The sequence below is a fragment of the Sciurus carolinensis genome, chromosome X, assembly GCF_902686445.1.
Source record: "Sciurus carolinensis chromosome X, mSciCar1.2, whole genome shotgun sequence".
Taxonomy (NCBI): Eukaryota; Metazoa; Chordata; class Mammalia; order Rodentia; family Sciuridae; genus Sciurus; species Sciurus carolinensis.
Window position 1 is genome coordinate 54652085 of NC_062232.1, and position 72089 is coordinate 54724173.

Below are 72089 nucleotides of genomic sequence, written 5' to 3' on the forward strand. Positions count from 1 at the left end.
ACAGTCTCCTGAGCTGCTGGGATTATAGGCATGTGCCACTGTGCCCAGCTGAATAGATTTTTTTTAAATGTGGTATATTCACACAGTAGAGTATGATTTCCATCATAAAATGTTGTGAAGTACTGATACATTCAACAACATGGATGAACCTCAAAAACATTGTGCTATGTGAAAAGATGGACATAAAGATCATATATTGTGCAATTCCATTTGTATCAAGTCCATAACAGGTAAACTCATAGACAGAAAGCAGATTAATGATTGTCATATGACTAGGAGTTGGAGAAAATGGGGAATGACTGCTTAATGAGTGCAGGGTTTCCATTTGGGTTGATGAAAAAAATGTTGTGCAACTATACAGAGGTGATGCTTATACAACATTGTGAATATACTAAATTTCACTGAAATTGTACACTTTTTTGGGGTACTGGGGATTGAACCCAGAGGAATTTTACCACTGAGCCATGTCCCCAGCCCTTTCTATTTTTTATTTATTTAAATTTTTTTTTAAATTTTGAGACAGGGTCTCACTAAGTTGCTTAGGTTGGCCTTGAATTTGTGATCTTCCTGCCCCAACCTTCTAAGTTGCTGGGATTACAGGTGTGTGCCACTGTGCCTGGCTGAATTTTTACACTTTAAAATGGTTAATTTTGCCAGGGTTGGTGGTATACACCTATAATCCCAGCTACTTGGGAGGGTGAGGCAAGAAGACCTCAAGTTTGAGGCCGCCTGGACAATTTAGTGAGACTCTCTCTAAAAAAAATAAAAACAGATGAGAGTGTAGCTCAGTAGTAGAGCATTTTCCAAGCATGCACAAGGCCCTAGGTTTCATCTCCACTATTGCAGAGGAAAAAAAGTTTAATTTTATATTATGTAAAAGTTACATCAATTTTTTTTAAAAAAGGGAATGTACCAAGTACAAAGATGAAGTAAACACTAGCTGCTTTATGAGATCCAAGTTGGGTGCACTGACATATGCCTGTAATCCCAGCCATTTGGAGGCTGAGGCAGAAGGACCACAAGTTCAAGGTCAGCCTCAGCAACTGAGCAAGACCGTATCCCAAAATAAAACCCAAAAAGTGCTGGAGACATAGCTCAGTGGTAGCACACCCCTGCGTTCAATCCCCTGAACTGAAAAAAGAAAAGGAGAGAGAGATCCAGAAAATGGGAAGGTGGGGAATTATAAAGAAACTCTCACTGAGATGTGATGATGTTTTAATTAAGTCAGTCAATGTATTAATCAGTTATCAACATTTATTTTATGCATACTAAATTCTGGGCACTAAGAAAGGCACTGAGGAGACACACATACATAAATTCAAATCTTATCTGCCCCTCAGACAGCTCACAATCTAACCTGGGGAGATAGACAAATAAAGAGGCAATTACAGTGCCTCCTTGTAAGTATAATGATGGATGCATATACAAGGTAGTATTGAAGTAAGGAGGAGTGTCTCTAAGTAAAGAGAAGAAAGCTCATTTTAGGCTAAGAGAACAACACAAGTAAAGACACAGAGCCAAGAGATAAAAGGTGTGTGTGTGTGTGTTGTGTGTGTGTGTGTGTACCTGCACACGTGTGCATGTGCAACCATACATTGCAAGTGGTTCCATCTTGCAATAGCAAATATTCCAAAATAGGTAGTGGGGAGGACTGGAATTTAAAGCAAATGTATGACAGTCAGGACTTACGTGTTATATAAATCCCTCTATTAGTATGAAATCTGATTGAAAGAAGAATAAGACTGTAGTCAGGGAGACTAATTAGGAGGCTATTGCAATAGTCCAGATGAAAAATTTTCAGGGTCAGAACCAGGGACGGAAGTGGTAATTGGGATAAAGAGGAAGGGTAATAATCAAGAAGTGATTAGAAGATAAAATTAGCAGGACTCCAGGACTGCTTGGATATTGGTGGTGAGGGAGAGTCAAGGATGACTCCAGGTTCCTGTTTTGTGAGGTGGGATGCGTATTTGTCAGAGAAATTAGTTGATACCAACACAGGCAGACTAAGCAGAAAAGGCATTTAAAAAAATGATATTGGGGTCTCCCACAATTATTGGGAGAACTGAAGAACCAGGTCAAAGGATAAGCTTCCAGAAACAATGCCCCAAACCATGGTAGAAGTAGCCAGATTATACAGGTTCCCCAACCCAGAGGATAAAAGGAAACTTCTACCACCGCAGCTGTGAGAGGTCAACCTTGAAAACACTGGAAATTCCCTGACAGGGAAAAAAGACAGAGAAAGGAAGGAAAGTCCACATAGAGCAGGCTTCCTCATATAGCTTAGTTCAGAATCAGAGTGTTATGCAGGTGTTTCTGATCGGAGAAATCTAAGTCACATGACTGTCAGCTACAAGGGACTAGTTCTGACTCAACACTGGAGAGGCATGGGCTCATAATGTGGAAATTCTATAGAAAGACTGTTCAGATTTGAGGGCAGCCACAAGTGTGACACAGATGGTACTGCTATCAATTCATGTAGAGACTACAAGAGTCTGGGGGCAGGAGTGAAGAGTTCCATTTTGAACATGTGGTATTTCAGGTGCCTGTAGTACTTGGAGATAAAGATATCTAGCAGGTAGTGGGATATTTAAAGTTCTTAGCATCCAAGTAGCAGTTAAGAGTGGGTGGAATGGTCCTAGGAGAGCATGTTGAGTGACATAAGAACATAGAAGAATCCTGGGTATGAGAAAGAAAACTTGCCTGGATTTCTTTGTCTCCTTGAAATAAAGCCTGAAACACAGGAATGTATATGATACAGGTAATGTTTGCTTTCAGTTCCCCTAGACATATTTTACTTTTAATATACCATGAGGATACCATTTGTTTACTGAACTAATCAGATTGGAAAGGGTAATAAAACATCTCATATCTTCCCAAGAGATACAAATGGTTATAGTCAGGACTTGGTCTCTGGCTACCAGGAAGATAGAGCACTATTTCCCTAGGTATTCACACTTCAAAAGGGATGAAGCCTAGACTTTGGAGATGTCTGTAGGCTATAAAAGTTGGAGTCATAAGGCCCTATTTACATTAAAAAAAAAACTTTGGGTAAAAAAAGAGTTTCTCTCTCCTTTTCCAAGGGGGCAGGGTCTCTCTCCTGTATGAAATGAAGAAAATTCATTTTTATCCATCCCTCGTCTATCAGGTGAAAATTGTCACTCATAGAAAGTTTCCATGAGTTCTCATTGTGTCCCCTGTGAGTCTAAGTGTAGGAGACTGACATAGCAATATCACTCTGATTGTTAACCTGGTTCTGTTAATACTCTTTTCCCTGATCCAGGTGCTTCATGTTCTTTAGTAACAATACCTATAAAGTACTTCACTGTGCCAGTGGGGTAACATCTCAGACCCTTCACAATTCCTAACGAAACATTGGAGAACATTAACATTTAAGTGGTAGAAGGAGGAAGAGATCAAAAAAGAGACCAATCAGGAATGGTCATAGAAGTCGTACAGTATAACCAGGAAACCAGATGAATTCAATGGGTTGGAAACCAAGGAATAAGACCACTTCAAGGAGGAGGGAATGATCAGTGGTGTCAGATACATAAGTCAAATAATATCCAAAGAGTGAAAAGTAGGCCAAGTATGGTTGTGTGCACCTGTAGTCCCAGCTACTTGGGAGACTGAGGTAGGGAAATCACTTGAGCTCAGGGCTTGGAGGCCAGCCTGGGCAACAGAGTGAGACTCCATCTCAAAAAAAGTAGCTTTTAACTTTGGCAGTTTGGAAGTCACTTTGCCAAAAGCAATATCAGTAGAATTGTATTTAGGTAAGTTGAGGCATGAATGGATGTAAGGAAGTGAACAGAAGTGTAGACTACTACCATTTGGAGAGCTTAAGACAAGATGGTAAGAAGAGAAATTGGCATCTAATGAACATTCACAATTAAGGGAGAGTTTTTTTTGTTTTGTTTTTTAAACGTTTTTATTAGTGCATTATAGTTGCATGTAATAGTGGGATTCATTTTGCACATTGATAAATACATATAATATAGTTTGCTCTATTTCCCTACTACCTCTCCTTTTACTTCCCTCTTTCCTCCCCCATCTCCTTCCTCTACTCTGTTGGTCTTCCATCAATTTGGTTATTATTTATTTATTTATTCATTTATATTGGTGCATTATAGTTATATGTAAAAGTGGAATGCAATGTCAGGTCACATTTAGAGGTAAACCAACAAAACTCACTTCAGACTTCTGAACTCAGACACTAAAAGCCAGGAGGATTTGGAATGAGATAATCCAAACTCTGAAAAAGCAATTGCCAGCCAAGGTTGCCATATCCAGCAAAGCTATCATTCAGAATTGAAGAAAAAAATGAAAACTTTCCACAAGAATGATAGACTAAAAGAATTCATGATCATTAAACCAGTACTGCAGAAAATACTTGCTTTTAATGGGTGAGACCCTAGCATGTTTGAGCTGAGAAAAGGTAACACAGGTTGAAATCAGAGAAGGCAGAGATACTTAATGGGCCAAGATTCTGAAAGAGATTTAAGAAAATGGTATTCAGGACACAAGTCAGTAGGTGGAACTTGAGCAAGAAGATGGAAGAGAGACAAGTATGGATGTGAGTGTGGTGTTGTTATTTGGGTCATCTCCATGGACAATGGGATCCCCTAGAATGAGAGCCAGGAAATAGAGTGGAGAGAGAGATTGTGGGCAAGATGCCAGTGTCTACTTGGGGAGAGGAGAATGAAGAATATGCAAGGATTTCCTAAGCAGAATAGGATGGAGGGAAAAGGCAAGGCTGGATGCGTGAAATAGCCTGATCTTTTTAGGGAAGTGAAATCAGCATGAGTGATGCCAAGTGTGTGTACAGGGAGATGTGGCACCAGACAAGGCTGGATTAGTAAACGGAGCTGACACATGGAGGGCCTCAGGCATGAAACTAGGTGGTGCACAACCAACAAGGATGTTAAGCAGGGTATTGACTTAATTGTGGCTTGTATTTCAGATTTCCTAAGGTCAAGTGAAGAATATTACAGTCAGCTAGGTCTAGAACCCCAGAGACCAGATAGAGAGCTGTTGTAATTGCCTGAGCCAGTATGAGGGGAGTGGCATTGGCAATGGAGGTGGAGGATGAATTCCAGAGCTATTTTGATATCCCACATGTGTTCTTCCAGCTCTGTGCTACACCCTTTCACCTATTTTCAGCATGCAATAGGAAGCCTGGTCAGTTTTTCCTTTCTGTTTATGCTTTTTTATGGTCCATCTCTTCACTGAAGAAGCAACTGTAAGGATCTTTGAGAATGGGGTTCCCTATCACTAATATCTCTACTCTGCTCCTTACATAGGGCAGGAGATGAAATTATCAATGGCTTTTTAGTCTTAGTTAATTTACTTCTCTTGTTTTTGTTTTCTTCTTCCAAATCCTTCAGTTACTCTGAGGCAAGAACTTGATTACCTTGACCATTATGGAATCCAACTGTTTTAGTCTTTTTCAGTACCCTATTGCCTAGAATTCTACATATAGCAAACTGAAAGGACTAATACTGTATACAATAGTTGAATTCAGTGTATGAAACTGTCTGACAGCCTCCCCCAACCCCTTAGCAGTCTCCCTCATTGCCTTCTGTGGGTAGGCAGAATTCTAAGATGGCCCCCAGTATCCCACCCACACTAGTGTGCAAACACTTTGTTCCAGTTATTTAGTCAAACTCTAGACATGGATGGGAAGGGATTGTGCAGAAGTAATTAAGGCCTCATATCAGCTGACTTGTAAAAATTATTAATAATAGAAATAAAGCTTGTTGGGGTGGTCCATACCTGTAATCCCAGCTACTCGGGAGGCTGAAACAGGAGGATCACAAATTTGAGGGTAGCCTTAGCAATTTAGCAAGATCTTGTCTCAAAACAAAATATTTAAAAATGAACTGGGAATGTAGTTTGATGGCAAAGTGCTCCTGGGTTCAATCATCAGTACTAAAAAAAAAAAAAAATTAAAAAAAGAAAGAAAGAAAGAATCCAGGTGCTGTGGTTTCACTCCTATAATCCCAGGGATTTAGAAAGCTGAGGCAGGATCATAAGCTCCAGACCAGCCTTAGCCTCTTAGCATACACCCTGTCTCAAAACAAAAAGGACTGGGGATATAGTTCAGTTGTACAGTGCCCCTGGGTTCAATCCCTAGTACTGAAAAAAAAATATTGAAATAATCCTGAGTGAACCTGACCTAATCAGCTGAGCTCTAAAAGGGACTGGGCTTGTCAGTCACAAAAATATAAGCACTGTATTATTCCACTCATATGGGGGTATCTAAAGCAGTCAAATTCAAGAAACAAAGTAGAATGTGGTTACTAGGGGCTGATGGGAGGGGGACATGGGGAGTCATTTTTCTCTCTCTCTTTTTTTTTCAGTACTGGGGATTGAGTATAGGCCTCACACTTGCAAGGCAAGGGCTCTACCACTGGTTATATCCCCAGCCCATTTAAAATTTTTGGTTTGAGACAGGGTCTCTCTAGTTACTTGCTCAGGCTGGCCTTGAACTTCTGATCCTCCTGCTTCAGCCTCCCAAGTATCTTGGATTATAGGCATGCCCCATTGCAACTGACTGAAATTATTTTTCAATGGATATAGAGTTTCAGTTTTGCAAGATGGTGATTTCTTGCACAACAATGTGAGATTACTTAACTGTTCAGTTAAAATGGCTAAGATGATAAATTTTACGTTGTATTTGTTCATTCACTTTTTTTTCACTTTTTTTTTTTTTTTTTTTTTGGTACTGGATTAAACCCAGGTGCGCTTAACTACCAAGCTACATCCCCAGTCCCTTCCCCTGCTTTTTAAATTTTGAGACAAGGTCTCACTAAGTTGTTGAGGGCCTTGCTGAATTGCTGAGGCTGGTCTTGAACTTGTGATCTTCCTGCCTCAGCCTCTGGAGCTGCTGGGATTATAGGTGTGCACCACTGTGTCCGGCTATTCACTGTATTTAGAAGTAGATACATAAATTCTTATAAAATTAATTTCTGGAATTACTACTGTTTACAAACCAAAACACATGTTCAAATCTATGTACTTGGGATAATTCACTCATTATAAGTACAATGATACACACCTCATTTGAAACTTATAGGAAAAGTGTGAAATAAGGCAGTCTGTAAGTATTAATTTCATAACACACCAACATGACTATACATTTTCTTTAATCCAATATGTATATATATTACAAAATTCTATGGCAATTTTTTTTTCTTTATCTTTTTTTTCTTTTTTGCAGTGCTGGGAATGGAATCCAGGGCCTCAAGCATGCTACTAGGCAAGTACTCTACCACTGAGCTCTATCTCCATTCCATCTATAAGAATTTTTCATCATCTCTAGATTTAGAGTTTGGAACACTTTTCAGATACAACAACTACATATATTTTCATGTTCTAACTAATTAATATAAAGGATCTTTAGGGCAGGGAATGTAGCTCAATGGTAGAGCACTTGCTTAGCATGTGCCAGGTTGAGTTTGATACCTAGAATCACAGACACAAAAGGATATCTATAAAAAAACCTCTCTAGTTTCTTTGAATAGTTATTTTAATTCCACAGAGAGGTTTGTTATAAATATTCTTTTGTGAGTGTGGTTCTAGGTTTTAGAAATTTAAAGTAATCTATGGAAGTGGTCATTGTTCCTTATTAGAGTATCAACAAAACTGTCTATTGCTGGTAGTATGATTTCATTCTCAAATTAAGAATGTGCATTTGATGAAAAAGCACTAAAATTGAAATGAAAAACATATTTTGAACATTTTTTCATAGATTTATTGACCGATTGTATATCTTCTGCTGTGAAGTGTCTGTTCTATTCCTTAGCCCATTTATTGACCAGGTAATCTAGCAATTAGAGAAAAGCAAATCAAAACTACTCTAAGATTTCATCTCACTTCAATCAAATGGCAATTATCAAGAATACAAGCAACAATAAATGTTGGCAAGGATGTGGGGGAAAAGGTACACTCATATATTGCTGGTGGGAATGCATATTGGTACAACCATTATGGAAAGCAGTATGGAGATTCCTAAGAACACTTGGAATGGAACCACCATTTGACCCAGTTATCCCACTCCTTGGTTCATAATCAAAGGACTGAAAATCAACATACTACAGTGACACAGCCACATCAATGTTTATAGCAGCTCAATTCACAATAGCTAAACTATGGAACCAACCTAGATGTCTTTCAACAGATGAATGAATAAAGAAAAAGTGATACACACACACACACACATACAGAGACACACATGATGGAATATTACTCAGCTTTAAAGAAGAATGAAATTCTGGCATTTGCTGGCAAATGGATGGAGTTAGAGAATATCATGCTAAGTGAAAAAATGAGTCAATCCCAAAAAACCCAAAGACCGAATGTTTTCTCTGATATGCAGAAGCTAATTCACAATGGGGGAGGGATAGGGAAGAATAGAGTTACTTTATATTAGGTAGAGGGGAGTGAAGGGAGGGGAAGGGGTATGGGGGAAGGAATGATAGTAGAGTGAAACAGACATTATTACCTCATGTACATATATAACTGCATGACTGATGTGATCCTGCAATATGTATAATCAGAAAAATGAGAGATTACACTCTATGCATGTATGATCTATCAAAATGTATAAATGTATTCTACTGTCATGTACAACTAATTAGAACAAATAAAATAAAATATATATATTTTGAATCATTTGTAAAGCAGTATCTCTTATATAGAGTGTGAAATACACAATAATTTCAATGGACATTTCTGAGGGCATTTTAAAGAAAATATTTAGACTTGTACCATAAACAGAGACATTGCACATAAACTAAGATTTTAGTAATTTCATCCTGTTTCAACAGTACTTGCTCAGAAATTATATGTTTTTTTTTTTTTTTCTTTTTGGTACCGGGGATTGAAGGGGGTGGGGGACTTAATTACTGAGCCACATCCCCAGAACTTTTTATATTTTATTTTGAGAAAGGGACTCACCAAGTTTCTTAGAGCCTTAGTTGCTGAGGCTGCTTTGAACTCATGATCCTCCTGCTTCAACCTCCCGAGCTGCTGGGATTACAGGTGTGCTCCACCATGCCTAGCTCAATTATACTTCATATCTTATTTTCTATATGGTACATACTGTTCTTCAAGAACAATGAATGCCTTTGTAGTTGCTTCTCTTTAAAACTATTTTTAGTTCTATGACAATTTCCTGTGATACATACATATATATATATATACATACATACATACATACATATTTGCTGTATACATATGCAAATCTCAAGTTTGAGGCCAGCCTCGGTAATGTAGTGAGACTCGGTATCAAAACAAAAAATAAAAAGGGCTGGGAATGTGGATTAGTGGTAGAGTGCTTGTCTACTATCTATGTGCAAGGCCCTGAATTAGATCCCTTAGCACCACAAAAAAAAAATGAAGAGAGGAAAGTAGATATATTTTCAGTACTGGGGATTAAACCCAAGGCCTAGAGCACTGAGCTACATCTCTAGCCATTTTACATTGTTATTTTGAGACAGGATTATATTAAATTGTCCAGGCTGGCCTTGAACTTGCAATCCTCCTGCCTCAGCCTCATGAGTAGCTAGAATTATAGACGTAGGCCACCATGCCTGGCTTCTGTGATAAATATTTTGACCTAAAATTTCATGTTATTGTGCAGTTAGAAAGAGAACAGGTTTCCTGAGAGCATTTTAAAGTACTTTCAATAGCTTTTATTATTTGCAAAAATGCATAATAGTGTCCTAGCAAGCCTGACAATAGCTCTAGCCTCTATCATGTTTTGTAATGAAACATTTGATATGAAACAACCCCGAACCACTTATTATAGCAAATGGATACAGCTTTCCTGTTTTGTTTTATTTCACTTTTTGCCTTGAGCTTAGAGTTTTAGAGGCACATATTTAAAAATCAGGTCCAGGTTGTGCCCGTATGTCAGCTAAATTACCATTCAATAGAATCTAAAAACATAATTAAAATGTATTTAGACCAAACAAAAGAATGAAGTTTTATCTCTTTTTTCTCTTCATTCTTTTTTTTAAGATATTTTTTAGTTGTTGATGTACACAATACCTACATTTTATTTTTATGTGGCTCTGAGGATTGAACCCAGTGCCTCAACATGCTTGGCGAGTGCATTATCACTGAGCCCTAGCCCCAGTCCTTTCTCTTCATTCTTAGCCAGTGTTTTAGTGTCTTTTTTTTTTTTTTGGTACCAGGGATTGAACCCAGGAGTGCTTAACCACTGAGCAACATCTCCAGCCCTTTTTAAATATTTTATTTAGACAGGGTCTCCCTGAGTTGCTAAGTACCTCACTAATCTGCTGAGGCTGCCTTTGAACTCTCGATTCTCTTGTCTCAGCCTCCAGAGTTGCTGGGATTATAGGTATGCAACACCGTGCCCCATTATTTTAGTGTCTTATAGTCAATTTTCACATAATATATATACTAAATAGCTCTCTCCACACAAAAACAGAAAACATTGCAATATCCCTTTCTTTCTGTATGTAAATTTAATTAATTTCTTGTCAAATATTTTTATTTGCATTGATACACTACTAGAACCTAACAATTACATAATTGTACCATAACAGGGCATTTTTCTTTTAAGTATTTTGAGTTATGCATACACAAAAATGCATCAAAAATTGTCCGACTGAAATAGAAGGGTATTAATATTTGCCATCCAGAAAAAAAAGTACAAATTTAAAACAGATGAAAAATCAGAATAATTGTGAACTAAATAGCTAGGTCTTAAACACATGGTAGCACAAAGAAAACACAGATAACAAGCTATGTTCACATGACACAGTCCAAAGACCTGGGTGCATCATGGTTTCTTGGGAATATATGTAAGTGCTTCTGGAAACATGGAGAAGCCATTCTAACATTTATTAATATACAGTCACTCTCTGACAATACTTCCATCTAATATAGATGCACAGGGACTTTTTATACATCCTAGATATATATTTTAATTGTTTACAAATAAATAATTTGCCAAAAGGTAGTTTAAATGCACTGTATTAATTGGATAACATGTTCACAACTTTATAATAATTCCTAAACCAAATACTCTACATGAACACTTGCACTATTACAACACATTTCATATTCTATTTTTTGGTGTGGTACTAGGGATTGAACCCAGAAATGCTCTACCACTGAGCTACATCACCAGCTCTTATTTTATTTTGAGAAGGTGTCTTGCTAAATTGCTGAGGCTGGCCTGCAGTTTGGAAGCCTCCTGTCTCAGCCTCTTGAGTTCCTTGGATTACAGGTGTGCATCACCACATTTGGCTCCAAATTTCATCTTTTACATATATATATATATTTCATCTTTTACATATATATATTTCATCTTTTACATATATATATATATATATATATAGTTATAGATGGACACAATACATTTAATTAATTTACTTTCAAACCCAGTGCCTCACACATGCTAGGCAAGTGTTCTACCACTGAGCCACAACCCCAGCCCCCAAATTCCATCTTATTAGGTGAAAAACTTTGTAATAGTAATCAACATTTCACTAAAATCAAATATCTTTCCCTTTAATTCAAAATACCATAATACCCTTTTTTTTTTTTTTTTTGCAGTTCTGGGTATCAAACACAAGGCCCCAAGTTCTATACCACTGACCTACAGCCTCAGCACCTATACCTTCTCTTGGTAGTATTTTACTTCTGACCTTAAAAAACAAATGGGGAAACTGGGTACAGTGATGCACGCCTGTATTCCCAGGGGCCCAGGAGGCTGAGGCAGGATGATCCCAAGTTCAAGGCCAACCTCAGCAATTTAGCAAGGCCCTAAGCAACATAGTAAGACCCTATCTCAAAATGAAAAAAATAAAATAAAAAAGGGTTGGGGACTTAGTACTACTGGGTTCAATTCCCAGTACCAAAACAAAACAAACAGGGACTGGGAATGGTGGCACAAGTCTGTAATTCCAGAGACTCAGGAGGCTTAAGCAGGAGGATCTCAAGTTTGATGCCAGCCTGGGAAATTTAGTGAGATCCTCTCTCAGAATAAAAAATAAAAAGGGCTTGGAATGTGGATCAGCGGTAGAGCACTTGCCTACTATCTATATGCACGGCCCTGAGTTAGATCCCTAGCATCACAAAATAATAAAAATTAGAGAGGAAAGTGGGGACACATAAATGTTTGAATGATGAAGACATTAAGTTTGACTAAAGATCTTTATTTCTGTGTTTAAATGGGGGGTAAGGATAGGGTAGGAGAACTTAATAAGTGACAAAGAAGGAAGAAACACCTCAAGTTACATGTGTCATCTGAAAAGGACACATTTTTAAAGTTGTTTTTGTAACTGGAAACATTTCTGAACAGGGCCATCCCAAAACACTACATTACAGTATTGTGCAATGATTATGCACTCTGCACCTAAAAATAACTAAAAAATGTTGGGAATAATTCCTCCTATGATTACTGATTCAGAGAAAAAAGTGATTGATTTCATATTACTTGAAACAGCTAAATTAAAAAGAAACAAACAAAACTCTTTTTAATGTCAGTATATATAGTAGGTAATAAGACTCCTGTATATCTGATATGGTTTTAATATTTTCCTTGTGTAATATTCTACACTTGCCACAATTTTTCAGTGGGAGTCTTTTGTTGGAGGCAAGGGTAAAATCTAGCATATATAATAGTGACTATATTAAAAAATATGAATTGAACTTCAAAACAATGTTTTTTCTTTTTAAACAATGTTTCCTTTTTATCCAAATCTATTTACACTTTGTATAAACTTTAATGTTGCATGAGAATTGAATCCATTTATGAAATTTAGTTGTACAATTTCTATCCAATATAATATTAAACAAATGAGAGTAAGATAAAAATTTTCCAAAGTATACACCAAAAACAGTATCATAGGGATCTAAGACCATCTAATACTTCAATCATAGTTCTAGTTGTCTTTTTATGTTATACCAATTTGTATCAGAGTTTAATAACAGAAAAGGCAACAATTTCTAAATTGGTAGCATACATTTTTTTAAAAGACTTTTAAAATGTAAGGTCATTTTAAAAAATAAACAAACCAAGCCAGGCATGGTGGCACATGCATGTAATCCCAGTGGCTCAAGAGGCTGAGGTAAGGAGGATTGCAAGTTTGAAGCCAGCTTTAGCAATTTAGCAAGAACTTAAGCAACTTAGTGAGACCATGTATCAAAATTGAAAATAAAATAGGGCTGGGGATGTTGCTCAGTAGTAAATTGCCCCTAGGTTAAATCCCTAGTACAACAACAAAAAAAAAATTCAACTTTTCACAATCAAAAGATTAGCACAACCTTAAAATAATTAAGAAAAGGGTGTTCTAAGATATGCTGCAGATCTGTTTCATTACCCCAAATTATGTTAATTCATAATTCTAAATTTTTCTAAAGTATAAGATTAAAAATCATTTCCAGTGTATGTGTAAATTCTGTATTTTATTACACAGGTTTGTTTCTTCAACACTATCTTTTAAAAATGGATTATTCAAAGAGATAACAACTTTTTTTAAAACAATTGTTTTTTATCTAATTTTTTTAGATGCTGACAGACCTTTATTTTATTCATTTATTTATACGTGGTGCTGAGAATTGAACCAAGTAAGTGCTCTACCACTGAGGCACAACCCCAGCTCCAGATAAATTTTATTCTAAAATTTTCATTCATTCAATTTTATTTCTGGTTGAATACACATGATATGTGCTTTCTTTTTTAAAATATTTTTTTAGATGTAGATGGACCCAATACCTTTATTTTATTTGTTTATTTTTATGTGGTACTGAGATTCAAACCCAGTGTCTCACACGTGCTAGGCAAGCGCTTTACCACTAAACTACAAATCCAGTCCATGATGTGTGCTTTCAATGCATAAAAATCACAGTGGATCTTTTATACATACAACTGAAAGTTTGGACAGCAAATGATGTTTATAACAATGGAAGTTTTATAAATTGTATTTCAATCCCTTTTTCCTTATCTCAAAGTGCAAGTTGTAAGGTTCTCATAATTCCTCAGCAATGCTACTCCTGTAAATAATCCTTTGTTTTGTTTGGTACAGAAAGTTTTTGAAATAGCTATATTCTGGAGTATACTGACATAAAACAAATGATACATGTACTGCAATGAATAAACTTACATGAATTCTGATATTGAATCGGTCCATCTGTCAGGGTAAATTGCAGATCCAGGAAACTGAGACTTTGAATAACAAAAAGCTCCATTTTCAGAGTCCCTGGTTGAATTTTTAATTAGAACAACTCATTGTCCTTCCACATCTGGTTGTTCATTAAAGCAAAACCTATCATTTGAGTGTTCAATTCTAGTGTGAAGTGTTTTACTATAGAAGTGAAAGCTTGAGCTTAAAAGATAATGGTCATCAGGACTATCCTGAACAAAAAACGACCACCTAGCACATTTGCTAGCTTCCATTCTGCCTTCTACCATGTGACTGGTCCTAAATACCAACCTTGTTTCAAAAGTTGTTTCAGCTCCTCTGTATGGCTTGTCAAAACCATATGACCACTATTGCATGGATTCATAAACTCTTGCAACCCTAGGAACATAATTTAAATTTAAAATTTAAATGATAGTGCATAGTGTCAGACACACAGAGGTCTGTGGTAGTAAGCCCACTGAAGTTCTTTTGGATTTGCTTAGTGTGCATTGGAGGAAACAATGAGGAGAGTGAGGAATGTCCTTATGATGCACTTGGGCTCTGCAGTGAAACTCCTATGATGCCAATGAACAAGTCACTTATAGACAGGCCCACAAAGATTGCTGAAGCAACAACCAGGTCCTGGTCTATCTGATTCTCATGTTTAGGGAAAACATTTCTTTCTACTTGAGAATAAACTTCAGAAACTTCCATGGGAAAACTGTCTAGACAATTGCCATGAATTCCTTTCAAATGAAAGAGACTCTCATCTAAAGGAACAGAAAATGAAATATTGTCTTATGGCCCAAGTTCAATAACCACAGGCACATGTTAACCAAAGTAAAGATGCAAGTTTCCATTCTGAAATTCTGAAATTTTTAAAGAATTATTTTGCTCTTTACCCAGAGTTTCAGGCTGCAGATTGTAAAAATCTTTTTGAATATCATTCCATGATGGACTTAGATTGGAAGAATGAACCAAGGCTTTGCCTCTCATCTCCATTGGATATGCATTTTCTCACAGTTTGTTGATCAAGAAACCAAGTGGGGATTATGGAGGGAAGTGGACCTTATTGGTCTTTGAGCTTTGACATCTTCATTTTTCTCGCAATGACTATTGGTGCCAAGGAGAGGAAAAGGCATCTTCATTGGGAAGAGCTCAGGAAGGTGTATTCCTGGTTGCCTTTCTGCTTTTGTTTTGCAGAAAGTCACCATTAAAATGGTAGCCCTTAGTTTTTTCTTGTTTGATCTGTATTTATTTATTTCACCTTTTCCAGCTTCACTGTTGATATTACAGCTCGCCGTATCTTTATCATAGTGGCTACCAAATAAGAAATCATCACTGGGGATACAACTCAGTTGGCAAAGTGTGTGCCTTGCATGCACAATGCCCTGGGTTCAAATCTCCAGCACAACAACAGAAAAAAAAAAGAAGTCATCTTTTTCCAAATTCATTGGCTAGTGATGGTTCTACTACCATGAAATTAGTTTTTCTCTTACTTTTTTATTCAGGTTAAAAGATTTCTCGAAGTTTTTTTTTTTTTTCTTGGAAGGTTTTAGTCTTAAGTTCTTTCTGGAATACTATCACCACTTATCTGGAGAGTGTGGGAGGCTGGATTGTGTATTTTTTCAGTTTCACTTAGCCTTTAGAATCATTTTCCAGCTGCTTTGATGGGACAGCATGTCTCTCCACTCCCTTCTCCAGCACTGGTGCTACTACTGTACAATGTGTTATAAGTCCATAAATTTGTGGTAATTTGTTACACAGCAACAGAAAATTAATAGGCCATTATTGGTGTTATTTGAGTGGCAAAGTTTGGGATTGAGTTGAAGAAGTATTTGATTTATTTACAGATGGTTCTAAATTTCAAATTGCTAAAGGCAGCAAAGGAAAAAAAAAACCAAATCAGTGTGAAAAAGAAGAAACACACTAAAGCACCTCCTTCAATGCTCAGGTCAAGTGTTCTTCATCCACCCCCTCCAGTTTGAAGTGACTGTTCCCTCCCCAGATATTTAGAAACTAGCGTATTTAATTGCCTAAATAATAATCTTCTCTATTGTTCTCCAGTGGTTTTTTTATGGGGGGGTACTAGGGACTGAACTCAGGGTCACATCCCCAGCCCCTTTTACATTTTTTTTATGTTTTAAGAGAGGGTCTCACTAAGTTGCTTAGGGCCTCGCTAAATTGCTGAGGCTGGTTTGAACTTTCGATCCTCCTGTCTCAGCCTCTCCAGCTGCTGGGATTACAGGCATGCAGCAACACGCCCAGCCCCAGTGGCTTTTTGTGTCTATCAAAGTAGGCTTCAAGTTCCTTGAGGGCTAGGATCTTATCTTGTTCATTTTATGTTCCCTATAGTGCCTTGCACATAGAGATTCTAGTAAATGTTACTTGAGTGGCTGAAGAAGGTATGCTTGTCTGATGAATAAGTACTTCAAACTAAACCTTCTATGAGTTATTTCTGGAAGGTACCTGGTTGGAGTTCTTCAAGGGTTTTCTTACTGAGTCACTGAGAGCTCTACCATCCAGCTTTCCATAGCGGCAAAATGTATCATAACATCCTGTGACTGTTCTCTCAGAAGAAGAAACATTAGACCACAAGTATCTGTGAGCTAAATAGCCTGCCTGACTGAGAGCATGACCTGGCATTTAACAAGAAGAGTTCTGCCTAATTAACTAGTACCCGCTAATCACTAAGGCATAAACATCTGCCAGAGGAATCTGAGAAGTCTGTTTTGAAATTTGAAAAGCTTGAGTTTATTTCCCATAGATGGGGCACTTGTATGTGTGTGTGTGTGTGTGGGGGGGTTACCACTGAATCAAATTACAAGACATTTTGGTGCCAATTTCCAGGAGAGTTTGTGTAGTGAATTTTGTCTTTTTACTGCATGTGATTTTTTTATTATTGGATGGGAAAATTAGCAACATTATGAATTTTCTTGTGTTCATATCCATAATTATCAGTTTGTCAAGTAGGTCTAAGAAATTGAGGATTCAGTATGTCCCTGAGTTGTTATTTTTTGATGTTGTCAAGGGACTAGGTAGTAGAAAGTTTATCAAGAAATTCACTGACCTGGTTTCTTAAATCAAGGACTTTTTGAAATCACAAGGCTCTGAGAGATCCAACTTGTAGCCTCCAGTGGCTTGTAATGATTTCTTGCTGAAGTGACAAGCTACCTTAAATCTTTCTGGAACAAAAGATAAGGTATAAATTAATAACAATGTGACAAAAATGAACACTGGACTTGAAACTGCAGGAGGATCATAAGAGCTGATTTGAAAGGAGGACAATTCATGACAATCTAGATTTAGGTAGATGGCAAATGAATTCATTTAGCATTGTTGAAGTACCTTGAGCTTAATGGAATCACAAATTGTGACAATTTGCAGGGCTATTTGGTAGAAACGAAGTCACAGAAAGTCACGAATTTTGACAGAAATGAATCATTTTAAAGATTTTTATGGTAGCTTTTGGCGTGCAAACTCTCTGCACTTGCCCTATTACTGTGGGCAAAACTCGCCTGAGTACCGAAACGATTTTGAAATTTCGGGTTACATGACCGAAATCGGAGATGTTTGTGTTCATTTGGCCCTGCGAAAGTATCAGTCTTTTTCAGCAAAGTGCTTAAATCAGTGGGTGGAGTCAGAATTATAGTGTGTTCAAATCCAAATCCTCTCCCCCATCGTTTTGAACAATTCCGTCTTTGAAATACAATCATTTTAATTTTCTTGTTCAGAATTGACCCATCAGCTTTGTAACTATCCTTTCTTGTCCGAATAAAGTTGGCTAAACTTTTTTAGACGCCTCTGGCATTTCTGTTAACACTGACATTATTGAGTAGGTAACAAACAGACTTATACTTTACCACTTTGGCAAAAATGTATCCGACGTATGTGTGAATATTTTTTTACCCTTCCGCCTCACTCTTGAAAAACTTGGGACTCGCCTGCTCCACTGAATGCCCTAACTGGGAGTCGGGTTGACAGGGTTGTCGCATGCGCTCTCGACACAATCATGTTTGTCGCAATGGGCCCTGCGCGGAAGGTTACCTAAGAACCAGTGACTTTGATGTTAGTCATTTTGTTGGTAGCGCTGGTTACCGTGCTACCTCCGCGAGGGTACTTGATTGTAACAGAAAGTAGTTCCGGCCCGTGTTGTTTCGGCCGAGGAGCCGTCGCCGCCATTTCAAGACCGTGAGAGGTAGATGGCCAACTAGAGTTCCCAAGGTTCGAAGCCTGTTAACTGCTGCCGCCGCTTAAACCTTCCAAAACACTGATACAGCTGCTGTCCTCTTCCTACTACCTCCAGAAACATTCTTGCCAGTAGTGGCAGCAGTTGGAGTCAATTACCCCCTTCTTGCTCTCCCTCAAGAAGCTCCAGATGGCGTCTTCCGTGGGCAACGTGGCCGACAGCACAGGTACCAGTGTCCGGTTCTACCGTGCCAGACACCCCTTTGGGGGCAGGCGCCGTCCTGTACCTCTCATCACTCCCTCCCTGCCCTCTAACCATCCCATTACATCGTGGTCTACTGGCATCTGATCAGGTTTTCCGCTGTCGTCCGTTCCTCAAACATTTTCTTGCTTGCTTGCTTGCTTGCTTTATGCTGCCTTCCTTGCTTTTTTTTTTTTTTTTTACCCCGCAAATGTTCTAGTCTTCTACTCTTTTCGGGACGCTTTTAACCACACGTGCGCGCTTAGAATGTCTTGGAATGGACTGCATTGGAATCCCTGCCCTTTCAATATCCTTCGCAACCGTTTTCTCCTTTAATTCCAGCTCATCGCCCTCTCCTTTCCCTCTCCACCTCCCCCTCAAGCCCTTTCCCCTTAGGTACATTTGGTCCTATTCTGCCAATCCAGGGCGGGGGTGCCATTTCGATGTAATCATATTCTCACTTTGCATCACGCAAAGACTATCAAAAGCTCTTCGATGTGCTTCAAGTAACCTCAAGAAGAGGGGACATTGAACAGCACTTCGCTGGGCAGCGTCTTTCTGGTGTTCTTTCGGTTGAGCGGTCCTGGTTTAGATTGGAAATTTCCAGGGGTTCCCTGTGCCATCGCCCAATTCCACTCGCTGCCCCCAGCCTGCGTTTCCCACCCAGTCGCCCTTCCCCGCCCGAGGGGAACCACACCCTTTCCTTCGAGAGGTTGCCAACCCTACGGTCCACTTCCTATCCTTGGGAGGGAAACCACCCCGGTGCGTTGCTTTGCCTTGACCACCCTGCCCGCCCAATTTTCGCTTTGTGTTACTTTCTTGATGTATTCCTCCGCCGCCGCCTGGGTCTTCCATCCCCATTCTTTAGCCCAGTATCTCTTTATTCATAGGGTGTATATTTTTTTTTAAGTTTCCATCTTTGCTTGAAGAGTTTGTAAAGCAACTGGAGTGTAGCTGCACAAGTGCAAGGCGGTTGCCCTTTTAGACTATTCAGTCGCGAGCATTTGGTACTAAAAATAAGAAAACAACCAAATTAAAGGAGTGTCCTTCGGAAGCCTTCCCATATTGAGATTATTTGGTGCGGGAGGGGGTCGGGAATTGGACTGTAGTCGTAAGGTTTCCGGTGAGTGGCGGTTATTATTATTATTGTTGTTTTTGCAGATTTCGCAGTTGAGATGTGTCAAGGGTTTTAGTTACTGGATTTTTTTTTTTTTTTGGACACTGAGCAATAAGTAATAGGTAAATCTTAAATAGCATTCATAATTGTACGGAGTGGGATCGGTAATTAGCCTGTTCTTCCCTCCCGGTTCCCCCACCGTGATTTTCAAAGATTTAAGATTCTGTACTAGAGTCCTTTTCTGTGTTATTGGAGGAAGTGGTCATTGCAAGTGTTAAAATAGAAGATAAGCGGCTTTGAGAACTGACAAAGTAATGCGTTAAATTAAGGAGCTAGGAAGTCCTAGAGACTTGTCTAAAATGTAATTTTCTAGTCTTTATTAGAGATAACCTCCCCCAGGTTTGGACGCAAGTCTTTCTGCTCTTTGTTTTCGTGGTCAGCTGTGCATTCTATCGGGAAATTTACTTGCTTTTCCCGAGGATCCGGAACACTCTTCAACTCTGATGTTTGTGGAGCTAGGCTCAAATTTGAGCTTGTCACTCTGACCTTGATAAAATTAAGTAATAAGTCTGTGGTTTCCTATTCCAGCCTTCTAGTGAAAGTACTGTGGTTGAATTCCCAATAATGTATCACTGTTTAGATAAATATTTACAATTGAGACTTAGGCAGGTCTCCTCCTCCCCCCCTTCTGAGTTTTAGCTATATCCTTTATCATTATGTATCTGAAATAATTCACACACAGCAAAGTGTTTTTTATTTGTTATTCATTCTGTTGGATTTTATTCAGTGTCTTATACTGTAGCATTTTCCCATTCTTTTTTTTTTTTTTTTTTTTAAACCACTGCAGTGTAGGTTACTGCTCGTTTATCATATAGGGTTGTTTGCAGTGTCTTCTTAGTGCCACAGCTTTTGGAAAATGTTAGTGCTAAAACCAGTGTTGGGGGTGGTTAGCTAGTGCTAGAACCAGTGTGGGGGGGTTAGCTAATTTAGTGAGTTTGGGATGGTTAGAGGAACAGTATATTCTTGTGTGTGTGTGTGTTTATTTTTTTATTTTTTAATTTTTTTTGAGACAGAGTCTTGCTAAGTTGCTGAGGCTGGTTTTGACCTTGCAGTCCTCCTACTGCACCACCATGCCCAGCTTATGCTCGGGTCTTTTTTCCCCTTTATTTATTTATTTATATATATATTTTGTAGTGCTGAGGATTGAACCCAGTGCCTCACATGTGCTACGCACATGCTCTACCATGAGCCAAAACCCCAGCCCTCGGGTCTTTATTTTTACTTAAAAGGTTCAATTAATGGCCCCATTAACTATTTTGGTTCTTGACAAATCATCTTGTTTATCATCTATTTTAAAAATAATGCCTTGCCTTTTTAGGTTTTTTCCCCTTTAAATTTATCTCTAGTGCCCCTCCTTTAAAAAATTAAATTGTTACATATACAAACACATCAATTATAATAAATTAAAAATACATTTTGTGTCCCCATCCACATTAAGAGATGATTGAGATAGATTGTTAACATTACCCCGTCCCATAGAAATCCAACCTGAAACATGGGACAAAGTATTAAGTTTCCCAGTAGGTTATTATGACATTATTAAATCTTTGTGACCTTGGCAGATTGTACATTTAATGTTTTGTTTCAGTTTGTTAACTAAGATATAAGGAACAATGTTTAGTGAATCTTCAGATGCTATTTAGAATCTAGAAGTACAAAATATTTAAAATGTAATCTCATCTGGAAGTAAATATTCCCATGTGGTTTGCAAAAGAATTAATGGATGAATTCTAAAGATGCCAATTCTGCACCTGATGTTAACTTGGGGTTATAAATAACATGCAGAACACTCTAGTGCTTTACATAGTTTCAAGCATTTTCACCTTTAAGTTGAATATGCCATATTTTTACATTTTTTTGTTTGCATTTCTAACTTTTTGTTTTCCCCCCTCCTTCCCTCAAATGTTTTGATGATTCTCCAGAACCAACGAAACGTATGCTTTCCTTCCAAGGGTTAGCTGAGTTGGCACATCGAGAATATCAGGCAGGAGATTTTGAGGCAGCTGAAAGACACTGCATGCAGCTCTGGAGACAAGAGCCAGACAATACTGGTGTGCTTTTATTACTTTCATCTATACACTTCCAGTGTCGAAGGCTGGACAGGTAGGAGATATGGGGGGTACATACCTCTGGGTGCTGAGCTTAAAATGATATTTATTTGAACTTGAACTTTTTCCTGTACTGGGTTTCAGTTGAGCCACCAACACACATTTGCTCTTTTGTCCACTTGTGAAATGCCTGGCTGCCAGTTTTTCTCCCTTCTTTTGTGTGGTGGTGATTATATTAACAGTATGATAGGGACTTTTTCTATTTTTTTCCACCTGGATCTGCTGCTTTATTAACTCCCTTTAGGTAATAAATTATTCTTAGTGTACATCTGAGCATCCAATCTTATGTTTACAAGATCTGTCGGCTTGAGGAACTGAAGTGCACAAAAATGATAATGTGTATGCTGTGCATATGTAGTTCAAGTTGGAAATGCCATCATTGTTAAGAAGTGTTACTTTTAGCTAGTCAGAATTAATCAGAAGGGAAGAATTTGCACTTGTCCTTTTAATAAATTGGCATTATGGTATACTTAAACATTTAAAGATGTGCATCATTAAATCTTACAAATAGGAAATGAGACACATTCTTGATATTAATGATCGTGATTTACAGTGTGGCAGTTTGGTAGTAAGACCAAGAAAAAGCTTTCTAATTTGAAGTCTGGAATGCCTTCGGTTTTGAAAAACTAATTTCTAACATTTTTCTGCTATACCTCCAGATAAAAGATAATGTATTGTTACATAATTAGCAATAGCACAGGATCTTCAGAAACTGTTACAGTTGCATATGGGCCTTGCCTTCTTTTCTGTAATATGTATACCCATGCATCAACACTTTCACCTTTTCCAGATCTGCTCACTTTAGCACCCTGGCAATTAAACAGAACCCACTTCTGGCAGAAGCCTATTCGAATTTGGGGAATGTGTACAAGGAAAGAGGGCAATTGCAAGAAGCAATTGAACATTATCGACATGCGTTGCGTCTCAAGCCTGATTTCATCGATGGTTATATTAACCTGGCAGCTGCATTGGTAGCAGCAGGTGATATGGAAGGAGCTGTACAAGCTTATGTCTCTGCTCTTCAGTACAATCCTGTAAGTAAAATTTTAATGGTTACTTTCCCTCACAGAAAATCCCCCAGAAGCACCATAGTTGATACTGAAATTGGTTTTTCCTGGAATAAAGTCAAGAGTTTAGAAATGTTTGTGTACTTAAAATGGTGAAAATGCTTAGACCTGGTCTGTGTTACATTCATCTTATCTACCAAGTTATGTTAAAAAGCATAAAAATTATCCTTACAAGAAACTCTAATCAATTTTTTTATAGCATCCAATAAGGTACAAGACATATGACATTGTTTCTTTGGGCTGTTTTGATTAACTTGGGATACATTTTAATAGGTGTTTGTAACAGTTTCTTGATTTTCAAGGAATGGTGGGTGAAGGGTTTTAATATGTAAAATAAATTTAAATGAGGTGCTAAACAAGGTTGCAAAATTTGTTCCTCAATATCCTATTCTCTTTTCTTTCAACATAAGAAGAATTGAGGTGATAGTATTCACACCAGGGTTGGTTGGTTTGTTTCTGGGCTGGAGGTGCTTTACCATCCCCAGCCTTTTATATGTTTTTATTTTTAGACAGAGTTTGTCTCCATTGCTTAGGGTCTCACTGTGCTGAGGTTGGCCTTGAACTTGAAATCCTCCTATATCAGTCTCTGGGATTACAGGTGTGCACCACCATGCCTAGCTCACATCAGGCTTTTAATTCTTCTTTTTTTCTTTTGTTAAGTTGCAGATATATTCTGGAGAACAGGTGAGGTTCAAGTCCAGAGGGCAGATTTAAGTTCCTCAGCTTCAGACATTAAGTTAGAATCTCTTGAGAGATACAAAAATGTAAACCTTTCCCTTATGACTTTTGATGTAGTAGGGGAAAGTAGATGTAAATTTAAGAGGTAAGTGATAAAGAGAAGGGTTATAGGAATCCAGAAAAAGTTTAAGAATATGTTCCCTATCTACATCATCAACATTCAGTTTAATAACAACTCTGGAAATGGTTAATAATTGTTAATATTTACCAATTATTGGACTTTTTTTTCTGGGTTGTGGAGTACCAGGGGTTGAACTCAGGGGAGCTTAACCACTGAGAGCTTGTTTTTATTTTTTATTTTGAGACAGGGTCTCGCTAAATTGGTTAGGGCCTCACTAAGTTGCTGGGGCTGGCTTGAACTTGGTGATCCTCCTCCCTTAGCCTCCTGAGCCACTGGGCATGTGCCACCATGCCCAGCTTATTGGGGTTCTGTGTGCTTAGACACTGCTAACTGCTTCAGATGACTGGTCTTTTTTCATCCTTATAATGAGACTTCAAAGTAGATGATATTAGTTCTAATTTTACCAGTTACAAAAAAAATTAAAAACAGACTGAAGGGTTATGTGACTTTCTTGTGATCATGTAACTAGTAATGGTGAAGTGAATATTAAAACCTGATCATGAATATCTAGCAAATGTTGAACTGAAAAGAAATAAAAGATAAAAAGGGGATGCTGTGCTTAGTGGGAACTCACCCCTCAAGGCAGCCCTTGAGCAGTTTGAAAACCCTTGATCATATACTGCTGTCCCTTATTCCCCATTTTATAGGTTAGGAAACCGAAGTGTACTTTAGTAGTTTGCTCAAAGATCTGAGAACCTTTCCATTGTGACATCTATGAACAGTTATTTTTTCAGTTAATTTTGAGAGCATAAAATTTCATTTTTAAAAAAATTCATTGCTTTTTGAGTGGATTCAGTGAAAAGTTCTAGTCATCCCTCATAGATGTAGCCAATGAAAGTAATTTTTTGGATGTTATTTCAGAGATACTCAATTATATGTACGTATAAATTTGAGTAACTTTAATTTTTATTGCAGTACTACCTAACTAGTAACCAACAGAAAGTTTTAGGCAACCCTACACGAGTTGCCCTTGGGGCCTGGACCGTGTACTTCCCAAGACTTAGGGCTCATCTGCGTACCAAGTTGTCACAGTCCCTTAATTTATTTTCCTTTATTAATCAGGGTTGGTTCTACCCTTCACTTGTTGATTGAGTGTAAACTCACTTGTGCTGTCTTGCACAACTGAGGCCTTAACTAGTTTTCATTCTGATCTCGTTGGCTCCAGTTTTTAGTTGCCTTTGCATGTAGTAGAGCAGCCAGCCACTGCTGCTAACAGTATACCAAACCATAAGAGTACATTGAGAAGGGAAAACTAAAGTGGGAGACAGAACCATGCTATTTAATACCTGTTAACCTGTAATCATGCCCTACCAAAGAAGTGAGATAATGCCAAAATAAATCATGGGATTACTTCTTGGTAGCATTGAAAAGTCATGTGTTCTCATCTGGTTCTGTTTCTTTTAGTGGAAGGTGCTACTTTATTTACCTGTGAGAATGAAAGTGGGATTGTGCAAATTCCCTTGATTACATTAAATATACTGTGGTGATCATGTTTTAATTTATTTCAGGATACCTGGTCTAAACTAGATTTAAACTTACTGCCAAATGCCTGCTGTCAATACAGTGGTGACAGAATCTTGAGTTCCTTATGTGTCATGCTTAAATGCATCATTGTAAGCATGAATCATAGATGCAGTTGACATTCTATGAGAAATAAAATTCGATTATTTTGCTTTTGTAGTAGTGAAAAGTTAAAGTGTTAAGGTACTTTTAACCTCTTTTCAGCAGTGTTTATCTTTTAAGTTGGTAGATATGTCAATTTAGAAGTATTGCCCATATTCTGATAATAGAAATTATTTATAAAACATAAAGTTGTTTCATATTTTTATATTCTGAATTATCTTCAGTAATGTTGCTTGGTTTAACAATTTTGCTAAAATTTTTGCCCATGATATTTAAAGGTACTATTGCATTTGATGTTCTTTAACATGATGGCTCACTGGAGTTGCCCATACCTCACAATCCCATCTATGAATTAAGCATAGGATTGTTTTTTATATATAATGACTATAACCCTGAGTTGCTTTAAGCAGCTGTATTTCTGAATCTTCAGGTTGTTGAAGCATTGCATCTGCTTTGATGGTGAATGCATAGCTCTGAGAGCTACTGGCATCCTAACCATCATGTATTACTGTCATGTATTGTTGTTGTGAATCTCACTTATACAGTTAAACTGTGCAAAATTGTATATTTCTATTCTTCTTTGTTCAGCTTTTTGTTAAGTTTGTCTTGCAAATGTCACATTTAAATATTTTAGTGCTTATTGTATGTAGAGTGCTTGGTTAGGAATTGGAGAGATAAGTTGTAGGAAGAAAGTTGTGGGTTATTACATGAGACAGATCTGACCCATAAAGGAAAAAAGATGTAAGCTCCTTGGATGATTATTGTTGGAGAGTATTAATCAGAAGATTTCCTCGAGTGGGTGCTTATAACCTAAGCATTCTGTAGGAAGGTAAATAGCAAGTAGACTTCCTTGGCTGAAGTGGTGAGTCAAGTAGTAACAAGAAGTGAGTGTAGTAGAGCGGAGTCAATTGGAAGATTTCAAAAGAATAGAGAGGCTGAGGAGTTTGAATTTAATTTGAGAGGCAATTGAGAACTACTGCAGGTTTTTATCGACCTGATTTTACTTCATGTGTATGTATATATAGAGATGTTAGGGGAGGCAGGACTGGGGGCTCTAGGAGTCAGGAAATAGTTGCAGTCTTAGGAGGGATATTTATAAAGGAAATTCTTACTTCTAATTCCTTTTCTTTGTTTATTTTTGGTGATATTGGGGATTGAACCCAGCTCTACTATTACCAGCCCTTGTCTTTTATTTGGAGACACAGGATCTCCTTAAGCCTTGAGCTTGCAATCCTCCTGCCTCTACCTACCCAGTAGCTGGAGTTACAGGCATGTGACACTGCCCAGCTAATTCCTTACCTTTAGTTATACTATTTTCCCTGATTTGCAATGCCCTCGTCCTTTGTTAAACCTCTGCTCATCTTTCAAGGATAAGCTTAAACTTCTCTCTCTAAAATTCTTTACTACTGTGTGGACATTTAGTATGTGTGTGCCTTATCCTATATAGATTATAAGCCCCTTGATGGCAAAGATTCAATTAATTTGTTTTTCCTTCAGTTTCAGGCATCCTATTGAATAAAGGTTTGCATGAACAATATTAACCTGGGATGGGTAGAATGGGCCAGGCTTTAGAAATGTTGATTCTTTTAGCAGATACTATTTGATTTGACAGATGAAGCGGAATTTTTACGTTGGGTTTTGAAATTTTGGGTAGAGTGGTAGTGTTCTTGCATTTTCTTTCTTTTTTTCCCTCATACTGGGGATTGAACCCAGGAGCACTTTTCCTCTGAGCTATATCCTTATCCTTTTTATTTCTTGAGACAGAATCTCACTACATTGCTTAGGTCCTTGCAGAATTGCTGAGACTAGCCACAAACTTGCTATCCTCCTGCTTCAGCCTCCCAATTCACTGGGACTACAGGTGTGTGCCTCTGTGCCTGACTGTTCTTGGCATTTTCTAGACATTAGGTGTACATACACATACATGTGCATATGTTTGTATCCCCAAATGAGGGAATTGGATTTCACTGTTATATTTAATATGCTATACCTTACCTTTTTCTAAGATTGCCTTGTTGATTATCTGGAATATAATCTTATTTTTAACTATGGTCATTGTGTTAATTTCATTTAGTATGCTGTAATGGATCTAGATGATATAACTAAATAACAGATATATTGTCAGGACATGATTGGCATCTATCCAAGAGTTTAGAGAAACTAGAGGGAAAAATTATGCAACAATTGGCAAAAATGTATAGCCATTACAGTCATTGTTGGAGAGTTATTCTGAGACTTCTGGTTATTATGACTCAGGAAAGGCATAGGAGTTAGTAATATTCCAAAGATACATAGCTACAGTTAAGTAGTAAGAGTTTGAGCAGATTAGAGATTCAGGCATAGTCTGCGAAAACAGGGGTAACTTTAAAGTGTAGGAGTAAAAAACACACAAAGTAGATAACAACATTGCTTCTGAGACTACAAATAGTGCTTAAAAGTGCTTAGATTAATTAGAAGGATGATAAATCTGTAATAAGATTAATGGTACCTGTGATGTTTTTAGGGTTAGTGTTGGCCTGTGCTTAATGTTATGAGAGACACCATACACTTCCAAAATATCAGTCATTGCTCAAGGAACAAAACTGAGTCAGGTAAATCTTGGAGCTCAATGTAGTATGGCAACCATGAATTTTCTGTGGCAGCCAGTATACTTTATTGGCAAATATTTTGGTTTGCCTTGTGAATGGTAGTATATAATCATAAAAGCTGTTTATCAGTAAAATTAATCAGCTGATTCTGGAAACCATAATATAGTTGCAGAGAGAATAATATATATGGTGTTTCTTTGGCACAATTGATGAAACTGCACTTTGTAGGAATTAAGGCACTTTCACCCATGGAGCCGTTTGGAATGAGAAGTACACGCTTTGTTGCTATTATCCCTGCTTGTTGACTGATAGATTTGACCAACAGAGGCAAATAAGGACAAATAAAAAATATAAGCTCACTGTTCTGATGAGTGTCTCATACTGAGGAACGGACTGGCGAGTCAGATGACTAGCAACACAATTGAGCTGCTAATAAAAAAAGCGGAGTCAACTGCTTTTCATTATTCACCCACTCAGCTCTGATGGCACTTAATAGTAATGAGTAATCTAGTGGCAGGTGTCAGGATTGAGGCTGTGGTTGGATGGTAATCCTTCTGCCTAAGAGCGAAATGAAGTCAAGGTTTCTAAATATGCCTGAGAGCCAAAGGGTAGGTTTGTTGATGGGTAATCACTTGCTAAGTGCAGTACTATTTTTCTGCTATGGAAAATTTTTGGTCCTTGATGCAGTAGTGATTCATCATAACCTTGAATAAAACAGCCGAATAAATATTCAATCATTTTTGTAACAACTGACATTTGAAGAGGAAAGAGGCTCTTGTAAGGTCCCATAGTCTTTTATCTGAAACTGGTGGGGTCAGATGCATTTCAAAATCCAGAATTTTTAGGATTTTAGAAAATAATAGCATATGTAAAACTCCCAGATGGGTCTAGAACAGCACATTATAGCAAAATACATTTATATTTCTGCAGCAAAATATGAGTATTCATACTAAGTAAGAAATAAATTCTATAGTGTCATGTAGACCTGGGTGTGGTGGTATATGCCTGTAATCCTAGTGACTTGGGGGTGCTGAGGCAGGAGGATCACAAATTCCTCCTGCAACTGAGTAAGACTCTGACTCAAAATAAAAAGGGGTTGGAAATGTAGCTGAGTGTTAGAGCGCCCCGGGCTCAATTCCCATCACTACACACACAGTGAGTTTGGGGGGACTTTTGGGATTTGGAATTGAGGATGAGAGATTGTGGTCTTGCATATAGGTTTGTCAAGTAGTATATTTTTGTCAATAATAAAATGGCAGAGAACTAGATGCACAGAAGTGATTTCAAGATATTTTTGATCAATAAATCAGAATATAATTAATGACAGTATCTCTGGGTTTCTAGGATTTGTACTGTGTTCGCAGTGACCTGGGGAACCTGCTCAAAGCCCTGGGTCGCTTGGAAGAAGCCAAGGTAGGTGTTTGATAGAACACATTTAAACATCAGTGTTATGAAAACTTGTACTTTTTGCCAAGTCTTCAACTCTTCATTGAGCTATCTTCACAAAACAGTCCTATGAAAACTGAGGAAAACTGTCGACATGACTCGCCTCAGACTAGAGCAGGGCCAGGCTTTGGCATATCTGTTCTAAATCTGGGGCTAAAGCAAGAACCTGAACATTGTGGAGCCTTTCTGCTGAGCTAGATCATCTATAACAATGGCTCCGTCATGATCTTATGTGGGAATAAATAACATTCCTTCAAATCTGAGGCTTGCCTGCTGGTGACAAGCAGAGCGCCTGTGATTTGGCTCAAGACTCCTATATGATGCAGGTGCCATTGAAAATGCTGCTCTTCTAAGTCCTTTGTGGCTTGTAAGTGGAGAAGAATTTCATCCAAATGTTACCCTGTAATACTGGCATTTAAAATTCTTATTTAACCTTCCTCCCTTCATCTTCCTCACCCTTTTTACAGTGGAAGAAAGGCTGTTAAAATGATTACAAATTAATAATTGGAATATCCTGCCCCTTCTTGTCCCCACTCCCTCCCCAAGTTCCTTTTTCCTCTTCTCCAATCCTAGTTGTCTACCTTCTTTTCTTCCTCACTTCCTTCTTTTATTCCTCCCCACCCCACCTCCTTAAAAAAAAAAGTCAGAAAGACAAAGCTGGTTTGTTTGGGAAATGGACTGATCGAAAGAAAACTTGCCAAAGTGGAAAGGTGGCTTTTAGCATTGTTTCCAAATAATGAATTTGAATACCAGGTTGGGTTAATTAAAGCTTTTGGTATAATTTACAATTAAATTTATAAATGCAATTGTCTTGTTACAAGCCACCTTACGCAACCGCGCTGCAGGGGTGAGGAGTGGGGAGAAACCAGAATGCTTCTGAAACTCCCACCTGTTGCTCTGAGCCCCACGCGCATGCTAATGCGTGGAGTGTATGCGCAGCGTAGCTGTCTGTTTGCTCATCAAGGGAGGGAGAAGGCTTTTCAGCACCATCTAATGTTAAAAGGCACTAGTTTATGTGCATAGCTCATAAATTCTGCTGCTGACACTTTGGATTAACCTTATGTAGGTTTCCAGCTAATGAACTGTAATTTATTTCAATCTTAGCTGATAAATCTAATTGGTAATTTATAGAACAAATATTCGATATGCTCCTATTAATTGTCACCCCACCAAGCGGACAGCTAACATGAATTGCACTTCACTGCAGCTTTAGAGATCGGTTTAGGCTGAGACATTGCGCCTGCCTTAGGTTGCTGACTTCTTTATTTCAGAGCTCTGGAGACACCTAGTTTGAAAAATGTTATTCTGTTTTTTTGTGAGAACTTAGTAAAAAGAAAATACTCTTGAGTGAAATGCAATGTATTTCTTTTGTAATCAGTGCATTTGAAAATTCAAGCCAGCATATTCCTAGTAGATGGAAGCAAAATTAAGTTGTCTTTGTAGAAAATGAAGAGCCTTTCTTCCAGCAAAAATCCCTGCTGTATGCAATAGCCCTGATTAACCCTCTCCCTTCTGCATGTTTCCCATGTTACAGACTTGAGACTGTCCTCATTCCCATATGTAATAGACATCCAAAGAATTTCAATTGCTTTGTTGAACTTTTACTAATGATCTTGTTTTTATTTTCTCTCTTGTTTTTGGTTTTTCACCATTGATATTGTATTTAGAAGGTTTCAGGTGGGTGAAACCTCCTATTCCATGCGTAAGGTGCCTCGCTGAAGGGAGCTCGAGGCCTGGATCTAGGGCAGACACACAACCTCCTCCTCCTCTTCCAGCAAGGAACGCACCGAAAAGTCACATGATGAGAAATATGGTAACGGGTTTGTAACTGCCACAGCAAAACAATTTGCCTCCATGCCTGAATCTTCTGTCTTGTGGCTTCAAAACAGCTTAAAATAATTTTATTTACAAGCAAGTTATGTAAGAGAATGTTTTATACTATAGCCACAATTCTGTCAAAAGATAAGTAAAAGTTAATTAAGATATTAAAAATTATTAGAGATAATTTACTAGTTAAAGCTTCTAACTCTTCTTGTTGTTCATTTTTTTTCCTTTTTTCTTCTTTGTTTGGATTGCAGCATTCTGCTCTTCTGATGATGCGCTGTGACCCTGCAGTAGCGCAAAGGCTGCGCAGCGTTAATGCGCATTGCGTGCGAATGAGCCCCTGTGAACGGTTGACTAGATGAGTAATCTGATTGACTGGCTCCCTCAGTCCTATTCTGTAGCCTTTTTGGATAAAATTGGGTTTTAACATACCTTGAGTCCAACTAATCTCATTAAACAAATACTCTCTATGGGCCTGTCTAGTAGATTAATGGATCTGGTTGGCCGTTTGCTGCGTCTAGGGGTGTTCTATGTAGCGCAGCAGTTCGCAGCGATTGCGCAGTGCGATGCTGTTAGGTGGCGCAAGCGATGTTTGCGCTCGCATTACAGGGACCTCAACCTAGGTACAATCCTGTCATGTGAGGTTTTAGCTTCAGTCCTCCATGGAAGATAGAGGGGAATTATGAGTTTGGAACTGAAAGCCTGGCTAAGATGTCTGACTTGGCAGAAAAACTTTTTTTTTTTGTTTTTTGTTTTTTGTTTTTGTTTTTAGTTTTAATGTTAGGAACATTATCTAGAGCAGTATTTCCCAAAATGTGTTTCATAGTACTGTAATAAAATGCACAATGAGAGAAGAGTTCCATGGTCAACTAAGTTCAGGGAACCCTTTAATACTATTAAAGGCAAAGGGAAGTCCTGTTGTAAAGAAACATGTTTTCTGTTTTCCTAATTTACTTGATCATGAAATCCTTTATATCCAGTGATTTTTTTTTTTTTAATACCTCATAGAACACACTTTGGGAAATGTGAATACTTGGTCTTAAGTGGTTCCCTCTAGATACCACTTGAAAATGTAATCAGAGCTCTTAGGTGTTCAGGTAAGAGAAGTTCAGCATTAGAGTCTTACAGCAACTGACCTCCCAGATGAGTCCCAGTGTAAGGGTTGGTCATTGGTTGACAGAACTGAACATGGTGGTTTGCACTTGGGTTCTGGTGGCGCAGGCGCAGGAGCAGCCAGCTGTGGCAGCGCATTAGTTTTGGCGCAAGCGAGCCTATGCTGCAGGGTCACTTTTGACTGGTCAGAGAAGGAATAATGATATCACCTTCTTCCCCCCCCCAATCTTTTTTTTTTTTTCCCTTTACAAATTTTCCCCTTTCCCTTTACCTCCTTCCCCTCCCATCTTCTTTCATTAACCCCTCCTAAGGCATGTTATTTGAAAGCAATTGAGACGCAACCGAACTTTGCAGTAGCTTGGAGTAATCTTGGCTGTGTTTTCAATGCACAAGGGGAAATTTGGCTTGCAATTCATCACTTTGAAAAGGTTAGTTATTAAATTAATGATTGGTATTTATGATGTGCTTATGTGTGCAGAATGTTCTTACTAAAACTAAATAATAGGACTTTACTTAACCAGTCACAGAATATCTTTGTTTCTCTGACATTATTGCAGTATTTGCTGGATCATGTATGGTATGGCAGTGTTCCAGTTTTGCATTGAGATTGTACTTAAGTAACTGAAAGTTCTTTTTATTTTTATTTTTTATTTATTTATTTATTTTTGGGTGCTGGAGATCGAACCCAGGGCCTTGTGCTTACAAGGCAAGCACTTTACCGACTGAGCTATCTCCCCAGCCCTGAAAGTTCCTTTTTAAATGGGCAGTTTTACTTTACAAAAGCAAAACTTCTTGGTGAAAAGCTAATTCCAGGTCTGGGGCAAGAAATGGGCAAAATTTGTCTGACATGCCTTGTCATACCAGAAAGCTTTTATGTATTTGTGTCAGAATGACTCAGTAGAGGCTCCCTCTTTCTAAATGGGACTGTCAATAGGAATAATAACTGAAATATATTAAAACTTATAAAATGTGTTTAAATCCATGAGTTCATAATTGTACTATAAAGAATGATTGGTCACCTTTCGAAAAAGATAAGGAGCAACTCTTTAAAGAAGAAAATAACCTTGGTGCTTGAGATTTAACCCAGGGCCTTGCTTATGCTAGACAAACACTGTACTACTGAGCTACATCTGTAGCCCAGGAGCAATTCATTTTAAAAAACTCATTTAGAAGAACATATTTTTTTACACAATACCTTTATTTTATTTATTTTATGTGGTGCTGAGGATTGAACCCAGTGCCTCACACATGCTAGGTGAGTGCTCTACCACTGAGTCACAAACCCAGGGCTAGAACAAATTTTTTGAGGAACCTCCATACTATTTTCCAGAGTGGCTATACTAATTTACATTCCCACCAACAGAATAAGAGTTCTCTTTTCTCCACCTTCTCATCAGCAGTTGTTATTCATTTTTCTAGAGTGTGTGACGTGGTTTTAAATTTACATTTCCCTGTTGATTAGAGAGATGTTAAGCTTTTTTTCATGTGTCTTTTGACGATTTTTATCTCTTCTTTTGAGAAATGTCTGTTCACATCCTTTGCCTTTTTTTTTTTTTTTTTTTTTTTTTTGCGGTACTGGGGATTGAACTCAGGGCCTTGTGCTTGCGAGGTGAGCACTCTACCAACTAAGCTATCTCCCCAGTCCTCCTTTGCCCATTTTTAAAATTAGGTTATTTGCTTTCTTGCTCTTGAGTTCCTTCTATATTTTGAAAATTTACCCCTTATCAGATGCATGGTTTGAAAGTATTTTGACCCAATCCATGGGTTTTCTTTTTGCTTTGTAGAAGCTTTTCACTCTGATAGAATTCCATTTGTCTATTTTTGCTTTTTGTTATCTATTTTATGCTATGTGAAGTAAACCAGGCATAGGCACAGAAAGACAGATGCTGTATGATCACAATTACAAGTGGAATTAAAAGTCAGTCTCTTAGAAATAGACTAAAAAGGTGTTTACCAGAGGCTACTGGGAAAGGGGCATGAGGAAAGGGAAGATGTTGATCAATGGGTACTGCATGGTGATCACAGTTAATAACAATGTATATTTCAAAATTACTAAAAGAATCTAGGAGTTGTGAGGCATACCTGTGTCCCAGCACTTAGGAGGTGGAGACAGGAGGATGGTTTGAACCCAGGATTTTAAGGCCAACCTGAGCAACATAATGAGACCCTGTCTCCAAAAAAAAAAAAGACCTAAAAGAACATTCTCACCTTAACAAAATGATGTCTTGACGAGGTGACATATACATTAATTAGATTGATTGACTCTACAATGTACATACATAGATCAAAGCATTGTATTATGCCCCATAATATTCGTAATTATTAATTTTTAAAATAAGTTTTAAGCATTAAAAAAACGGGCTGGGTAGTGGCTCAGTGGTGGAGTGCTTGCCTAGCATCTGTGTGGTACTGGGTTTGAGTCTCAACACCACATATAAATAAATGAATAATATAAAGGTTCATCAACATCTATAAAACATTTAAATGAAAAAATAAACATTTGTCTTCCCTCTCCTGTGTGAACTGGATGTCAGGATAACATAGTTTATGGGAAAGGTTTCTCTTTATAAAAGTATTCTAGCTAATAAATGAAGAAGGATTGGCAGAGTATCATCATTAATACATTTAGGCATTTGTCACTGGTAACAAAAGAGATAACAATCAAATATTGTGAGTGAAGTAAATAATTCCAGTTTGGAAGGCTGAGACAGGAGGATTGCAAGTTCAAAACCAGCTTCAGTAACTTAGACCCTATCTCAAAATTAAAAAAAAAAAAAAAGGGTTGAGAAACGTAGCTCAGTGATTAAGCACCCCTTGTTTAATCCCCAGTATAAAAAAAAGTAAATAATTACATCAGTGAAGTAGGCTTACAAAAGAAAGAAGAAAGATGTGGTTTACTGGTAGAGTACTTGCCTAGCGTGCTTGGGGCCCGGGTTCTCAGTATCACCAAAAAAGAAAAAAATCAAGAACCCAAATCTGATTTGATTTAAGCTCCCAATTCTACCAGGAAAGACATGGGGCAGGGAAACATATTAAAAGACACCAGAGGGATACATTCAGCAAAATCCAAACTGACAATGATTTCTTCAACAATGTATAGGAATAAAATGGAGGTTTAAATTAAACTTTTAATTTCAAGAATTAAAGAAACTTAGGCATGTTGTCATTGTTTGGGTCTCACTTGGATCAGAAATTGAGCCACTGCATAGATATTTGATGTTAAGAAATTATTGGTATTTTTTTAATGTATGGTAATGGTATTGTAGTTATGTTGGGAAGAAGAAGCATTTTTGTGTACTCCCTGAGATACATATTGAAATATTTTCAAATGGAAAGAGATGTCTGGGATTTCTTTCAAAATGATATGAAAAATGGGATAATAGGTTGGAATGTAGATTAAATAAGATTGAACATGATTTATGAATTGTGGAAGATCAGTAATGGAGACCTGGGTTTTTATTTTTATATTCCTTTGCTATTATGTACATTTGAAAATTTCTAGTAAGTAAAAAGTTTTTAGGATGGCCATCTATCACTGTAGACAATCTATGCATTATATTGTCTTTGTGGTAGAATTACCATCTAAGGGAAGAGGAAGTGTCTTTAATGTTTACCATTAATCATTACCTTTTCATTGTTTTGGTTAAAAAGTTTGCATTTACCACACAAAGGAATATCTTTTTTTTAGGGGTGGGAGTTGGGAACAAAACCCAAGGCCTCATACATACTAGGCAAATCACTCTACCACTGAGCTACATCGACAAACCCTGAAATACCTTCTTTTTTTAAAGAAACTGATTTGCTAATTTGTTGTTAATAAAAATCTTGTATTTCTTTTCTTTGTTGTTGTTGTTTTGGGACAGGGTTTTTTCACTAACTTGCTGGGGTTAGCCTTGAACACTCCAACCTCCTTCCTTAGCCTCCTGTGTAGCTGGGTTACAGGCATGAGCCACCATGCCCAGCCCAGCTCTAAATACCTTCTTTTTTTGTACTGGGGATTGAACCAGGGGCTCTTTACCACTGATCTACATCCCCATCCCTTTTTAAATTTTTTAAAATTTTGAGACAGGGTCTCACTAATTTCCTGAGTCTGACCTCAATCTTAAGATCTTCCTGTCTCAGCCTCCCAAGTTGCTGGAATTACTGGTGTGTGCCACTGCGTCCACCTAAATAGTTTTCTTGATCAGTGGTTATCTATCTTGGTTGCTCATATAAAGAAGTCATACTAGATAGGAATGTCCTGGCTTCTTTTTCAGAGGGTCTCATTTAATAGCCTATGATAATGTCCAGGATGAATTCTTAATATATGACAGGTTGAATTTCACTCTTCTATATTTTAGGACAGTTTCAGAACAATCATAGCCATATTTTAGGAGACACCATTTAGTCATTAGTGTCGACTTGAAATATATCTTACTGAGCATTTAGCTGTAATTACATAATCTTACTGAGTATGCAGTTGAATTTATAAAACTTAGATACACATTTTCTTTTCATTAAGAGCTTGCTGCTTGTTTCTGCCATTAATTTTTAAGGAGAGTTAAAATGGCTAATTGTTAGTAAAATAGGGCTAAATTAGAAGCATTCAGCTCAGTAAATTTGGATGGACCCGATTTTTAGTTTTTCCCTTAAGGATCCATTTTGTTTATAAGAACATGTTTTGTTTTTGTTTTACTGTATGGGGATTGAACCCAGGGCCTCATGTGTACTAGCTAGGCAAGTGCCCTACCACTGAACTATATCCCTAGCCTCTCTTTCATTTTTATTTTGGGACAGAGTTTCATTGAGTTTCCAGGCTGGCCTCTAAGTTGTGATCCTCCTGCCTCAGCCTCTCAAGTAACTTGGATTACAAGTTTGGGGCACTTTGCACCATGCTCAGCTCATTAGAAGTTTTTTGTTTGCTGACGATTGAACCCAGGGTCTCTTGAATACTAGGCAGGTGTTCTCCCACTGAGTTACACCCCTAGCATGAAAAGTTATTTTGATAAAATTGAAGTTTATAAATAATGAGAGGGAACTATATAAGTAATCAGGTTTTTAAAATAATATTTTAATTGTTCTAGAAAATGTAATCGGAGGTTTGAAATAACCTCAGGATAAAAAATTAACTTGCTCTATCTAATTAACCGTTTTGTAATTTTTAGGCTGTTACACTTGACCCAAATTTTCTGGATGCTTATATCAATTTAGGAAATGTTTTGAAAGAGGCACGCATTTTTGACAGGTGAGTTAATGTTCTATTTGATAAATTTTCTTGAGTCTTTGTTATATGAGAATTTGGACTGAAATTATGACAGTGGCCTGGTTGAAAGACATTTTCCTTGTTTGATTTCCTGAAAGCCTTTATCCTTCTCACTGGGAGTTCAGTTGAAATTTCCTTTATTGTAGAACTGTTGAAATGATTATCTCTTAGGGTAAATTATTCCCTTGGTATAATTGAGAAAGCTGAGTAAATCTGAACTTCACTTTTTTGTTGTTGTCAAAGGAAAGCCTATTTCTTATGTGGGAATAGACAGTTTCTCAGTATGAAAACACATTTTATAAAGGTGCGTTTTTTGTTTGAGGTTAAGTATTTAGTGTGAATTAATTGTAATTAGTTACAATTAATTGGCCTATTTTGGTATAGTTAAAAATTAGTTGCATTTTGTGTGTGTGTGTGTGTGTTTTTTTATTTTTTATTTACAGAGCTGTGGCAGCTTACCTTCGTGCCCTAAGCTTGAGTCCAAATCATGCAGTGGTGCATGGCAACCTGGCTTGTGTATACTATGAGCAAGGCCTGATAGATTTGGCAATAGACACCTACAGGCGAGCTATTGAACTGCAACCACATTTCCCTGATGCTTACTGCAATCTAGCCAATGCTCTCAAAGAGAAGGGCAGTGTAAGGATTTTTATTCAGTTTTATTTCTTTGTTATCTGGTAGTATTGTGAGTTTTTTTGGTATACATTATTAAGTATTGAGATGTTTATATTGGTTTACTTTGGAGTTTTGGTTGGCGGGAAGAATATCAGAAAATATCCATTTTCTGTAGTATTGCTAGCCATTAGGCTTAACTAAGCAATTATTAAAATTGTTAGAACAGTATTAGTGGTGGTCCTACGATTATTTGGTATAGGTTTTGAATAGCTTCGTTTTGTTTTCTAGGTTGCTGAAGCAGAAGATTGCTATAACACAGCTCTTCGTCTATGTCCCACCCATGCAGACTCTCTGAATAACCTAGCCAATATCAAACGAGAACAGGGAAACATTGAAGAGGCAGTTCGCTTGTATCGAAAAGCATTAGAAGTATGTTGAGGATGGGGTGGCTAATATTTAGTTTATGTGATAGTAGAGGGAAAGTGGTTAAGTGTGCCATGCCTTCCACCTCTTTTGTAAAAATAGTGGTTGAGTCATTTAAAAGAGGATTATTCATTGAACCAGTAATTGAGTACCTAGGAACAACATGGTGTCCTGTGTGACATTCATGGAAATCCCTACATTCAGAGTTCATCATTGTATGGGTAGATAGGATTTAGACAAAAAAATTATAAACAATAAGCTGCAATTCAAGAGAAATTATCAATAAGTATATAATTTCAGTGTCTTGGTAGCTATGTGGTGGTTAGTAGGTGTGGTTAGGAGTTCAGAAGAGAGATTTCGGTGGTGCTAGATTTGTCAGTATAGACTATGAAGAGGGGAGGTCTACCTCATGTTTGAAACAAGGAGAGGTATAAAGGAGAAGAAGAGGTGAAATCTGGAAAACTAAGCTTTGAATAATAAATAAACTTGGAAAAGATGTAGAAAAGCTTAGAGGTATAAAGGTACTTGAGCAAGGTTCTTAGGATTGTGAGGAGTTACTACTTTTGTTTTAGCAGGATTTTTTTAAACTTGAGTTTTGATCTTGATTCTTTATAGGTCTTTCCAGAGTTTGCTGCTGCCCATTCAAATTTAGCAAGTGTACTACAACAGCAGGGCAAACTGCAGGAAGCTCTGATGCATTATAAGGAAGCTATTCGGTAAGAAACTCACAGCCTATTGTTTTTGGTTGTCTTAGTTTTTAAATGTTTGGCATTTGGCTGGCACTTTAATAGCTTTTTTGGGAGTGGTACTTGGGATTGGACCCAGGAGTGCTTAGCCACTGAGCTACATCCCCAGCAGTTTTTACTTTTTTGTTTTGAGATAGGGACTCGCTAAGTTACTTATGGCCTCATCCTCCCAAGTTGCTGGGATTATAGACATACACCACTGTGCCTGACTTAAATGGCTTTCTTTTTTTTTTTTTTTGGTACCAGGGATTGAACTCGGAGGCACTCAACCACTGAGCCACATCCTGAACCCTTTTTTGTATTTTATTTAGAGACAGGGTCTCACTGAATTGCTTAGTGCCTTACTAAGTTGCTGAGGCTGACTTTGAAATCAGGATCTTCCTGCCTCAGCCTCCCAAGCCACTGGGATTACAGGCATGTGCCACCACTCCCACCTGGCTTAAATGGCTTTTAATAACAGAAAAAATAACTTGATAGGGGTTTAAAGATTTTTGTCTATATATATAAAAGCTTTATCTTTTCTTTCAGAATCAGTCCTACCTTTGCTGATGCCTACTCTAATATGGGAAACACTCTAAAGGAGATGCAGGATGTTCAGGGAGCCTTGCAGTGTTATACTCGTGCCATCCAGATTAACCCTGCATTTGCAGATGCCCACAGCAATTTGGCTTCCATTCACAAGGTACTCCTGTGTAATATGTGCATCTTAGCACCAAGTGTTTATTTTAGGAAAATTTTTACTGTCCACTTTTTTTTTTCTTTCCAGGATTCAGGGAATATTCCAGAAGCAATAGCTTCTTACCGCACGGCTCTGAAACTTAAGCCTGATTTTCCTGATGCTTATTGTAACTTGGCTCATTGTCTTCAGGTAAAGAATAACAGGCCCATAATTGACTTCTAGTGTTACAATCACCTTTAATTGTTATGTGCTATAATAATCCAAGCCTGACTAGAGACAGTGTTTTAGCTTATCTGGCATTACTTTGGGCCCAAAATATTAAAATATTAAATCCCAATATAGGATTCTCTGTATAATAATTTCTTTTTGCTCTCTCTAGATTGTCTGTGATTGGACAGACTATGATGAGCGAATGAAGAAGTTGGTCAGTATTGTGGCTGACCAGTTAGAGAAGAATAGGTTACCTTCTGTGCATCCTCATCATAGTATGTTGTATCCTCTTTCTCATGGCTTCAGGAAGGCTATTGCTGAGAGGCATGGGAACCTCTGCTTGGATAAGGTATGATTCTTTGTTTTATCTTTTAGGTGTAAACTAAAACAGTTACAGAACACTGTGCAATTACAACAAATTGAAGTGAACACCATTTGAGTTGAGAAATTAAATGTTGTGAGCTGCCTCAGAAGTCCTTTAAATTGTGTCCTCTCTGGAGCATGACCCCCCTCCACTCCATAGGGTGGAATCCTTAACTTAGACACTAATGAAAGGGTGATGGTGTTTTCCTTTAAGTTGAAAATAATAATGTTTAATAAGGTGTGTGATATTTTATACTCACCTTTGAGAATTAGGACACTACTTGATCAAAGGTTGGATTTGCTGAGGAGGATAGAGTTCTAGGTGTAATTTTTAAAAAATGCTTCCCTATAGGATTTTCATCATGCTCTGTCCACAGTACTTAATTCCTATAAATTTTATATGCTCCGACTATTTCATAGGTCCCAGAAACAGTTCAGGTATAAAAGCATATTACATAAACCACTAAGATTGCATTGATCTCTATGAAATAAATTAAATGAAGTATTCAGGGCAAAATTCTCTCAACCAACGTGAGATGTGGGTTTGGTGTGGTTTTAGTTTTCCTAGATGAAAATTTACATAGATACTAACAAACATTGGATTCTGTTGGTAGATTAATGTCCTTCATAAACCACCATATGAACATCCAAAAGACTTGAAGCTCAGTGATGGTCGATTGCGTGTAGGATATGTGAGTTCTGACTTTGGGAATCATCCTACTTCTCACCTTATGCAGTCTATTCCAGGCATGCATAATCCTGATAAGTTTGAGGTAAGGCTAGTGTTTCTCTAGAATCATTGTTTAAAAAAAAACACAGAGGTGCCTTTATTGTCACCTTAGGTGTTAAACCTAGTGTCATTTGGAAAGATTTGAACAAGGCTATTAAATGCACTCTGCTGCCTTTCAGGTATTCTGTTATGCCCTGAGTCCAGATGATGGCACAAACTTTCGAGTAAAGGTGATGGCAGAAGCCAATCATTTCATTGATCTTTCTCAGGTAAGTGAAACTCTTACACTTCCAACTTTTTAGTTTGCACAAATTTTAATAAAACTATTGGTATATAGTTTATTTTGCTTTCTCTCCATGCTGGGGATTAAACCCAGGGCCTCAGGCATACTAATATGTCTTGTATTTTTGGTACTAGGTATTAAACAAGAACTACTACATATGGGCAGTTGCATTGATCTTATTTCCTTGATCATCTAAATTTATGATTGGTATAGCTTTTGCTGAAATGGCAAATAAAACAAATGTGATATACTTGTTTATGTATGTATAACTTTTCTAGGGAATGAGCCAGAATTTGTGACAGTAATTTGCTGAGTATGTACATACTTGGGAAATTAAATTTTTTTATAATTAAAATTTTTTCTTTGGAGACCATTGGCCAATGTAGTAACTAATACAGATAATGTGCAACATAGTGTGTAAAGACATACATAAAAACATTTATGTGCATATATACATATAATATGTATGCATATGTATAGACAACAGTTTTTAAAAATTTTTTATTTGTAGATGGACACAGTACCTTTATTTTATTTATTTTTTATGTGGTGCTGAGGATTGAATCGAGTGCTAGGCAAGTGCTCCACCACTGAGCCAAAACCCCAGCCCCTAGACACATATTTGTGTGTGTGTGTGTGTGTGTGTGTGTGTGTGTGTGTGTTTATGTATATGAATCACTGAAGTCCTAGAAAAAAGGTTGTGAGATTCTAATCACTTAATAACTAGTGTGTACCAACATCTTTTGCAGTAGCCTGTTGCTTCAAAAGAAGGCCTGGCCTGGCGTGGGGGTACAAGCCTATAATCCCAATGACTTGGGAGACTGAGATAGGAGGATTGTAAATTCAAGGACAGCCCAGGCAACTTAGTTAGATCCTGTCTCAATATTTAAAAAAACAAAACAAAACTGGAGACGGTAGCTCAGTGGTAGAGCACCCTTGGGTTCTGAAGGTTGGGGGAACAGTTCTGGGGGCAAAAGTGTATGCCTGGCCACATTTGATTGGTGGCAGATTCTTTGTGACCAAGAAGCTTACCAACCTGTTTCTGAGACCTACGGGGACTCACTTCTTATTGACTGAAGTCTAAACTCTTCAGCATAGCCTTTACAACCTTTCTCAGTTTGCCACAACTTTGTTTTCCAGTACTTTTACCCGCCATTCACCTTCCACATAAAAGTGAACTACCTAAAAATTTTTAACCCTAAAAGGCTTATTTATTCTGTTCTGTCAAGATTATATCCTGTCAAACTCCCACAAACTCCTATTCATCTTTCTTTAAAATTTTTTTTTTATCTGTAGATAGACACAGTACCTTCATTTATTTTTAATGTGGTGATGAGGATTGACCCCAGTGCCTCATGCATGCTAGACAAGTGCTCTAACACTGAGCTACAACCCTAGCCCTACTATTCATCTTTGAAGTGCCAATTCAAATACCAACTCCCTTGTGAAACCCTATCACTAATACATTCAATTTAGAAGGAAATTGCTTCCTCTGTGTTCTGTTTCCTTAATGCCTTGAGTTCATTTTAATGGCATTTACCCATATTTTTGCCCTGCATTAATGTAGTTAATTTGTGTAATTATCATTTTGTATTTAGGAAGCTGAATTTTGTTCAATGCCATTGAAATTAATTGAGTTAATCTGAGATAAGTGTGAATTCTTATTTTCTGTTACACAGATTCCATGCAATGGAAAAGCAGCTGATCGCATCCATCAGGATGGAATTCATATTCTTGTAAATATGAATGGTTATACCAAGGGTGCTCGAAATGAGCTCTTTGCTCTCAGGCCAGCTCCTATTCAGGTAAAAGATTTAATAATGGTCACTCACAGTGTAGTATTAGACTTAAAATACAGTAATGTTGCCTCCCCCACATACTGGCTGATATTTAAAACAACACAGCAGACATATTTGATTTGAAAATAATATAGTTCTTGAAATGAATGGGACAAAGGATTTTGAGTGTAGAACACAATTATGTACATGTATATGGAGATGTGCAATTTAAGATTGTGTATAAATAGTTACTCTGGCAAATTTGAAAAACATTTTGGCACTTAAAAGGCCAATCTAAAATACTACTTAATTGCTCTTGTCTAAAGAAGTCACCCTTCCTTGTTTATTTACTTAATTTTGGAACCTTCGATGAAAGTTTTATACTTATTGAAGTGTGACTGACCTAAAGAGTTGTACATATTTAATATGTACAAGTGGATGGATTTAGAGATAAATATACTGATGAAGGTTCTTAATCAGTTTTTGGTCTGATTTTTTTTTTTTCTTTTTAAGGCAATGTGGCTGGGATATCCTGGGACTAGTGGTGCGCTTTTCATGGATTATATCATCACTGATCAGGAAACTTCACCAGCTGAAGTTGCTGAGCAGTATTCTGAGAAATTGGCTTACATGCCCCATACTTTCTTTATTGGTGATCATGCTAATATGTTCCCTCACCTGAAGGTAGGTAGAAAATAGTGCTATGGGGAATTACAAAGAACTGTTGTCATTTATTTCCTTGTTACTGTCCGTACATATCCTAAAAGACATGTCTGGAACTATTTTTTCTATTAGAAAAAAGCCGTCATCGATTTTAAGTCCAATGGTCACATTTATGACAATCGAATAGTGCTGAATGGCATCGATCTCAAAGCATTTCTTGATAGTCTACCAGATGTGAAAATTGTCAAGGTCAGAACCTAATCAGTCTTTGTCACTGAAGTAAAGTTAACTGCATTTGGGGCCTTTTCTTTAATATATATTTTCTTTTAGATGAAATGTCCTGATGGAGGAGACAATGCAGATAGCAGTAACACTGCTCTTAATATGCCTGTCATTCCCATGAATACTATTGCAGAAGCAGTTATTGAAATGATTAACAGAGGACAGATTCAAATAACAATTAATGGATTCAGTATTAGCAATGGACTGGCAACTACACAGGTGAGAAGAAAATAATAAGCCATAATATATAACACTAAGCATGCATTTATTTCCTTTAAATCTCATAGTAACTCTAGGAGTTATATCATTATCTCTGTTTTATAGATAAGGAAATGAGTTTGGAGGAGACTAACAGCTTATGTAGGATTGTCTGAATTTTAAAATTCCCTGAATTCAGCTAACAGGTTACTGAGAGTCTACTGTGTTAATATCTTGTTTTTCCCCTGCCTGTAGCTTTACTCTCTTATCATATGGTGGACTATCTGTAGGTACCATACAGTTTCTTATTTCTATAAACTCATCCTTTCCCTGGTTGAACCCTATTCATACTTTTTAAGTTCAGAAAGTTTTTCCAGGAGCCTGTTTCTATACTAGTCTCTAACCTCTCCACCCCTGCTCCATTTTCTTCTATACTTCCTTAGTATCTGGGGTATATCATTAATTACATTTGGTATAACACAATATAATTCCCTGTGTTTGTATCTTCCAGTGAATGGAATTACTTTAGGGCTTATGTCTCAATCATAGTAATGTGATTTTATATTCAAATGAATATATTTTGCTTACTTGAATATATAGCTCTGTCAAGAGAACACGAAGCAAGGATCACAGACCTCTATGAGCTAGTAGTAGTGTTGAAATGTCCACATTCAACTTACCTAACAATGTAAGGCAAAATATGTGTTGGACTTGTATGATAATATGATGTAGAAGCTCAAAATGGTGATGATCAATGTGAGGAGAATCTTGGGAGGAGAGACCATATGACCGACTAATTGCAGTTTAGCCTTGAAAAGTAGATGTGATATCGAAAAAGGCATTTCAGACGGGGGATATAGCTCAGTTGGTAGAGTGCTTGCCTTGTAAGCACAAGGCCCTGGGTCCAATCCCCAGCACCGCAAAAAAAAAAAAAAAAGAAAAAGAAAAAAAGAAAAGAAAAAGGCATTTCATTCAGGAAGAAAAGGGTAAGCAAAAGCTTGCTGTTGAGCTGCTAATAGGGTTTTGAGACCTTTTGGCTAGAGCAAAAAGCTTCATAATACAGTCCCCCATTGAGATAATGCTACAAATATTTCCCCCTTTTTAAAAAAGTTTATCATGAATATTTTCTCATTATAGTGCAGGAACATGACTTTAAATGGTTAAATCATTTTGCATCTTACGGAGTCTTTATTGATTAAAAACTATGGGTTCCAGGCATGATAGCTCATGCCTGTAATCCCAGCGACTTGGGAGGCTAAGGCAGGAGGATTACAAGTTCCAGGCCAGCCTTAGCAGTTTAGCGAGATCCTGTCTCAAAATAAAAAAGTAAATAAATAAAAGGGCTGGGGATGTGACTTAGTGATTAAGTGTCCCTGGGTTCAATCCCCAGTACCAAAACACAAAAACAAAACTATTGGACTGGGCTAGGAGTATAGCTCAGGGGTAGACACTTGCCTAATGGAAGGCCCTGGGTTTGATGATCAGCACTACAAAAAGAAAAGTAAATGTGAGATTATCTTAACTTCAAACATAATTATCATCATTCTGTTCTTTGTTTTAGATCAACAATAAGGCTGCAACTGGAGAGGAGGTTCCCCGTACCATTATTGTAACCACACGTTCTCAGTATGGGTTACCAGAAGATGCCATCGTGTACTGTAACTTTAATCAATTATATAAGATTGACCCTTCTACTTTGCAGATGTGGGCAAATGTGAGTATGCATAGATTCGTTATTAATGTCCAGAGATTGGTAACAATTTTGTACATAGACTACATTGCTGAAGCTTCCTCCACCTTTCTCCATTCAAAGCTGTTGTGCTCATTTCCTTCCTTCCTTCCTTCCTTCCTTCCTTCCTCCCTCTCTCCCTCCCTCCCTCCATCCCTCTCTCTCTCTCTCTCTCTCTCTCCCCCTCCCTCCCTCTCTCCCTCTCTCCCTCCCTCCCTCCCCCCCCTCCCTCCTCCCCCTCCTAAACTTCTGGGATTATAGGCATGCACCACCACACACAGCTATTGTGCTCATTTCTAAGCTACAACAGAGTTATGGATTTTTCATTCATTTTTTTATTTCTCCTTTTAATGTTGTCTTTTGTTTTCCTCCTGTGCTGGGTATCAAACCCAGGACCTTCATATACTAGGTATGCATTCTGTACCAGTGACCTATATCTCTAGCCCTCTTTTAGTATCTAAATTACACATTATGGGATTTTAAAAAAATTTACATATTAAAAGTTTTCTGTCTATATCAGAGGTCAGAAAAGGCCAGGTGGTAGCCAGACTTGGTGACACATACCTGTAATCCCAGCTACTTAGTTGCAGAGGGAGGATTATAAGTTCCAGGCCAGCCTGAGCAATTTAGTGAGACCCTGTGTTAAAATATGAAAAGGGTCTGGGGATTTAGGTCGGTGGTAGAGTGCTTGCCTAGCATGTGGGAGGTCCTGGATTCAATCCTTAGTAATACCAAAAAAATTAAAAGATCAAATGGCAAATATTTTCAAGTTTTTGGTCCATACTCTGTCACATCAGTTCAACTCTGCTGTTGTAGCATAAAATCACCCTAGACATTATGTAAATGAATGTTGCTGTGTTGCAATAAAATTTTCTTTATAAAAATTGGCAGCATGCCAAATTTGGTGCTTGTGCTGTAGTTTGCCAACCTCTGGTCTAAACTGATAGCAAAAGCTGTTATGTATATCTGCCCATGTTTAACATTCATGCAATATTTAATACCAGAAGGAGTCAATTAATACCATTACTTCTCAGTCACCTTGTTAGATCAATTCTCAGAAGCAGGATATTAGATATCCATAACTAGCTCTTAGTTTATAGAACAAAAATGGCATATTTTTTCTTTGGGTAATATGGAAACAATTTTGTGGTAGATGTTTTTCCTCTAATAACTTTCTTTGTATCAAAGGTCAGGGGAAGGTAGAGAAGAAGATGAACCATATGAGTGTATGTCTGCTACTCCTTAATTGTCACTTCTTGATATTCAGAAAAACCTGAAAACCAAAAATGTGTTTTTATCCATTTGTGGCAAATTTATTTGGCAGCAAAACTATCTGAACTGACATTAGGCTATAAATAATCTTTTATTTATTTCATTTATCCTACATCTCAGTGGAGAGATTCGAATGTGTTCACAAGGAATTTTTGCTGAAGGTGTCGGATAATATATGTGCATTGTACTGTTTTAAAAATCTGAAATATTCCAAATTCGGAAATCCATCCCACTCCCTGCTTGTTTTTATAAAGTTTAATGACAAACAGCCATATCTACTTGTTTATACAATATCTGTGGCCACACGACCAAAAATAATTGCTATCTAACCCTTTATAGAAGTCTGTTAGTCTCTGATCTAGAGTAGACAAAGTTAAGCAAATGTGATTTAATTTTTGTTGTGATATGGTGGAGTATTTAAAATTTGAATTGCTAGGTGTGGTGACAGGTGCCTATGGTTTCAGTAACTTGAAAAACTGAGGCAGAAGGATCACTTGAGCCTAGAAGTTCTAAACCAGCCTGGACAACATAGTGAGACCCTATCCCTTTAAAAACAAAACCAAAAAACCCATAAAATTCAAAATGGAAGATTCCTCTCTGTTCAACAAAAACCACTATTTAAGTCAGTTCCCACAGGATATAGCTGTCTCAGACTGTGCCAACTAGAGATTTGTTTTGTGTCATCTATTGCTTTCTCCTCTCTGGGGACAGCTAAGCAGAAGAGGAATAATATAGTTTACATGAAGGAAAAACGTTTAGGTACACACTAGGTTTCTTTCTGAGTGCGGTAGAATTATTAGAGATAGAGACCTGTGAAAGTTTTTGAGAAGGGCAGATGTACTATTCATAATCATTCTTGCTAGGCACAGTGACAGTGATACTTGTAATCCCAGAAACTCAGGAAGTTGAGGCAGGAGGATTACAAGTTTGAGGCAGCCTGAGCAACTTAACAAGATCCTAACTCAAAAGTCAAACAGCCTGGGATGTAGCTCAGTGGTAAAATGCTTGCCTAGCATGGATGAGACCCTAGGTTTGATCCTTAGTGCCAAAAACAAACAACAAAACACAAAAATAATTATTCTTATTGTCCTTTTTCAGATTCTGAAACGTGTTCCCAATAGTGTGCTCTGGCTCTTGCGTTTTCCAGCAGTAGGCGAACCCAATATTCAACAATATGCACAAAACATGGGCCTTCCCCAGAACCGTATTATTTTTTCTCCTGTTGCTCCTAAAGAAGAACATGTCAGGAGAGGCCAGCTGGCTGATGTCTGCCTGGACACTCCACTCTGTAATGGGCATACCACAGGGATGGATGTCCTTTGGGCAGGGACACCCATGGTGACTATGCCAGGTAAGTTGCTTATAAACTATTGGGCTCTTCCTTATTCCTCAAAAAATGTCCTTTTGGGGGGAAATAATTCAGGTAAAATTACATGTACCAGCACTAACATTCAAGGCAAAATGATAGAAAATGAGATTTGTTCAGATTTGAACAATTAGCTCCATTCTCCTCATCTACATTGTGTGGATGCTTAGGTAAATAACATTGATAACTGTATGCTATATACATTCTCAGATGTGTAATTGTTATCTTTCATATTATAGGAGAGACCCTTGCTTCCAGAGTTGCAGCTTCTCAGCTTACATGCTTAGGTTGTCTTGAGCTTATTGCTAAAAATAGACAAGAATATGAAGACATAGCTGTGAAACTGGGAACTGATCTAGAATAGTAAGTAAACTTTTCCGTGAACAAATTATATGTTAGAATAAAGCTGTTGAAAATGAAATCATAAATTAAGGGTTATATTAAAATAGGTGAATTAGTTTTATGATCTCTGGATGGGAGAAAAACTTTAAACTCATAAGTGAAGTAATCATTAGGTTTTACTATGTAAAAGAATAAATGGCTGAATAAAAAAATTCAAGAAAATTAAAAGGCAAACAAGAGGGAAAGAATCTTTGTTTCATATGTCAAAGTATTAATAGCCTGAAGAACATTTAAATTTTAAATCCCTCATAGGAAAGTAAACAAGGAAATGACCAGACAACTCACTGAAGTGGAAGTACAAATGATTAACGAGAAAAAGTTTCAGCTTCTGTAGTAGAAATGCCAATTAAAATAATATTGAGGTATATCCATTATTTGCCTATAAAATAAAAAAGATTTTTAATATGATATCGATGAGGGAGCATTGAGGCACTGGCCCTTTCATACATTGGTGAGTAAATTGGTACAACCCTTCCTCAAAGTTTTAAGAACCTTAAAAAATATCAGACCATTGACCCTAATACTGCCACTTCTTTACTGTAGCAGCATAAGGGAAAAAACAACAACTTAACTGCCTGAAAATGGGTGGGAATTATAGGGGAGATGCTTAGATAATTGAAGATTTATCCATACAATGAAATAATACTTGTCTTTTCAAAGAAGTTTTTCTTTGGGTATTAAGGGTGATTTTTTTTTTCTTTGTGTTTTTCTGAAAAGTAGCATATTAAATAGATGCTATTGAAGTGCTCAGACTGCTCTTCCATTTATGAGCTTTGGGAACTTTGGGCAAGTTTATCTCTATTATCTGCAAAATGGAGCCTAATGGTAGTACTCACCTTGCAGAGATGTTGTGAGGTTTTGAAAAGGTACTCCATGTAGAGAGTTTGGAACAGTTCTTGGTGCATAGTAAACATTCAACAAGTGTTAACTATATATTTTCAAAAATTTCTCTATTGAGTATCACATACATGTAAGAAAACTAAAACTTTTAAGCTTGGGCATTTAAAAACATTTAAAATTGATGTCTGTCAGTCCAGGGATAAATATGGTGAACAATGTAGTCTGTTTTTACATTTTTACTAGACTCTTTGGAGCTTAGTTTGCTTCATACAGTACTTTCCTCCAGCATTTTGTTATGAAGATTTTCAATTTTATAATGAACACTTTCCTACTCACTGCTTAGATTCTGCTATTAACATTTTACTATACTTGATTTATTACCTATCTGTCTTCCTCTTTCCATAAACAAGTGCCATCTTATGTGGTACCTTATGATTTTTTTTTTTTGTGGTGCTTGCTGGGGATTGAACCCAGGGCCTTGTGCTTGCAAGGAAAGCACCCTACCAACTAAGCTATCTCCCCAGCCCCCTTTATGTGGTACCTTTTTAAGTAAACAGCAGACATCAGTATGCTTCCCCTTAAATACCTCAGTATGGGTATCATGAATTAGAATTTAATACTTTTTTTTGAGACAGAACTTACAATGAAACACACACATCTTTACTATTCAGTGAGTTTTGAGAAATAACCTTTTATAACCTAAACCCCTGTCAAGATACAGAATATTGCCATCAATTCAGAAAATTCCTTCATGCTGCTTCTTAGTTGGCCCTTTTCATCAATTCCCAGAGACAAATGCTGGTCTTTTTTTCCCTCCACTATAACTTAGTTTAGCCTTTCTAGAACTTTATACAAATGGAAAATATAGTATGTACTCTAAAAGGCACTGTTTATTCAGTGAGTTCATTCCTTTATATTGCTGAATAGTATTTCATTGTATAGATGTATCATAGCTTAACAATTTTTTCCTTACCCATAAATTTTTAAAAATATGTAGCACACAGGGTCTTTTTCTTTGGAAGGTAGACTAATATGCACATGGTTGGATTGAGGCCAACAGATGTACAGCCATTTTTAGTAGTCGTTTCTAGTTGACATTAAAACAGCTTTTTAAATCGTTCCTTTTAACAATACACAGGAGTGTTCTGACTTATGGTTCTGAAGTAATAATTCTCTCTAATATATTCAGAAGGGAAGTAAAGAGAGAACTCTTCTCCCTGCACCATTTCTAGAAAAATTGATCCCCCCCATTTCTGAACAGAACCACAGTCTAGGTGATATTAGGAATATTTTCATTGTATATATAAATAAATACCTCAGTTCATGTACAAATGGTAATTATGGTGTAGACATATTGCATTTCTTTTCCCCTTGAGTATTTTCTGTTTCATTATAATCTTTGTAAATTGAATATTTCATGTAATAAGTTTGTGCCTGAACTATTTTTAAAAATGCTTCAGTGAACATCTTATATAGTCATGTGTGACTGCATATCTGGCAATTTGTTTTGAATAGATGGAAAAGTATTAGTGATAGGTCAGAAGTTATGAATATTTAGGATTAGTACATAGTTGCTAAGTTGCTTACCAAAAAGTTAAGTGGTTTACATTTGAGCAGATAGTATATATATAGGAATAGTCACATGCCATTGCCAATTCTTGTTTTTATTTTAAAGGTAGAGATGAAATGGAGAAAGCATTATTATCCCTTGGATAAACCTGTTTAGGGAAGAACTAAATTTTTTCAGAGGATGTGGGTTGAACTTGATTGCGTTAGCATTGGGTTGGCTGTGACCCTTTCCTTTTGCAGCATTGAGGTAATGGGCCAATCAGGGGGAAAAATAGTGTGAACCTTGGTCATGTATTTTGCCATAAAGGTGACTAAGTATATATAGAATCTAGTTCTGAGATTCTGTTCTGATTTGTGAATTTGTTTCTCCTTTTTTATTTACCTAGCCTAAAGAAAATTCGTGGCAAAGTCTGGAAGCAGAGAATATCTAGCCCTCTGTTCAACACCAAACAATACACAATGGAACTAGAGCGGCTCTATCTGCAGATGTGGGAGCATTATGCAGCTGGCAACAAACCTGACCACATGATTAAGCCTGTCGAAGTCACTGAGTCAGCCTAAATAAAGACTATGCACAGGAGAATTACCCCATACCTGAGCCTCAACCTTCTGGGGGAAAGGGAACTAGATAACATACTTTTTACTTATCTGTACAGTACCATGTTGCAGATGGGTGATATATAATGGTAATAGAATAGCACAGCCAGACTTGCTTCCTGCATGATAGGGAGAGACAACAAAGATGGGAAACTGCTGTTCTACAAGGAATCTCCGTAGAGTTTTGCAGCAACCAGGTGGTGCATAGGTCTGGAAGGTCTGATCTCCCTTGGTCTTCCATGGGATGGTTAGTATGGAGGGGAGATATAGATTGTCCAGCCGTTTTGTGATTCCATGGATTGATTGAGTCTTCTGAATTAATTTTTTTTTCTTTATATTTTGGGTATTGGAGCTTTTAAAAATGTTTGGTTTCAGGTATTTTTATTCATGTGAAGTGTTTTTGATTTTCTTGAGATAAGGTTTTAAGCTAAAATGTGGCTCCCTGTTTCAGTTTCTGAACTCTGACAGATTGACGGGGACTTTGCTGGTGTAGTCTTTTTTATAGGTTTTATAAACCACTTGAGCCTATATCAGTCGTTTTAGTGTCTGACCTAATGTTTGGAGCTATCAGTGCTTTGTTGGTTTAGATGATGACTCAGAATTTTTTCTGGTCCATTTCCCATTTCCTTCTCTCCCCCACCCCTTTAAAAAATTCTTCTGTAACTTAGTTAACCAAATCTGATTGAAAACATCCCAGAGTGTTTCTGTTAAACATACCATCTGGTGCCAAATGAAAATTCTTAGGAGTGATTATCAATTATGAAGGGCACAGTTATGGTACTGTCATTGATGATAATATAGTTTTTTTTTTTGCCTAATTTTGACCTATTTCACCAGTGTTTTACCCTTGACTTGCCCCTTCTATGCTGCTTCCAAAAGTGATAGTGTGTGATAAGATTTTTACCTTCTTTTCTAAAGTTTGTTTTTTTTTTAAAGTGAGTCCTGTTCTTCCTATTTCTTTCAGCAGAAATGAAATCCCAGGTAAGTATAAGTATTCAAATATTTGATTAGTAAGTTGCAGTTATCTCCAATACATTAAGTAATGTTCATTGAAAAATTTGTTATAGGTAAAATCTCTGAAGGACCATCTATGTATACAAGTAATTATTTTTCAGACTTTGTGAGGGTATTATATAATAATTGTCTACTGGACTTGGTCTTGAAGTTTGTATGGATTCAGCCTCAATAGTACCAAACTGCACTGCTGCTTGGTTTGGAGTACAAGTTAGACTTTAGTCCTCCTGGAGCTTGAATTCTTGGTATGAAAAACCATAGGAATAAAACTATTGAATATCAACAGAGGATTGAGGGCTTGAGGCTTATACAAGCCAACATATGAATATGTGTTTTGTCTTGCTGTACTGCACTTATGCTATCCAGTCAGTAACAGGTAATTTTTTGTCTGCTAGTAGTATTCTAGATTATAATGTCTTTCCAAAGCTCCAAGGCAGTGCATCTATTCTGTAGTTGCAGCTGTTGCCTGAATGTATCCTAGCTGACAAATTATTGAATAAGGAGAACTTGAATTTCTGAAAGATTTGTACTGCTAACCAGAATCTGAGTGAGGAGTCTGAAGTGTAATTCTGAACCAGAATTACATTAATGAACTATGTGTACCTTTTATCATTGTAAATCAAGAAACATCAGTTGAGGGATTTCTTAATTTATTTTTTACTTGATTGAAATAATCAGTTAAAGGTTGCCAGCATGGTTCCAGATAAACTGATGTTTGAAGTTCGTGGAACTACTCAATTTGGAATAGGATAATACACTTCCAGTGCCCTCAAGGCTGTGACCTTACAGCCATTTTCCATAGCACATCATTCCTCCTATAGGAATGAACTTCTTCCTGGCATGAAAAGTAGCCGCTCTGGTTGAAGCTTTGCTTATTGTAACAGGCTTTTATTTCCAGGTAACATGTCTGTGGAAGACTTAATTCTGAATAGAGATATAGATATTACCGAAAACTAATTGTTTTTTCTATTATACTCTGCTTTATCAAAAAAGTAAAACATTTAAATTGTGCTACAGAAATTCAGATGTTGTCTTGCGATCTTTAAACAATAAATGAATGATTTCCCCCCTAATATGGCTGATGTATTTTGTGTCCTAGTGTATTGCTGGACAGAATATGGGGTCATGCAATGATGAAACCTATATTAGAACAGCTCTAAACAATGTGTAAAAGGGGTGGATTTCCCTAATATAGCTGTAATATTTTGTTTTCTCAGATAAGTCTGTTGGAGGGGTGGGGATGCTATGTGATCTATTTAAACAACAAAGCCTGTGACCACCCCCCCCCAAAAAAAAAAACCCCGACCTATTTGTGCTTGTTCCTCTTTGCTTATGGCTACTGTTACTTCACTTACATTTTTCTTTACGTGGATTTTTTTTTGTTTGTTCTTGGGAACAAAATTATTTTCCTGCTCTTTGTAGTGGCCGAATTCAGCCACAGGAAAAGAGGATTTCAATGTATTAGGGATCTGAACAGGCTGTTTGGTTGCCACATTCTGAAAGACAGGGAAAAAATTTGTTTCAAATAATATTTTGGATAATTCCCAACTCCTCTTCATTATGCCCTCAAAAACTTAATGTGGAGCTGAGGATGTGGCTCAGTAGTACAGCACTTGTCTAGCATGTGCAAGGTTCTGGGTTTAGTCCTCAAGCACTGCAAAAAACAAAACCCTAGGGCTGGGGATGTGGCTCAGTTGGTAGAGTGCCTGCCTCGCAAGCACAAGGCCCTGGGTTCAAACCCCAGCACCGCAAAAAAAAAAAAAAAAAAAAAAACACCAAAAACAAAACCCTAATGTGGACTAGGTTTTGTTTCCTAAAAGATGGTGTGGGAACAGGGGTGTCTAGTAGCTTGTCACTGAAGTTTTTACTCCTACCCTCTTCTATTTAAGAAAGCATACTGGTTATTTCTCCCTCTGCTTCAGCTCCTCCTACCTTCAATCTAATGGATTTTCTTGCACACTTTGAATAAATTTACATAACTTCTGAACTGCCTGTTTTACAATTTGAGCCAATCCAACCCACTCTTTTGAGTGTATGTCTTTTAGTTATATCTAACATTAAAGTTTCCCTCCCCAAACCTCCCTTTTTAAAAATGGAGGAACTTAATGTGTAAGTTTGTGGTAGAGATAGTTGTAATGAACAGCCGCATTTATCAGAGTTTGAATCCCAGCTCTGCCATCAGCCATGTTATCTCTGTGAAATGAGAATTCTTAACAGTGCCTCCTCTCATTATGTTGCTCAGGCTATCTTTGAACTGGACTCAAGCCATCTTCCCAAATAGCTGGGCTACAGGGGTGTATCTTTGTGTTCATTGCCTGCTCCCTTACCCTGATTCCTCACTGCTTCCAACCCCACTCATTGTTTACTTTGCTTGTATGTGTGTGTGTGTTACCAGGGATTGAACCCAGGAATATTCTGCCACTGAGTTACATCCCCAGCCCTTTTTAATTTTTTTTTTTCAAGAAAGGGTCTATCTTAAGTTGGTGAAGCGAGATTTTAACTTTGATGCCCCTCCCTCAGCCTTCCAAGTTGCTGGGATTACAAGTAAGTGGCACCATCCCCAATTCATGATAAGGCTTAAATCCACACAAAACAGAACAGTGCCTACAACAAAAACCATCAAGTATGGGGATGTTTTGAGTTCTATTAGCCAAATGTTTAAATTATGAAATACATGGTTGTCTGCTAGAAAACATTTGCTACTTACATTTTTCTTGGTGTGTTTGGAGCCAATGCCAAAAAGCTTCAAGTGACCAATCTTTCTTTTAGCATCAGGCTTTGGAAGGTTCTGGAAGCAAACGTCATAGTTGAATGTTGCTGGGCGCTGTTGAGGTGCTGCCTTACCCTTTTTCTAGGGGAGTTGGCTTTCCTAGGTTGGCGCAGAGTAGTTTGGAGGGCAGGCAAATGGACTTAGAGGTATGGACAGTTCAAACAAGGAAAAAGCTTCACTTCAATACTTCCAAGGATGAAACTTAGTTAGGATTCAGATCTGCTTATTTTTATGGCTCAAAAAGCTTAGACACCTTTAACCACAGAATAAGGTTTGAGTACCTGAACTCAATTGAGAATGGCACTTTCGCGACAAATAAACAATTTTGCGTGGAAATGATACACTTGATAAATGATACTCCGGAAGTACTGCAGCGGGGCGTGAAGTTTAAGTTCATAGCCGCAAAATTCAAATTTGCTTTGTGGCCACACTGTGATAGGTGGGCACAGGGAGAGCGGGAACACGTCAGTTCCTATTTCCCTGTGGATCTGGGCTTATAAAAGGGTTTGTGCCTGGCAGTCCTTTGCAGTCCTTCCGGATCTCACACACCTCTTAACGGTTTGGAAGTGAGCTGTGATTGGCCAACGCCGGAGGCTGAAAAAGCAGGTGAGTAGTGGGTTGAGGTGGGTACCGAAGACAATCCTAGTTGAGCAGATTTAATTAAAATCAGGACTGCCACTTATCTTGGATTCTGTCGGTGAACTTTAGGACTGATTTAGGCGAAATATTTTGCCCATTATACACAAAGCTTTTTCTCTTTAAGTTTAAAAAAAAAAAAAAAAGCTTTCGAGTCAGGCACAGTGGCGCACGCCAGTAATCCCAGCAACTTGGGAGGCTGAAGCAGGAGGATCACAAATTTGAGTCCTGCTTCCGTAATTTATTGAAACTCCATCTCAGAACTTGGGGGTGTAGCTTAGTATAGAGGGACCCTTGGTTCAATACAGGGTACCACCACCACAACAACAACAAAAAAAACAAGCTTTCGAGATTTTTTTTGTGTGTGTGCGTGATATCCTGGTACCATAAAAATGGAGAATGGGGTAGTTGGGAGGTAGTTGGTGGGGGACGGGTCACCCTGTGAATAGGGGATGGGTGCGAGAGTGGCCATGTCTGGGCCAGGAGAAAACCTGCTGGTGGAATAAAGAATTGGAGAAAATGGAGGTATAGGGCAGTGGTGGCCTCATCAGTGGAAGGCCTGCTGGAAAGTTGTGGAAGCTGCGAGAGGAGTGAAAGGTGTGGGGGCGGGGGTGGTTGAGATCAGAGGGGTTGAAGGCAGAGGGGGTAGGAAGGAAGCAAGAGGTGGGGGAAGGGTAGATGTCGGGTGGAGGGGGGAGTAGAAGCCTGATTGGTGGAATACTGGCCGCATGGGGGAGTAGCTGGGGGAAAAGTGAATGCGTCGAGGCCTGATTGGTGGAAAATTGACTGAAGCGGGAATGGTGGGGGGAGGGTCGAGTCTTGTTAGTAAAAGCCGCCTGCAGTGCACGAGGTCGTAGTAAGCACTGGTAGAGGTGTGGGTTGGTAAAGGGGTCGAGATCTTTTTGGTGGAAGAATCGGGGCAAGAGTAGAGAGTTGACTTGGCTTGGAGGTGGTGGCCAGATTCGTGTAAGATCAGTGGATGCTGGAGTAGGGAAGTGGGATGGGTAGAGGTTGGATTGAAAGGGGTAGGGTCTGGGAAAGCGACGGTAACCTAGTCCTGGTAATACTGCCTGAGATTGGGGAGTAAGGTAGAGTAGTGGGAGAAGGTGGAAGGGTCAGTACCTGATAAGTGCCAGACTAATTTGGGGGCCTGAAATTGAGCAATAAAGGATCAGCTCAGTGTGTGGGGATTGGCATCCTTTTGGGGCTGAGCGAGCACTAGGTGGGAGACTGAATAAGTGAATTCAAAAGCCTTACAGTGAGAAAATTATCTGGAGGCTAATAAATAATTGTCTTTGATCAACTTCCTAACAGTAACTTTTGAAGTGGTTTAACTTTAGGGGCCACTATTTGCTTTGGTCTTTCTGATTAATCTGCATAGAACCTTGGTGAGGTAAGGTGGGGTGGGTGATATTCCATGTCTCTCCGAGGTTTTTTGTTGTTGTTTGTGTTTTTTTGAGATGGGATCTTGATGTGATACCCAGGCTGGCCTTGAACTACTGGGCCAGGAGTTCAATATAAATTCAATATAAATATAAATATAAATATTCAATATAAATATTTATATATATATAAATACTTTTTTAAAATCCTCAACAAAACAAAATACTTATCCTAAAGAGTAAAGTTTCAGCTTTATAGTGCAGAAGCTTCCCAAATACAGAATGTAGAAATGTCTCTGGTTCTGAGTTCTAGTTTTCTTAAAGCATATCTTTGTCTTGACTACAGACATGGCCAGGTCGGAGAAAAAGCCTGGCCAACCTGGCCAGTGGCACACCCAGGATGATAATTGGTGAGATTTGAAAAATTGTTTTCTTTTAATCTTACTATTTTGGTGAAACAACTTTCTCAAATATTATGTTTATTTCATTTAGAGTCTGCAGAGTGTATAATTTGATTAATCTTAAAATAAAAATTGTGAAGAAGGATCTAGAATCTAGGAATCCAGCCTCCTACAAGATGCACAAGTCTTCTGTATAAAATAACTATCTGTGGCTAGGAGCTCCCAACTGCATGAAGCAATACAGTGCATTACTGAATATATGTAATTTCTAGAAAGTTCTGATGAATTTCAGACCTGCTGTTACATAACTTCCACCCCATTTGGGGTAGTGCTGCCCTCTAGAGGGAACCCCATGACTTCATCTTTCTCCATACTAACTGGAGGTATTTTAGGATTGCTGTTTATGAAACAGGCTAACAGTCTTTATTTTATTTTTATGAATTTTTAAAACCTTTATTCATTTTTTATTGGTGCATTATAGTTGTACATAATGATGGAATTTATTGTTACATATTCGTACATGCACACTAGCTGTTTTTAAGTTGTCTCCTTCCTCTTCACAGAGTAGGTAGGAAAGTATATAATACAGAAGAAGGTCCAAATCATAGAACAGAATCTGGAAATAGACAATGTATATATGAAAATTTGGTTCATGATAAAAATGCCATTTAGAATCAGTGGAGAGAAGATGACGGATTAGTCAGCAGACAATTTGAGGATGATTGGCTATTTGGAACAAACTAAGAGTACTTCGTTGCTTCTTATGCCAAAATAAATTTCACATGGATCAAATATTTTAAAATATTTTTTAAAAATCACTAAAAATGCTACCAGAAAAACAGATGAATTTTGTTTCTAGTAATTTTGTAGTGGACTGGTGTTCTGAGCTTAATATCAAATCAAAGGCATAAAAATGGCAACTAAAAGTTGGAAAACTACTTGAATTACATGAAAGAACTATTTTCTTTGATCTGAAAAGAACCTTTACAAACCAATTTTTTTTTAGTTCTCATTTTTTAAAAAAATATTTATTTGGTGCTGAGGATCGAACCCAGTACCTCACATGTGCTAGGCAGGTACTCTACAACTGATTCACAACTCCAGCCCCAAACCAATATTTTTTAAAAGGTGAACAAATAAGTAGAAAATAGGCAAAAAATTATTGGAAGTTATCTCTGGGCGGGGGGGGACCCAAATTGCCCATAGACATTTATTCAATTTTAATTATATTACTTATAATTAAAGAAATTTTAAAAATCAGATGCCATTTTTTCATAATTCATAATGGCAAAGATGAGAAAGAGTTTGTTAATATGTAATGTTGGCAAATTTTAGAAAAGTAGTCTCACACAATCTTTGTGGGAGTATAAATTAGTACGACCTTTTTGGAGGACAATCTAGCAGTATAAAATTTTTGATCCAATTTTGATCTTTGATCCAATTCCACTGCAAGAACTTTTTCCTTCACTTAGAAAGCAATTTTATTTAATTTCTTTAATATACACTCATATTTGGGTGTATAATTATAGCCCTATGCATGCTTGCTTTGTAATTCAATCTTATTTTCTCTTGACTGTGTTTTTTTAATTATTATTTTTTATTTTTATAGACTGCATTTTGATTCATTGTACACAAATGGGGTACATCTTTTCATTTCTATGGTTGTACATGACATAGGTTCATACCATTCGTGTAGTCATACATGTACTTAGGGTAATGATGTCTGTCTCATTCCACCATTATTCATACCCCACCTTCTCTTTCATTTCCCTCTACGTAATCTAAAGTTCCTCCATTCTTCTCTCATCCACTATCCCATTATATTTCATCATCCACTTATCAGGGAAAACATTCAGCCTTTGGTTTTTTGGGATTGGCTTATTTCACTTAGCATGATATTCTCAGCAAAGGATACAGTCAATAATGTGAAAAGAGAGCCTACAGAGTGGGAGAAAATCTTTTCCACATGCACTTCAGATAGAGCACTAATCTCCAGAATTTATAAAGAACTTAGAAAACTTTACACCAAAAGAAACAACCCAATCAATTAATGGGACAAGGAACTGGGCAGACACTTTACAGAAGAAGATATACAGGCGATTAATAAATATATGAAAAGTGTTCAACATCTCTAGTAATTAGGGAAATGCAAATTAAAACAACTCTAAGATTTTATCTTAGAATGGCCATTATCAAGAACACAAACAATAATAGATGTCGGTGTGGATGTGGGGAAAAAGGCACACTTTTACATTTCTGGTGGAGTTGCAAATTGGTGCAGCCACTCTGGAAAGCAGTGTGGAGATTCCTCAGAACACTTGGACCCACCTTTTGACCCAGTTATCCCACTCCTCGGTTTATACCCAAAGGACTTAAAATTGACTGTGTTTTTTACACTTCTCCCTTGTCCTTTCCCCCTATAATTCATGGCTAATATTTGTGTTTTTACACTTTTCTCCATATTACCTAGTTTACACAGGTTGTTTTGGTCTTTTTTCAGTTGTGAAAGAGGGATGCACGATTTAGTTACCTGTACACAGAGAAATATGTATAAGGACATTCACTGCAGCATTTGTTTATAATACCAAAATTTCAAAAAAGTTTGTATGTCCAAAGAGCCTGGTTGAGTAAATTACAGTTCATCCCCAAAATGCAATAAGAGCTTTGTGCAGGGATAATGGTGAGACTACTAAGGTACTTAAAATGCAAACTGAGAAACAACCCATAGAGCATAATATTTGCAAAAAAAATGTGTGTGCACATGACTTGTGCTGATAGGTGCTAATGCTTAAGAACTTTGGATAAGGATGAGAAATACATTGTTTATCTATGGGGAACACACTTCTAGGGAAACAGGGACAAAGTGTTCCTCTTCATTCCTGTTTTTTCTGGAGTCACTAAAATGGGGTTAGCAAGAGAATGTGGCAAACATTAGAAAATATACATCTTAATAAAAAGATACTGGTTTAAAATTATCTTCCTACTAAATTAGCAAATTTAAAATACTCAATATTAGTATAGTAATTCCGACAATAAATTGACAACCTTTTGGAAATGGGTAATCAGTATATCATGAGCTAGAAAATTAGACATTTTTGATTGAGCTATTGAATTTTGAAGAAACGAATCTTAAGAAAATCCAGTTTATGAAAATAATTAAATTCACAATGATGCTTTTTGTAGCACTTAATTAAAAAATTGAACTAATATTTGTATGCATGTTAAAATCAAAAGGTGAAACTAGTTGTCTCCATGACCTTCAGTCCCTTGCCCAAAATAGGGTATATGTATAGGACAGATAGTTGGCACTGCTGGTCCTGAGAAGTAAATAGACACTTGTGAATTTCGTTAACAGTAGTCATGCCCCTAGCATTTAATGAAGAATTGATGCTGAGTTTCTGAAGCTACAGGCACAAAGACCAGATCCAGGGCTTCTGGTTGGAGATGACCCTTGAGGTTGGATGATAGCTTGCCAGTTGCTACACCTACTGCAGCTACAAATTAGTACCATTACTTTCCCTGATCTGGGCACTGTATTTTTATTAATGTAGAAAAGATTGTTATATTTTCTTTTTATAAATTTTGGAATGACTTTGTGACTCAAATCTTCACCTAGATGAGCATATAGTTGCAATTAAAGTTTTACATGGAGAAAATTATTAGTGTGATCTAGTAGGCAAAAATCCTTTCAAAACTTGAGGTTCTAATGAGGGAGAATAAAAAATAATAAAAGGGACTCTTGGAAATAATTTTTTGAGATTCATTCATATATTCATTCAACAAATTTAATTCTGACTTTATATTGAGGAGTGCAAAACAAATATATTTCCAAGTCCTTGCATAGTTTACTTTTTGGGGTGGGGGATTAGAAGCATGTAAACAGCCTGTAATTCCAGCTACTTGTGGGTCTGAGGCAGGAGGATCACTAATTGAAGGCCAACTTGGGCAATTTGGCAAGACCTTGTCTCAAAATTTTAAAAAAGGCCTGGGGATATAGCACAGTGGAAGAGTGCTTGCTTAACATGTGCAAAGCCCAGATTTCTGGCCCTAATACAGAAAAAAAGAAGGAAGGAAGGAAGGAAATGGTAAAGAGATAGGTTAAGAGGCAGTTACAATGCAGTGTGAATAGTGCTGCAATGGGTGGAAGTGATGATCCCATGGAGGAGGGCAGATATTATCTTGTTTACTTTTCAGATTAGCCCTGTGAAAGAAAAGAAATGGTTCTTTTACAGCTGAGGCTCACAAATTTGGTATTATAGATAAGTCTGAAGTCTAAGTGGGAGATGATGGTGGCTTACAGTAAGATATTAATAGTGGAGTTGAAGAGACTTGAAAAAACAACACATTGTAGTTAATCTTTTTTTTTTTTTTTTGTGGTGCTGGGAATCAAGCCTGAGGCCTTGCATATGCTCTCTATACAAGTGCTCTACCCCTGAGCTACATCCCCAGCCAAGTAGTTCAATTCTGAAACATCTTTTCACCATTTCTGAAATTGGCATGCATCACATATTTGATGGCAGTTTATAGTTTGGTTGTTTTTTTTTTCCTAAGAGGTGTATGTAAAAATATGTCTTAGATAAAATATAGAGATTGAACAACAAGTCTTATTTATGGATGGGATGTGGGAAGTGAGGGAAAAAGAAATCAAGGGTAAGTCCTTAAGTCCTAAGTTTTCAGCTTACATTACTGGGTGGTACCATTGACTGAGATGGGTAAGAGATAGGAACAGGGTTGAGGATGGAAAGCAAGAATTCTGCATAAATAACTAAAGGCATTGTGTCCATCTATAACTAAAAATATTTTAAAAACAGCGTGTAAGTATACATTTAAAAAAAAGGGAGGGGTGCTGGGGTTGTGGCTCAGTGGTAGAGCACTTGCTTATCATGTGTGAGACACTGGGTTTGATTCTCAGCACTGCATATAAATAAATGAATAAAATAAAGGTCCATCAACCTCTAAAAGAATATTTTTTTAAAAAGGGCTGAGGATATAGCTCAGTTGATAGAGTGCTTACCTCGCAAGTTCCTGGGTTCAATCCCCAGCACTGCAAAAAAAAAAAAATTCTGTGTTGCCAGGTACGTGCCTGTAATACCAGCGACTCAGGAGACTGAGGTAGGAAGATCTCGAGGTTAAGGCCAGCCTCAGCAACTTAGCAAGGTCCTAAGCAATTTAGTGAAACCCTGGCTCAAAAAAAAAAGGTGGGGGCTGGGATTGTATCTCAATGGTAGAGTGCTTATTTAGCACATGTGGAGGCACTGGGTTTAATCCTCAGTACTACATAAAAACAAAAGTATTGCGTTCATCTACAACTAAAATATTTTTAAATAAATAAAAGGTCTGGGGATATAACTCAGTGGTAAAAGCATCTCTGCATTAAATCCTCAGTACCCACCCCCCAAAAAAATCTGTATGGGCCATGTTATGTTATACATATGTTATCTGAGATATCAAGTAGGCAGTTGGAGTTCAGTGGAAAACTCAAGACTATTAATAGAAAATTTGGGGATATTGGGTCTAGGGATAATAGAATGAATGTCCAAGAGAGGGGACAATTATACAGGGTGCTGGAATTGCAGGAATAAAATCCTTAAGGCTAGAGGTATGATGCAAAGTACAAAGGAGGAATTGACTTTAGATAGTGGCAGGGGCACTGTGTTCATTTGCTGTCAATGATAGGGAAGTCAGAGCTGGGGATAGTTGCTGATGGGTTGGTAGAGTTTTTGGTGGGAAGTCGAGTTCCTGTTTGAATGCTTCTATTTTCCCAGTGTCTTTTGAAACAAGGTCGTTCATTAGCAGAGCAAGGAGGGTTGGCGTTTGAAAGGCAGAAGTTCTTCTGAAATACATAATACTAAAAGATGGAGACTGGTTGTCATCTTCAGTCAAAGCCTAATAGTACTCCCCAATGCCCATTATTCTTTTTTTTTTTTTTCTGGTGCTAGGGATTGAACCCAGGGCCTTGTGCATGCAAGGCAAGCACTCTACCAACTGAGCTATATCCCCAGCCCCCGCACTATTCTTTTTTAAACCGAAGAATATTTATTTTATTAATGCTATCATAAGGTAGCCTTGATGAAACCAGCTGCAGTGGCATGTGCCTGTAGTCCCAAATACTTCAGAGACTGAAGCAGAAGAGTGACTTGCATCCAGGAGTTCAGGGCCAGCCTGGGCTAACATAGCAGTACCCTGTCTCAAAACAAAGAAACAAAAAGATAACCTTGATGATATATGGAAACTGCTTTAAAAATTACCCTGTCATACTAAATTTACAATAACTGGATCAAAAAAGTAAGCAGTCACCTATTTTTTTTTTTTTTGAAGCAGGGTCTTGCTATGTTGTCCAGACTGATCTCAAAGTTCTGGGCTCAGGCAGTCCTCCCACCTCAGCCTTCCAAGTGGCTAGGACTACAGGTGTGCACCACTGCAGCCAGCTACAATATTTTCAATTGCCTATTTTAAGGAAGAGAAGGTTCTAAGTCTCAACTAGTATTTCTGAAAGTATTGTCCTCCAACCTCCTGCTTTAGAATGCAGTTTCTGATTCTAGTCATTTTCGAGTAAGGCTCATAAAAATTGTCTATTTACTTTTTTTTTTGCTATTAGACTCTGATCCTTGGATGTCTTATTCCCTTTGTAGCTCCTGTACCAAGCAGGTAATAGATGCTCAATATATGTTGAATGAATGATCCACAAGTATACTCATTTAATTATAACATTTATTGAGTTGCAAAAATTGCCATGGGGGGAAAATTATCAAGAGAGTAAAGACTGTGGCCATATAAAAGCATACACAGGGCTGGGGCTGTAACTCAGTGGCAGAGCACTTGCTTAGCATGTGTTAGGCACTGAGTTTGATCCTCATCACCACATAAAAATAATAAATGAATAAATAAAATAATTATATAAAAAAGAAAAGATTTTTTTTAAAACCATATACAATCTTTATGGTTTATGACTTCAGTTTGAAAGGGGAGCTCTTTGGATCCTTTTTAAAGTTTTTGAGGGTTTTCATTTGATATGTCTTCAACCTTGGAAGGTTATTTCTTAGCTTTTTTCTTGCTAGAATTCTGGTTAAACCACCTGACTTTTCACTCAATGCTTATATTTCCTAATAATAGTAACACGAATCTTGAAACACATTCTAAGGACTTGTATTCCTGGTGGCAAATTTGACTTGTAAAAGGTACCAAACAAAATCTCTCTTCCTTTTGACCATGTATTTCTTCCCTAGAACTTTCCTTGGACCACTTCTCTGGTTAGTTACTATCCTACCTGGAATTTGATATTTTACCATTAGGAATTAGAGTGGGACTTTGTCATGTAACTTTTTGTATTGTGTTTGTAGTCCTTTGTTCCCTTTGCCTGAACTCTCAAAAGTGTGTAACACATAATTATGTAAGAAGATAGATGAAGTATGAATCACTTTTTCATTTGTATATAATACTATTTACTATATGTATTGACATATCTGCAAAATCAGCAAGAATTTTCTTTCCAGATTTAAATAAAAATTTTAAGCCTACTGCTGAATAAGTCACTAGTGTACAGTGGTTGACAAATGAATAGGAAATTTAGTTAAGCAGGTAAGTGAGTTAGCTTGTATCTTGAAAGAAAAAGTATACAGTCAGCCCAGTGTTAAGCTCTGAGTGAAATTAAAAGACCTAAAGAAGTGGTTGAGTCTAACTTTTTGAGTGTAAAACCTGAACTTTCTTATAGCTATTATGTCCACCTCCCATAGCATTTTCATATCCCCTGTGACAACTAATAAGACCACTGATGATATAGTCAGGCTCCAGCAGTGAAGTGATGCTTACTGCAGTGTGCCTCCACTGGGCTGGATTTTGGATCTGTGGTTAATGGCTAATAGTGGGATATCCAGTTGACCACTGTCTGGAGAGCTGAAGGGTTCTGAGCAAGAATGTGTTTTGGCTTCATCTCAGGGCTATCTGGTAAGCAGTAAGTGAAGCAGCCTGACAGGGCAATGGAGAATGAGTGTTGGGACTGCTGCCAAATCATAAGGTGGAGAAACAAGAGATCCTGACATTGTTGTTCACTGCAGGAAGCAGCTATAACTTTGAAACTATTCTTTACATTTTTTTGTCAAAATGAATCCTACTACTATGTATAATTATAATGCTCTAATAAAAATTTAATATTTATTACTTTAATTGATAATAATTGTGTATATTTATGGTATAAAATGTGATATTGATCCATTGGGGAAATATTCAAACTAATGAACATAACCACCATCTTCATTGGTTTCCCACAAAATGGACTTGAATACTCATCCATTTACCTAAATAGCAATCCAGTAAGTAGGTCTTCTCCAAGTAATAACACCCTAAAAGAAGACCTCCTGGCCCTTTTTCCTTTTGATACTGGGGATTGAACCCAAGAACACCACTGAGTTACATCCCTAGCCCTTTTTATTTTTTATTTTGAGACAGAATCTTGCTGAGTTGCCCAGATGATCCTCCTGTCTCAGTCTCCTGAATTGATGGGATTACAAGCATGTACCATTAAACCTGGCCCTTTTGATTTTTAACTGCAATTTCTTCACCAAGTCCTTTCCCCTGTGAGCCCTTTATCTGGTTCAGTTTCATATTTCAATAGAAATAAACCATTGACAGAAAATGACCTTCTCCCTGCTAGCTGATGATACTTGGCTAACATTCTTCCCTAGCTTTTATTCAGCAGAAAAGACCAAGAAACTTGTTGCCTTTTTTCTTTTTGCTTCTGTTGTTGTGATCCTAATGTTATAAGTACTTTAAACCATTTTACGCTTCAGAAACTCTGGTGGTTCTTTTCATTCAAGATTTTTGACATTTGGTTGCTTATGATGTTGGTAGCCCTCTTTTAAAAAGCATCTGTTATTTTTGCAGTTGTGTTCTTTCTCTGGACTCAAGAAGCAATGAAGAATATGAGTCCCGTAAGTAGAGTCCTCTCAAAGCAGTGATATTTCATGTTGAAGTGTCTTTGTAGAGATGGATGAAATATGATTTGGTATGTTTGGCATAAGCTGGTCCTAGATTTGTCTCCTCTAGGGCTCTCTGGGTTGGAGAAGTTATTTTCCCTACTCTCAGGAGCAGAGGAAGTTCTCTCTGCTTCTTTTCCAATTTACTTCCTTTACTTTTTTTCCCCCTTGGTCTCCTATTTCCTGTATTTCATGGGGGAGATAAATTATTTTGTGTGTGGTACTGAGGATTGAACTCAGGGCCTTATGCATGTTAGGCAAGTGTTCTACCACTGAACCCTATGGAGACATGGATTTTACCAGCATTAATTTGTGAACTTGCATGTTAGGGAGTTAAAGACATGGAAAACCAGATTTTATCATGCTTCAGATGCTTCCTAATACCTTTTCCTTTTCTCTGATTTAGTTAAGGCCAAAACAAAAGCACAGAAGAAGTGGGTCAGGTAAGGAGGAGAATTGTTGAAATTTGATTTTTTTTTTCTCTCTCTCAAAGAAGAAATGTCTGATGTTCTGGGTAAGAAGATTTAAGAGTAAACATCACATTTCCTATGTAAACACAATATGGTACTCAGCCGGGACATAATGGTTGTTTAACTTCACAACCAGGTTCAAATTCCTCCTCCCATTTTTCCCCCATTGTGCCCATTATCTATTTGGTCTGTTTCTTTTTTGAAATGTCTCAGTGAACTGTGATTTAGCTTCCTATCTCTACTAGTCAAAAATGTGGACATCACACCCTAATCTCTTCTTTGATTCAGTGTGCAAGCCATTTCCAAAAGAATCTTATGAAGCATTGTTTTGATCATATTGATAACCAGTTCGAATAGCTCATCATATAAAAAGTCAAACTTTAGCTCAGTATTTAAATTCCTCTGGGATCTGCCCTACCTATCTTCTACCTTGATCTACTGAAGGTTCTATTAATCAAGCCTCTGCTCTGACCAGGGAAGGATGAAGGAGTGTTGCCCATGTGCTAGATGATAGGGGATGTTAAAAAAAAAATTCCTGCAATAAATCATAACCATCATCACCACCAGGATGCAAAATATTTTATGACTGTTATTTGTGTCTTAAATGGTCTATCATGGCTCCTAAGAAGTATTCTGTGTACAATATTTTATGCAATAAGCTCTCTTTTGATGATTTAGAAAACCCTGATTTTTCAAGAGAAAAAAATAGTTTCTTCCAGCCTCTACCAGGTATGTGTTGAACAAATACTTAAAGAAAATCTGTTTTTAGGGGCCTGCCAGGAGTGCCCATAGGTCTTTGTCCAGTCCCAGGTGGCTTCAGTATATGGAATACTATAGGAAGAGTGAATTTGGGGAGGAGGATGAGTTTAGTTATGGACATGTTCAAACTCCGGGGCCTATAGGCAGGATTGATATTTAAAACATTTAAATAACCAAGAGAGCATGGACAGGGATTAGTAAGGATGGATGCCTGAGTGTTCAGAACAGATACCATCAAACCTGTGCATCCTGAGTAAATCTCAGCCCTACCCACAGGACCTCTAGGTAAGTAACTAGAAAGTCAGAAGAGAAGTTAGGCTGGACACAATAGATTGGGCTGGCACATATTTAACAGGATTCATACCCCAGTCTTTGGCTACCGATTGGATGGGCAAGAGAGGGCTGTACATAAACCCTGGGAGTGAGTTGGGGAAAAAAGTTTATGAATAGTAGTGGATGGAAATGTGGGACACAAACAAAAGGTAACTGCACAGGAAGTCAAGAGGAATTTTTAGGCTGGAGTAGCAGTTAATAGGATAACAAAGGCCCATCAACTTGGCAGCTTAAAAGTAGTGAACATAGCCAAGCATAGTAATCCCAGCTACTTGGGAGGCGGAGTCAGAAGGATCACAAATTCAAGGGTAGATTGAGCAATTTAGACCCTGTCTCAAAATAAAATAAAAAGACAAAGGGGTAGCGCAGTGGTAGAGTGCCCCTGGGTTCAATCCCCAGCACTGTAAAAATATATAGTGAACGTGATGGAATAAGATTAACATTCATTTCTGTAACAGGTACAGACAAATTCTCTAATAAATATTTTAAGTTTTTTTTCCTCATCATTAAAGTAAATCATACCTTTCATAAAGTATTTGGAAAATACAAGCGGTAGCAAATTTCAGCCTGCTGGAGCCTCTAACCCAAAAACACGAGGGCTAACCAAGGATACCAGGGGTTACTTGCCATCTTCACCCTGGGTGGCACAGGGGCACTGCTGGGCATGACTCCTGTCAGAGCAATCTGTCCATAAAAGGAGAGAGTGCTGACTTCAGGCTGTAAAGTGGCGCTAAGGAGAAGCCTCCCTGTTCTAAGGCTGCCTCTCTCCATCTCTGGCTCTCTACCCTTCTCAGACAAGTGCATCTCAAAATTGATAAAAAAGAATGACAATTAAGTAGACATTTCCTTGATCAGTTTTTCCCCCTGTACCAAAACTATTTAGATGCATGCACTTTGACAGAGCCCAGTTCACTCTCAGTATATGGCAGACATCTCCTTTTGAAGGGAAAATCAGGATGAATGGAAAGATTGAGTAGTTTCAACTAGGGGGAACAGAGTTACTGTGGGAAACCGATCAAAAATTTACAAGTGATCGTGGTCATTGTAGAAAATATAGAAAAATTCCATGAAGAAAAAGGATGTTGTATTCATATTTCTCTTTTCTCCAACACCCACCCCTTCTTGTCACTCAGCTGTGTGGTGATTGAATCAGAATCTGATGATGAATATGCCAATAAGAAAAAGAAAACTAAGATACGCAAAATAAGCAGTAAAGGCAAGTATACTCCCTGAGAAGTAGCTGAGCTCTGAAGCCTCATTACATGCAGCAGTTTCAGGATCAAAGTCAGCACACTTTTTTAAAAAAATAGTTTAGTTGTCAATGGATTTTTATTTTTTTTTATATATGGTGCTAAGAATCAAACCCAGTTCCTCACACATGTAAGGCAGGTGCTCTACCGCTGTGCTACAGCCCCAACCCTAGCACATTTTTTTGGTTTGGAATCAGTAGCGAGTGCTACCTTTTCTTTCTGTGTATGTAGTTGACATGGCTATGACTGTGCTCCCCACATGTCCTGCTGCCTTAGACCTTGGGTGTTCCTCTCAGTACCCTAGAACTACACTAAGGAAGCAGTGAGGAGAAAGTCAAGAGCTGAGGCTCCAGTGTCCTGGGGGCTGCTTTGCTATTCACTATTCTCATTCCCTCCTTCATGTAGGAATAAGGGAAAGTGAGGAGAAAGGAGTAAGAGGCATGGGTGCCATCATTTTTCCAGCTTGATGGAGACTTGTGGGGGTGATGGTTTAAAAATGCCAGCCACCATATACTATCTTCATAGTTATATAAAATGAAGAGCTCCAAAAGTTTAACCAGGACATAATCACAAAATAAAGGGCATGTTTGTATATGATATAATGAACTGCACTATTATGTATGATTATAAAGCTCCAGTAAAAAATAGGGGGCAGTCCTTTAAATTATAGAATTTTAACTCCATGCAAAAGAAATACCACTGTATTATTCTAATTTCTCTTATTTATACTGTGGACCAGTGAAAACACGTAACTGCAGGCCTGAGTACAGAAACCATCAAGTAGCTACATTATCATACTTGGAGAAAATGGTTTGGAAATTACCACTGAACTTTGATCATTATTTTATCTGTCACTGCTCTCAGTAAAATAAAGAAAAGACGAGCAGCTCAGGAGGCTGAGGTGTAAGGATCACAAGTTCAAAGCCAGCCTCAGCAACTTAGCGAGGTCCTAAGCAACTTAATGAGGGCCTGTCTCTAAATAAAATAGGAAAAAGAGCTGGGGATGTGGCTTAGTGATTAAGTGCCTCTGGTTTCAATCCTTGGCACCAAAAAAAGGGGGGTGGAAACAATTTCAAATAACTATAATTCTTAACTGTTTTTCATGGTTCCAGCTTGTTTAATTTGTTCTCAATAATCTGCTAATATTTCATGTACAAGGAACAGGTAGAAGGAGTGTATTTATATACTTGTTTCTTGGATTTCAGATGAGATGTTGGAAGAGTTTTCTGACACTGAGGAGCAGCCAATAATAATTATTGATGATGATGATGATGATGGCAACAATAACAAATTGGAGGGTCCTAAGCTAATTGAAAAGGATTCCTGTGATCGGGGCCAAATTTCTTTTGATAAAGAAGAAGTAGATGAGTTTGCTGCCTCCCAGTTCAATTCACCTGATAATGTTGATGAGATGCAGGATTTGGGTAAAAATATTGACCAGCCACCAAATGATCCTGAGGCTAACCTAGAAATTATAGATACAAAGTTGCCAAATGAAAAGCCCATACCTGTGATGGAACAACCAAAGAAAAGGAAGGACAAAACCAAAAATACAGGTGTGACACCAGGTAAGCCCATCATGTCAAGTGTGTGTCCCACCAAATGTGCCAAGCCTGCCAAGTGTGTCCACAGCACCTTTACTACTCCATGTGCCTGTGTCATCAGGCCTGTCTGTCCTGCTGCCAACCTTGAGCCATTACAAATTCCAAGTGGCAAGGGGAAGCA

At 37.7% G+C, this 72089-nt stretch overlaps 2 protein-coding genes and 1 pseudogene across 4 annotated transcripts in view; 2 read left to right on the forward strand and 1 right to left on the reverse strand.

Moving 5' to 3' along the window:
- Positions 1-14022: 14022 nt before the first annotated feature.
- LOC124971487 (suppressor of cytokine signaling 6-like) lies at positions 14023-18338 on the reverse strand (annotated as a pseudogene).
- Positions 18317-54261, forward strand: Ogt (O-linked N-acetylglucosamine (GlcNAc) transferase). Of its 3 annotated transcripts, XR_007106362.1 has the most exons (23): positions 18317-18571; positions 21685-21865; positions 22661-22904; positions 29352-29420; positions 32702-32818; positions 37535-37614; positions 38076-38271; positions 38536-38676; positions 39286-39386; positions 39945-40098; positions 40183-40284; positions 40475-40654; positions 41283-41441; positions 41578-41667; positions 43361-43486; positions 43973-44143; positions 44255-44371; positions 44453-44623; positions 46164-46316; positions 48702-48954; positions 49209-49332; positions 49624-49822; positions 52167-52298. XR_007106362.1 is itself a non-coding variant. In XM_047535530.1 (22 exons), the coding sequence occupies exons 1-22, from the start codon at positions 18535-18537 to the stop codon at positions 52339-52341; spliced, it is 3141 nt and encodes a 1046-aa protein (XP_047391486.1). In that variant the 5' UTR covers positions 18317-18534; the 3' UTR covers positions 52342-54261. The 3 variants fall into 3 exon arrangements, 2 of the variants coding, with proteins under 2 accessions (XP_047391486.1, XP_047391487.1); XM_047535530.1 differs by lacking the exon at positions 49624-49822 and having other exon boundaries at positions 52167-54261; XM_047535531.1 differs by lacking the exon at positions 49624-49822 and having other exon boundaries at positions 21715-21865; positions 52167-54261.
- A 17313-nt stretch (positions 54262-71574) lies between these two features.
- The window catches only part of Gcna (germ cell nuclear acidic peptidase), a 9856-nt gene continuing 9341 nt past the window's right edge, over positions 71575-72089 (forward strand). Inside the window, exon 1 of the mRNA XM_047535244.1 lies at positions 71575-71932. Within this exon, the coding sequence (XP_047391200.1) occupies positions 71575-71932 (358 nt within the window). The remainder of the gene's footprint in view (positions 71933-72089) is intronic.

Bases quoted from the DNA above. Each gene is read 5' to 3' on its own strand.
- Ogt (XM_047535530.1), top strand. From the start codon at position 18,535: ATGGCGTCTTCCGTGGGCAACGTGGCCGACAGCACAG. The intron at 29,421-32,701 runs GTAGGTGTTTGA...ACCCCTCCTAAG, and splicing joins GTCGCTTGGAAGAAGCCAAG to GCATGTTATTTGAAAGCAAT. The intron at 48,955-49,208 runs GTAAGTTGCTTA...TTCATATTATAG, and splicing joins ACCCATGGTGACTATGCCAG to GAGAGACCCTTGCTTCCAGA.